The 72,089-nt window shown below is 40.9% G+C and overlaps 2 protein-coding genes across 2 annotated transcripts in view; both read left to right on the forward strand.

Moving 5' to 3' along the window:
- The first annotated feature begins 861 nt into the window (after positions 1–861).
- GALNT12 (polypeptide N-acetylgalactosaminyltransferase 12) lies at positions 862–50,853 on the forward strand. The gene is made up of 10 exons (XM_058833480.1): positions 862–1,384; positions 14,520–14,689; positions 15,402–15,591; positions 18,912–19,097; positions 21,364–21,481; positions 27,500–27,676; positions 30,296–30,427; positions 37,217–37,330; positions 43,470–43,625; positions 45,986–50,853. The coding sequence occupies exons 1-10, from the start codon at positions 1,005–1,007 to the stop codon at positions 46,121–46,123; spliced, it is 1,761 nt and encodes a 586-aa protein (XP_058689463.1). The 5' UTR covers positions 862–1,004; the 3' UTR covers positions 46,124–50,853.
- A 3,789-nt stretch (positions 50,854–54,642) lies between these two features.
- GABBR2 (gamma-aminobutyric acid type B receptor subunit 2) overlaps positions 54,643–72,089 on the forward strand; it is a 466,358-nt gene continuing 448,911 nt past the window's right edge. The window contains exon 1 of the mRNA XM_058831970.1: positions 54,643–54,957. Within this exon, the coding sequence (XP_058687953.1) occupies positions 54,643–54,957 (315 nt within the window). The remainder of the gene's footprint in view (positions 54,958–72,089) is intronic.

Genomic DNA, 72,089 nt, shown 5'->3' on the forward strand with positions numbered 1-72,089 from the left:
TGTGGCCACATTGGTTGACTTCTGTTTTCAATCAAGAACACTCCTTTTTTCACCAAGAATAGCTTGTCATTAGTGCCTGTAGCTTCTTAGCCTGTGTTCTGCTCTACATCTGAAGCGCATGCTATTCTAGAAGCAGCAGAATGGATGAAGCCTGGTTTCCTATCATTTTGTTTCCTTTGACCCCTAAGCTCTTTTTAGTCCGTCTGTGGGAAATAACCTCCCTTGCTGTCCTGCAGCTCTGAAAATTTCTGTCTGTAGACAGCAAGCCTTGGGGCTATCCCAGTCACTTCCAACGGCCAAAGCAGCTTGCTGCTGCCCTGGCAGCTCAGTGCCAGGAGAGCTTTCCCTTGCTGGGGAAATAGCATATCTGCCATGAAGCCACCAGTGCTTACGAAGGTTCCTCAAACTTCAGGGCGACCAGATCACCTTTCCCTCGAAGGGTGACAGCAAAGAAGGGAACATGTCTTCCTTCCTCCTCCCCAGATCCCAGCTGTGTGTGATCCGGCAGAACCGGGATGGCCTTCACTCCCTCCCTCCCCCGGGATGGGTCAGGACCAGCACTAGCTCCACCGGTTGTATCCCCAGTGAGAACGCGGAGCAAGCAGGCTGGAGCCATGTGTCTTCCCTGGGGAGCTGGAGCCCTCGGGGGCCAAGCAGCCTTCCGACCACCAGGAAACCGAGGGACATCGTTCCCGGGGAGGCGGCTGGCGGGCGGCAGGGGTGGGCAGCACTCCTGGGGGACACGCGGGCCCAGGGGTACCGCTCCCCGCCCCGCGGCAGCGCCCGTGCCCGGCTCTTCCGCGCCGCGCCCCGCCGGGCTGGCCGGCGGCGGGGCGGGGAGGAGGGAGGAGCCGGCGGCGGAGGAGCCGTGCGGGCTTCCTGGCGGGGCAGCGCTGGCGGCAGGCGGGTGTCGCGGCGTGGGCAGGTCCGTGAGAACTTCGCCGAGTCTGCCCTGGGCCGAGGCGCGCCCCTGTCCGTGAGACGGCAGCCGCCGCCCGCTCGGCATGGCCGGCCGCCTCGGCCGCGGGATGTGCTGGGGCAAGCGGAGCCGGGGCTGCCGGGGCGAAGGCGCGCTGCTCGCCCTGGGGCTGCTGGCCGCCCTCGGCTTCCTCGTGTGGCGGCACGGCCCGCCGCCCCGGCACGCCGCCCGCCGCGCCCCGCCGCAGCCGCCGTCCCATGACCCCGAGCTGCTGCGGCGGCCGGTGTACGCCAAGCCGGCCCTGGACCCGGGGGCGCTGGGCGAGCTGGGCCGGGCGGTGCGGCTGGAGCTGAGCCCGGCCGAGAAGCGCCGCCAGGAGGAGAGCATCCGCCGGCACCAGATCAACATCTACCTGAGCGACCGCATCTCGCTGCACCGCCGCCTGCCCGAGCGCTGGCACCCGCTGTGAGTACCGCCGAGGGCAGGTGGGGCCGGGGCACAGGAGCCGTGCCTGCCGCTGCTGCGGCTCGTAGAGCCGCTCCGCCAAACCGGAGTGTCTGCTGGCAGCGGCCAGCGCGGCGTGGTCGTGTCTCTCTCGAGTACTTCTCGCTCAGGAGCGTGGAGGCTTTCGGAAACTTTCCCATCGCAAACGCTCTTGGATCACAGCGCTCGTTCGCAGTGTCAAGTCGATTGGTGACTTTTCCAGGCTGCCGCACCTACACAAGGCAGCACAAAGTCGCGCGTTGGTGGTGCGTGTGCAGGTTGTTTTCCCACGTAACCCTGTCAGTATGTTTTCGGTCCTCAAGCTACGCTGCTCTGCCGTTTCTCCTGCTGCTGTCTCCTCCTGCTGCTGCTGTCCCCTGGGTAAGTCACCACGGGCAGCAGCATACTTTTTCAGTCACTCCCTTGACAAATGTTACGCTTCCCAGACTTCGGCTGTGCATTGTATTCAAATGTCTTAAGAGACACAGTTTAAAGGAGATTGTTTTATTGGCAGTTTTACCAGGAGTGAGCTAGAAATGGTGCTCGCAGAGGTGGGTAATGGTATTCTGAAGAGGGACTGTGCTTGTTCTGGGATGCATAGTTGCTGGGACAAGTTACATTTGCAAATTACATTTACAGTTATGACACCAGTGGCAGATAATGGCATAGGCAATTGTAAACAAAGGGTGAGATAGTGTTCGATGAGGTGGCTCTAGTTTACAGGCTAGTTCAGTGCAGCTGTGAAGCCAGCGTGGCACATGAGCTCTGACTATTCTGCCCTTATGCAAATAGTCAGTGTGGCACCGTCTTGGGCTCTCCTGTGAGTGAGCTGCCGGCTGTAAGAGGAAGGGCTAGTCGATTAAGGGGATATGCTAGCCATCACAGGCGATATGCTAGCCATCACAGGCCATCGATGGGATGGAGCCGCGGCTGCTACAGACTCCTCACAGCCCTCACTTCTCTTACACTTCAGCTTGGCTTCATCTGGTTTGTTTCGTTGCAACAGGTTTGTACGATGTGGTAGCAAAAAGCTGTGGAAAAAGCAGGGCTCTGGCTCTCCCGTGAGTTCACTTCACCCCTGTGTGTCCTGCCCAATGTTTCACCAACTCTAATTGTAAGTGCTGAATCTAAAATATGAATCTTATGGTGGCTTTAAAAAAGTTGCAGTGCAAATGCAAGGCCTTTTCATCATAAGTTTAAGCCTGACACTAGGCTTGTTTTACTTAGTTATTATTCCCCTTTTATAAGCAGTCTGTAGACCATAGGTCAAAAAGGACCATTTCAGTTTCATTTCCATGGGAAGAATTAAATCATTTCAATGAGTTATTTTGGACTTCTGCCATTTCTCTATGACAGGATGTTAGAATAAATGGAAGGTCACAGTTGTTGAATAGGGAACATTATAGATGGGTGTGGGTGACTATTCTAGAAATGAAAATAATTTAAATAGATTTTGCTACAACAGCAGACCCTTTTTGATTTGAATATATGGATGCTGAAATGACAAAATATATCCAAACCAAAAGAATCACAGAAGCATCAGTGACATAATCTCAGAGATAATTGCCTTCTGAATCTGGGGCTATATTGTACTGTTGGCAGGTGTTTCATGCCTTTGCGCACAGTTAAATCTAAATTATGGCAAAAATGTCACAGAGCATCTCTCCAACTCACTCAGGAAATGTAAAAAACTTTCCCAAAGGCAATTTTGCAATGAAGTATTAACTCCTTCCCTCAAGAAGGAGGACCATGTAAGAGATTGAAGTAAAAAAACAAAAACAAAAAAAAAAATTGAAAAATGTATCACCAAGCCCACAGCCCTAGAAAATATATTGTACTTTGTTCCAAGATTAGAGGTTCTACAGTTTGAAATATCAAGTCTAGGGATTTTATTTTATTTTATTTTATTTTATTTTATTTTATTTTATTTTATTTTATTTATTTTATTCTTGACTACTTGTGACCTTTAATGAACATTTTGGTGATGAGTGAGGCTACAGTGATGGGAAATAAGTAGTAATGCTAGATGGCAACTAGGCTTCAGCAGTCCACCAAAATGATACAGAAGCTAAATTTTAGATGTAATCAGTGAAACAACTTTGGTACCAGAAGATGACAAATACACCATTTTTTTAGTGGAGTCACAGAAGAGAACCAGAGAAGTGTGTGCTGGCAAGGCTTGGATCTTTTCCAGGCATGTTATCTACAAACTGTGGTAAGGGAAAGAATTAGTAACAGATGGGAGGGTGTGATCTATTGAGAAAGTCAACAAGGTTTTTGTCAAGGATGACGTGTCTCACAAATCCGAGTTCTTTGAAGGTTGTAATTATATGGGTAAAGAAGTGTGTTGTTGATGAGTTCCTTAACTGTGAAATAATGTGGAAACTCCTTGCCTTTATAAATAACTGAGTAGAAGCTGTGAAGCACTTGTTTTGGGGTTTTTTTGTTGGTTTTCATTTGTTTGTTTCAGTTTTTCTGTTTGGTTGGTTTTGTTTTTTGTTTTAAGGTGTGAAGAGTTACTGATAAAGTCCCACAGAAATCTGTGTTGGATGCTGTTCAATTTGCAGTGTGGCTTACATGAAGAAGTGACTAATTTACAGGTCTTCAGCCTGAAAGAAAGGTGGCCTGCTGGCAGTGTACCACCTGCAGGGCTGCCTCAATACATGGGTGATGCACGAGATGGATAAAACTAGTTCTGCCACTTCCCTGTTCCAAAAATCCTTTTACTGTAAAGCATAAGGAAGTTTGTCCACTAGAAAAATTTAAATCAAATATTCAGGAGGTATTGACAGATACTGTGCTTGGAGACTCTGTTCTGGACTATGGGCTTTTGGTCTGTTTAAGCATATTCTTGTGTATGTGGAGGCAACCCGAAAATTTTAGATACAAATAAAATGGGAGAATAAAAGGGAAACAGAGACAGCATTACCATCACCTGGATGCCCCACTGCTCCTTTTGATGTTAATGCCCTCCCACACTAATCGATGAACCCACTCTCTGTGTGTGAATTGGTGAAAACATTTGAATCCAATGAAAACTAGGGTTTTGCTAATAAGATAGAGGGTATCTGAACCAGTAAGCTGTTAAATGTGATATTCAAAATGATGGCACAAGGTGTTGCTGTATCAGATACTGATGCTAAAACTATTTTCCTACTTCTGCATGTTGTATATCCTCAACCTGCCATAGGAACAGAAGTGTGGCAGGTATTTGCTAATATCTATGTCTGATAATACTGTACAGGAAGAGAAGAATAGTTTGGCTGAGATTACTCTCTCAGATAATGTATTGGTTGATGATAGTTTACTATGAATCCAGGAAGTTCCAAATTTAGATCTTTCTCCTACTAATATTTCAGAAAGTCATTATTCCCTCTTGTTCCCACCACCATAACTTGGTTTTTGTGATGACTGATCCTGTTTCTAGTGACACACAGACCCAAAGAACTCAGCAACTACTATTGTTTCGTTTAGACAGTTTCTGCTTCCTTGAACTGTCTGAGCTTGATATCAGCAACTGATAATGTGTTTCATCACACAGAATTTTTTTTTTTTGTTTTATTGAAAGTATACATATAAACAAACATGTATAAACAGTCTATAAAAATGTCCATTTGGAAGAATCTTATGGATAAGAATGTGAGTTACTAAATGATGATACACTTTGTACAAGGTTAGAAGTGAAATAAGCCATGGGGTCAGAGAAGGATGGAGGTTGGAAGGAAACCTTGGGGTGTCTAGTCCAACCTCAAAACCTCCAAGGATGGAGATTCAACAACTTTTGAACACCTCTTTCAAGGCTACATCACTGCCACAGTGATTTCCTTTTATTTTTATTCCCCTGATAATAAGGTTGTCTGGATGGTCCAGCTTGTCTTCCCAACATCTACCCTTCATTTCTTGAGTTTGTACTCGCAAAGGGAGAAGCAATTTTAGGTGGTTTAAACCCAGCAAGCGTCCCCTGTCAGCCTTTGACTTACTGAGCACCCTGTTAGGGCTGATGCCCTGTAAGTATGATGTGATGAGCTTGGGGCCATGGGTTTGACTGCTGCTGCTGCTGCTCTGCCTTCCTCCCCCTGCAACAGCAGGTCTGCAACACATCTGTGTTGTGTCCCATGGGGCTTCTCACAGTGTGCTTGTTTTACAGGACTAGGCAGACAACTAATACATTCTCTTAGTCTTTTACAGCTTATTACAATGTGGAAGAAATACATTTCCAGTTTTTCTACCTGGGTTCTTAAGGGCTATTTCAAGCATTGTTTCAGATTTTAGACATTCTACCTTTTTTTCTTAATCTTTTTTTTCCCTTTCTGTCTTACAGTAGGGATGCCTTGCTCACTTATTTTTGGGATAGTTCCTGTAAAAGCACACAAGTTGCCTTTTGGCTGCCTCTTGGTACAAAAGGAGCAAGTCAGGCACTTTTGTGCTGACCCAGCGTTTCATGTTGTCTTTCATGGTAAAAGCCTGATTCAGGCCTTGGAGCTTGTTTTACTTGTGATCACAGGGATATGGATTTTTAATTCTTCCTTGTCTTTCCTAAGTAGCCACAAAAGCCCCCAAAATATTGAGTGTGGTCTGCATAGTATTTTTTAGTTATTAAAAAAAAAAAAAGTTTTTAGACATTTGTTCTTTAATTGTAGGTAATCTTCTCTGTTTTGGATAGATTCTTTAAATAAACTTCTTTGTAGGTGTGTGATTTTATGTGTATGTGTAGGTACCTGTGCATATATCTTTAAGTGTCTTTGTACAAATAGCTAGATATACACAAATGCTCAAATTCCTCTGTCAGCATCATTTATGCCTATAATACTATTTATTTTGAGGGAATATTATGCTTGACTTTAGCATAACAATCTTGTGCTAAGATTTTTCTGTCTTTAAAAACTGTTTTTCCTGTTTGTTCCCATATTTGAATTTGATTCCCTCAGCATCTCCCTTTCTTCTATGGTTTGTTTTGTTTTCTGGGTTGTAAGTACTGAATTATACCAGGATGTTTGTCTGATAGTATCTTGCTATCAAGTTCCCAGAATAAGCCTTGATATACTTTGGGTTTGGTTCCTTTTCTACTCCAAACATCACAGCTACTCCTGCCAGGAGTTTTAGCCTGATCCTGTTCTGGGAAAAGCAGCTGTTTCCCTCCTCAGCCCACAGTGACTGTCTGACTTCACCCAGGAGCTCCTCTTTCATCTCTTACCTAAAGGTGAGCTGCAGCAGCTTAACATTTCTGGCACATCCCTTCCCTCTAAACATGCACCTTGTGGTGCACCTTATGTCCAGAGCTGGCTTTGGCACACGTATTCCCATGCTTTGCATCTGATTAGGAGACACAGCACACTACTTCTCACAAGCAAAGGCTTTGCATTAAACACTTAAGAGTGTGTTTGGTGCAGTTGTTTTGTAACACTATGGTCACTTGTTTGGTGTTAGGTTTTTTTTAGTTTGATTTCTGAGCATTTCAGAAACATATAATTGGTTGCTAGTAACAATATCAATCATAATAGCTTTAGTGTTAGTTGGCAGGATTTCCTTCATATGTAAACAGGCTTTAGACCTTCAAAGCAATGCTTCTCTAGGATATTTCATTCTTTCCTCATACAGTAAGTGGCGTAAAAACAATTCTTCACCATGGTTGTTTTTTTGTTTGTCTTTTTTTTTAATAAAAAGTCTTGCATTTTATAGCGGTACAAAATGAGGCAATGCTTCTGCTATGGTTTTGATATTTAGGATATTTTGCTATTTTCGTTTCTTGTCATCTGTAAAAATGTATCACTTTTCTTTGTCATTATGCCTTTAACAACCCCCAGCAAATACTTTCCAGAAGAGCTCACATGTATATTTTTCACCATTTTTCTTTCCAGTTTTTGGTAGACTTCCTCAACATCCTTTGACATCTAGATTATTGCTTGGTTTCAGCTGATTTAATTTTTAAACTGAAAAATTTTCCAGATCTGTGATTGATAGTAAGCAAAAATTGATTTATTTATTTTTTTTAAATTTAAAAGCTGCTTTTATTGTAAACAATTGTCTATCAAGATCATGTGAATCCACACCTTATTTATAGTGATGAATACAATAGCTTCTTTCAGCTATTGCTTTGTAAAATACTTTTTCTTGTCCTGAATCAAATTACTCACACTAAAGTAAGTTTTTGAATGTAGGTACAGGAAATAGTATGTCTCTGTGGAAAGGTTAAGTGTATCTCACTATCTTGGAAGAAAATTGAAAACATTTGAGCAAAATGTAACCACTGTTTCAGCTCAGCAAAGTAAAATAAAAATCAAATGTGTTTCCCCATCATTAGATGCAGAATTTCCTTCTCATCTGCACATCCAGAATCTGGGTCAGTTAGGAACTTCAGTAGTCTTTCTCTAACAACTTGGAATTAGGAGGCTCTGTGGATTTCCTGAATTTGTAGATTTTAGAATACAGATTTAGTAAATGCTCCTCTTTCTAGACATTTTTTTTCTTATTGTATTTTTAATCTGTCTTAAACAGATTTGCTTTCTGTGCCCACCTCCTCCCCACCCCTCCAACTTCTTGACAAATATTTTCTTCTGTTTCAGACTTGCTGTCATCTTTCTTGCTTCTCACAATGTTTGTATACAAGGTAGCACAGCTGATTATTATCTGAAATCTTTAGACAGCTTTTGACAGTCTGTCTTGTCAAGACCTTCTTGTCTTTGGGAGAATCATTCCATAGAGCATTAAATAATCTAGAAAACTGTTTTACAATCAAGCCAGCCTTTGTTTCCAGAGACTTGGTCATATCACAGTGTTGTAGGCTGTACAGAGCTGCTTTCTCTAACATGGTTTGTTTCAGCAGATATAATTTAGGGAGCTTTTCACCGGCGTGCTGGGCTGGGACAGGAGAGACCGTGGGGAAGTGTAGGCCGGCATCCTGAACTCACCTGCTAAAGTGCTCCAGCCTTGCCCCAAATAATCTGGCCATTCTGGCAGTTATCAATACCTTGCTGCTATCTGCTTTGCTAATCACACCCAGACACACCTTCTGTAAACTGTCAATGCCTTTTTCTGCAATAGTTGAACACATATGGCCTGTGTAGGTGTGTAAAACCAGGTGGAGACTCTCTATGCCCAGAAAAACCTTTATTTATTTATATTAAAAAAAAAAATAAAAAAAAAAAATCCCTGAACTGACAGTTGGATCAAGGTAGTCTTATGTGAGAAAATAAATGTGACACAAAGAGTTGGGTAGTATTTGGAGGAGATAAGAATAATGTTTATCATATCCTTTAATTCCACTGGGTATTGCAATTTTGTACCCCAGGCTTTGGGTGGTGTTGCTTTTGGCTCATGTGCCGCATTCTATCCGTAGGTTACTCTCCCACAGAGAGGGGTGAGGAGTGGATGTTCAACTATATATTCAGCCTGGAGTAAGGGACGTGGCCTTGGTAACTGTGTGGGGTGGCTTAGAAACCAGTGCTGCCTCCTGTGTCATGCTGCAGGGCTTGGGATACTTGTGGGTGGATGTGCAGAACCCCAAGCTGCAGCTTGGGAAAAAGTAGAAAAGGGGGAAGAAGATGCCAGTACTGGTGTGTCATCTGCCATGGCTTTGGGAAGGTGAGAGAAAGAGGTGTTTTCTCTTGGATAAAGACACTTGGCAGATTTCAATGCCCACACTGCCACCCCTGCAGTTTATGGAGTGGGAATGAAGGTGGTAAAACTAGATTGAGATGCCCATGGGTGCTGCCATTCATTCCTATCAGCCCCATTTACTTAGAGCCTACAAAATGCCACATTTTAGCACACCTCTTACTGAAAGAGCAGTTTAAGTCCGCATCTTAGCTGCTCAAATTAGGAGGAGAAAAGGAGGTTGTGTGGTGAGTCAGCATGTCTCCAGCCCATGATAACAAGCCCAGCCAACCTGCTTCCTAGTCCACCATGTGAAAGCCAGCCTGAAGTAGAACCCTGGCGGTGTTTTCCAGGTGACACTGGGATGGGGCGTATGTGTCACATATTGTAGTCACATAAATCAAGTTAAATCAGCTTCAGCAGTGACATGTGCTGTTTTGCATTTCTTGAGAGAAGCTGCGCAACCCTGAACTTGCCTAGGGCATTCACATTGAAATTTCAAACCCGAAACTTACATAGTATACCTTTTGGAAGCATTAAATAATTTATGAGCAATTTGTATTCTTAACAAATCTTTGAAAACTCAGAGGACATTTCATATTTTTTTTTCTTAAAATGTAAGTAATTGTGCATATAGAAGATCAAATTTGGAGATTATTTTCCCTTTCTGTATCATTGTCACAGTTGTGGTTAAAGTCTTAAATAAGAGCATGTCAGCAGCCATTCCTAATTAACTCATGGCAGTGTGCCCAGTGTGCACACATTCATGCTCTCTCTCCCTGTGTATAGATACACATCTCTTAGAGAAACAGCTCTTTACAAAGAAATAAATTGAGTGATTACATTAATTGACATGAATGTTCTTGAAAACAACCCATTTAATTTTGTTTGGGCATTTCCTGAGTGATGTCTCCTTAGTTTCTAATAAATAACCTATTGTAAAACTTGCTAAAAGAAGACTGTGTAGTGTAGTAGATTCCAATGTTAATTTATTAAACTTGTCAGCTGCTTACTCTCAGTTAGACTGTGACTTAAAAATCCAGTGTAAAAAAAAGGCAAAACCAAAAACCCACAGGAATTTGAATGTATGATGATGCACTTTTACATGTTTGGCTTCAGTTTGCATTTTGTGGACTTAGATGTTTGAGTAGAAGCTGCAGTGAGACACAGAGGAAAGGTGGTACATAGTGAACGTGGTTTTGTGTTCAGGTACATACCAGCAGTAGTTTCTCTTTCTTCCCATCTAGAGATTTAAAGATTAATGGATGAACACATTTAGAATTTTATAATATAGATGTTATCTTAGTGTAAATTGATAAGAAATGCCAGAAGACAAAGCTTTTGTTTGTTTTATGCCACAGTGATCAAGTAGGAGGGTCTCTGGAATACCCACCCAGTGTGGCAGAAAGTGCCCAAGGGAAATGAAGGACGATGCAGAAGCAGGGTGCTGCTGGAGCACTGTAGTGTCCCCATCTGCTCTTTGGAAGATGGTTGGGGCAGTCCTGGCCATGTTTTCTCTGAGTGTCACTCTACTGTGCATAAGGCTTGTGCTTGTGCATTTTCTAGTGAATCTGCAGGGAGCAGGCGTGACCGGAGGGCAGAGACTGAGCAGGTGCCGCTCCTTTGCATTGCCATACCTGTTGTGGTTATTATTCATTATATACCAGTGTTTGTCATTGAAATTTGAGTCCTGTTTAAAACTATATGCATTTATTTTGTTGCCCCTAGAAAAGCCTCTTGGGTGCATTGGCAACAGGTTTTTCCTCAGCGGCTGACCCTGGTATCTGATAACTGTTACCAAAATCAGGTTGACTAGAGATGTGTGTACTTCTCAGAAGAAAATGCACCTTCTCAACATACATAACATGCCATTTTTAATGTAGGTAATTGTTTATTTTAAAATGCATTTAATTCTTACAAAACAGTAAATTTCCTGTGGCTGACTAAGATAAGGAGAATAGTGAAAGAATGTTGGACTTCAAATGCATCTGCATTTATTTGCCATGCTTGGAAATGCCACGCTTACAGGCAACTAATTTCCTCATGTCTGTGTTATGTTTTTACCAACCATTTGGTAGTTATGATGACTAGATTCAAAGTGATGTATCACAGCCAGTGGTAGGGACCATGGGTAAATTCCTATAGTCATTTAACTTTACTCATACAAGAAGTTCCATAGTCAGATCTCTATAGCCAAGAGGGAGGTGGGGACCCACTGAGGTCTCTTGGGCTGTGCTGGATCAATGGCTTAAGGAGGGTGAGGATCTGTCTTAATGGACCTGCATAGCCAATATGATCTGCTCAATGGTGACTGCTAGTTTTTACGATGAATAATGTGAGATACGATTATCCTATCTTAACGTGATCCTCTTTATTGGAAAGGACGGTGTTATGAGTTTTGGGTTTTTTTCTTCTATTCAGAAACTGAAAGCAGGTTGCAGTATAGTATGCATAAATATACATTCCCAGTATCTGCAAAAACATATTTTGGGACAGCTGTCACCAGCTGCTGTCATTTTAATGACATACCATAATTGATATGCATTTGTTTTTCTGAATAATCCAAAGTAGGAGTGAAATGATTCACTTGGAAAGTAGGAGCTGGGATACTTGGCTGACACATGGAGAAAAAAAGTACATCTTGAGGTTTGCAAATGTGAATACAGAAGATGGGCTGCTAAGACGCTTCTGTGGTAAACAGGAGTTGAGAAATAGAAGAGTTATGACCACTAGGCTTTAAATCAGGTTTCATACCCATAGTGGGTTTTTTTAAGTTTTTATATCTTGTGAAGTGGTAATGTTTAGTGTCCATATGCATTCCAGTTAATTGTTATTCAGCAACACTTCCAAGCATTTCCATTTCAGGGATTCATTAGTTTTTTTAAAGATTTTCTTGTGCTACAATTTTTCCATGGTGTAAATGCTTTGGGTTTGTAATCTCCCGAAAGGGATTAATTTTTAAGGCTTAGCAAAACTCTTTCATTACAGAAAGATCAGGAAAAGTGTGCTTCACTTTAGCAACATTATTTGAGACTGCTAACAGTTGAGATCTTCTAGCAATTTAGCAATAAATACATGTATTGGAAATAATATCTGAGATAAACATGCAAATATGCACAGAAGTTGAATAATGTGGTGGCTTTTTCTTTATATTTTTGAATAAGGGTATCAGGGTAGTGTTCAGGTCAGGGTGGCCGTGCTGGCCAGCAGCCTGCCCTGCTACTATGGTGGGTCACTTCTCTGCATTCCTGTGCTGCTTTCCACCACAGAGCTGGTAAATTAAACCCATCTTTTAGTGCTGGCCTCTTTCTTGACTTTGGAAACCTAAGAAACGTGTGCTCTGGTATGTCCTGTAGTAGGCTGACCTTTTCCTGCAGTTTGGGGTGTGCTCAAGGAAGGAGGCAGCAATGCACAGTGAATCAAAAACAGTGTGGGGATTGCCTTGCTCTGTGCCAAATTATGTTTCCCATCTCCAGCATGTAATTTCAGGTAAATCCGTTGAAGTCTTTAATCTATAATTAGACTTATAAGCTTCTTTAGACCTTTTGGGTTTCCTTCCTTTAAATGAAATACAGCATTATTATTCTATGAATCTTCCTGACATATTTTTCAAAGAATACTTTCCTGATGGTTTTATATTATTTATTTATATTTTCCTTCAGTTTTCTAAAATGAGTATGTAGAAATCCTATTTCCATCAAGAAATGAACTCAAAATTACCTGGTACGAGTGACTGGTATACATGGATATTTTTTTTCCTGGCAGTACTGAGGAGGAATGCTTTTCAGTGGGCTAAAGTAAATATGTATTTCTAAAACTGGATTCATACAGTGGGTTTTTCAGCATTAAAAATAAAGTTAATTAAAATGTCACTCATCACTCCTTTTCATTTTTTATGTGTCAACACATGAATGTCTGGCTAAATAATTCTGTCACCAGGTGTTAGTGTGAGACAGTTCCCTCTCTGAAAGGCCCTCAGGACAAGCTACAGCCTGGAGGGACAGGCTTTTTTGTACTTCACTAGCTCAGTGTGTGTGTCCATGTGTCTGTATTCATGGGTGGTGTTGTGAGGTGTTCCTTTCACATTTGAGAAGCAGCCTTTGGGTGCCTCCTTTGCCCGAGTGTCATTTGTCCTTGCTGCTTCCTCATTTTCATGTATTTATTACAGAACTACTCTACAGACTTTTGTTTTCCTCATAAGAATTTTAATTTTAGGCATAATCAGATTCAGATTTTTTTTTCTTTCTGTACAACAGATCTTAATAGGTACTGCCTAATCTTCAAAGAAACCTACAAGCCTTTTTCTATTGCAGACGCAACAGCCTTAAATAGTTTGTTAAAATATTCTAAATGTGCTATATGTAAACAGTTTGCTTTTAATGTCATTTTCTTAGTGTTTTGGGGAATTTTTGTGCCCCTAAATTGACCTAAGGGATTTATCTGTCACATTTTCTACTGATCAGTTTTAATTTCCCTTTTCAGCTCCCCATACCATATGCTCTGGAGGACTCGCTGCTGTTCTGTTTTGGTAGGAGGGATGTCCTACCTGTTTTGGTATCTGTTGTGATTTAGCAGTCTGAAGAAATTGAAGTCTGTCCTTCTGCCCCTGACAAGCCTCGGTGACTCCAGGCAGTAAAAACTGCCAATGTGGAATGCTCTAAGCAAAGAGGAGAAGCTGTAGAAAATGCCATCATTATTTTAAAATTCTTCTAAACCAGGGGATTCTTTTAAGAATTTATACATTTGGCTCAGCTATAAGTTTCTTGGCATCCTTATGTTAATTTAGGGAAGTTCATATATATATTTATAGGAAATACATTCTGGAGCTTAATCCAAAGGTTTGCAAACTTTCTGGCTCTCCATAGAGCCAAACCCATGCATTTCTATATCTATTTTAGGTTTTCATGGATTTCACTATTAGATTTTGCCAGTTGTGTGGTCTCTCCAAATTCTGCTTCAGTGTACATACATTTCAGTTTTGTTGCTGGTTGTTTGGTTTATTTTTTTTTCTCTTTATGTATTGCTGCTTCCAAACAGTTATATTTTTACTGTCTAGCACTTGTTCTATTTTCCAAAGCAACTGTTATCTCTAGTTCATGTTACTGTTTTTACTGCACTCAGGTTTTACATTTATTTTTTTTCCTTTAATCTGAGGCACATTTTGGCCATTGCTTGTTCTTTTATTGGAAATTGTGCAAAGACAGCTACTTCAGCTACACCAGCCCAAAATGCCTTCCATTATTTTTCTTTTTAGACCTTTTGGTAGTTTGCAGAATTTTATTCATAATGCTTCAGTGGGAATGGAACCTCTGTAAGAACAACTTCCTAATGTTTTCTCATACAATTTTCCACACACATGCAGTTCTTTTAAGATCCTGTGTTCTTGGTTGCAGTTAGTAACTAGTGTACAAGTGGATTTGAGAACTATTTCCTGAAAATTAATAAATGCTTTTGCACTCGTACTAAATAACTATATTAATAACTATATAATAACTGAGTAACTGAAGTTATTTCCCCTTTACAGATGCAGAGAGAAGAAATATGATTATTATAGCCTGCCAAAAACCTCTGTTGTGATAGCTTTTTATAACGAGGCTTGGTCAACGCTTCTGCGAACTGTTCACAGTGTTCTTGAGACGTCTCCGGATATACTTTTGGAAGAAATCATCCTTGTAGATGATTACAGTGACAAAGGTAGGAAGAATAAGTCTAAATCATGTTGAATCATCAATATGATGAAGAAATTATGTTGATGGGCTTTTTTGGTCAGACAATTCATAGGAGAAAAAGTTATGCTGTTCAGGTCACATAACAGAAAGCTGTACCACAAAGGCCTCTCACTGAAAAATAGTTTTTCTTGTAGTGTGCCAGTGAAAAATGTGACTTATGGACCAAATTTAGTTTGGAACGGGGAAGGACATTTGCTGTCTTGTAACATGAGTGTTTCTGTGTATAGATAGACTACAGTCTGATCAGAGCACTTCAGGTTCCCTGAATTGAGCAAGTTTCGATTGCACCAGTGCTCCCCTGGTGTCTCATATAATGACAGTGACCTAGTTCTTTGGTCTTGTTTGAACAACAGGACATAAAGGCGATGCTGGCATTTTCCACCACACATTAATTGTGTTAAAACTTTTATACAGAAAGTCTTAAGTAACTTTTGAGAAGCATTTATCAGTCTGGGAATATATTACAGAGGTAAATGTGAAGCACTCAATTTTGTGTCCATCCAAGTTCTGTGCTTTTTTCACATGCTTTCTAAACTTGTATAGCAGAATCTGAGTTCAAAATGCCACAATCATTAGAGCCCTACTATAAGTAATATGCTAGCGAGGAGAGAGCTTCCTATAGTATGACATAAATAATTTCAGACTATACTATTCCCTCTTTTTTTGGTTTGTTACAGAACATTTAAAGGAGACTTTGGAAAACTACGTGGCTGGCCTGCGCAAGGTGCGTCTTATCCGTGCAAATAAGCGAGAGGGGCTGGTTCGAGCCCGGCTGCTGGGGGCGTCTGTGGCAAAAGGAGACATCCTAACGTTCTTGGATTGCCACTGTGAATGCCACGAGGGCTGGCTGGAGCCACTGCTGGCAAGGTGAGCTTATGCTCTGGGCTGGTTTTCTCTCCCATTGGAGAAGAAGGGGCGAGACAGTTTGGCCCACTTCTGCAGTGGAAAAATGACTCATGGTTCACCAGAGGTTACTGCATTCTGGTCCCTGAGGCACTTCGAGTGCTTGGTGCTTGTCTCCTGGCTCTGCAAAGCAAATGGAAGTGTGAAACATCACAACATGGTGGGGTGGTTTTTTTGTTTGTTTTTGTTTTTTGTTTTTTGTTTTTTTTTCTTTTGGTCTGAGGGATCAAACTGCTCTTTTTCTTCAGCCAATGGAAAGTTTTGGGTTTCAGGAGGACAAGTCCATGCCCCCAGCTTTGAAACTAAATTTGGTAAAGGTGGCTACTTCTGTCAGCCTGGGTAGTGGATGAGCAGAAGGTCTGGAAAGATATGTGCCCTGCAAGGCAATGTTTAAGTAAGAAGATTGGAATACAAGTCAGTAAACTCCATGTTAGTCCTGAGCAAATCCACCTTTCCAGACTGGTTCTGATATAAAGGACCGTGGTGTAGGATACGGAGGAGTTAATGTTGTGTCAACACTGACTCTTGGAGACCATCTGTCCTGGGACACTGTACTTTATGCCTGTGTAGTCTCTTGTCTATTCTGCAGATCCGCCAGGCTGTTCAGAAAACTTCTGTTAATTAAAAGCAAGCAAACAAACAACAAAAAAACAGGGAACCTTCCCAGAACTCTAACAAAAACCGCCTAGAAACCAGAATACTAGCCTTCTGTTACAGCTGAGAATATTTACTGTATTCTCAAAGCCTCACCCACGTGTAGCCAGCAGCCATAGATGCACCTTTCCTGCTATGTGTTCAGCCACCTCACCACAGCGCCTGCATCATGTCACCAGCCTCTATTGCTTTTGCCCCTTTTGCTAACAAAAGCTCTTTTGTCTTTACCCCTTTGGATGCCATTAACAGGTACTGATAGACACAGGACCTGAATCAGACCTCCTAAGTATTGTATATAGAAAACCAGCTCTCTTTAAAACGTAATTAAAAGAAAAAAAAAAAGCTTTCCTCAAGGCCAGTGTTTTGATTTGGATCCTGTTAAGGTTCCCACCAGGTACTGTAGACTACAGAAAAGGACCAGAAAAAAAACAGCCCTTAACAAACTGGAGAGAGACTTCCGAAAGCACATAGTGTCTTGGTGTGTGTGAATCTTCCTGATTCCTAGTGGGACTGGTGTTCTCAAATTTCTCATGTCCCTTTGAAATTATATCTTGATTACTATTTCAGTTTTTTTTTGTTTTCTTAAAATTGTCGTACTTGCCTTGTTTCTAAAATTTCACACCGAGTGTATTCCAGGTAACTGCGGGCTAACTATGATAGTGTGAAGAAAGGAAAAGGGATAAACATCAAATCATGAGCATGGGTTCAACAACTGTCCCCTAAAGAAAATGCACAGCGGGGGAGACAGCGCTGAGATTTCTTCGCTTCTTTAGCGCACCACTAGATGGCAGTCTTGAGGAAGGATTGGGAATTTTCTAAACGCGATAATCACCACCTGTAAAAAGTTAGCCCTCCCTTGGAATTCCTGTCGTTCTTGCTGCAGGTGCAGACACACATCTCTAAGGGGTTTTTCTGCGGCATATCTGACTCAAACGTATGGCAGCAATACAGCAGTGTTAGCATTTTGCAGTGCAAACATAGTTGTATTTGTAAGCTGCCTGTGCATTGTACCGTCTAGTTAATTCACAACTTATAGAAAAGGTGATGGCTTTTCACTTACTTCATTCCTTTCATAATTGAAATCATATGCCAGTTGCCTACTTTTTACTTATTTTTTCTTCTTGTTATAGGAGGAGCAAAATATTTTTACATTTTATTGCTTTTTTCCTCTGTGTGTGTGTTTATAATTTTCATTGCTTTGTTCAGTGAGGATTTGTACAAAGTTTTATGCAAGTGAGACAGGAGATAACAATATTTGTATAAGCCCTTTTGTGTGCTCTACCAAACAAGATCTCTATGGGACATCATAAAGAAGAAAACAGCTGTTTCACATATTCCCTCCAGCAATAAGAGGCCGTTTCACACTTAAAGTAGTCTTTCTCAGCTCAGAAAATACTACTCTGGAATTGCTGCAGTTCTCTGCTGCATTTAACCATCACAAACTACTCTAATTTCACAGTATGAGCCCTTGGTCAGCCTGGAGGTTTTTAGCCTAACAATCCCATGAGGAATGAGCTCCCTTTGAATGACAGATGCACTGCATCTCTTACCCGTTTGTTGATAAATTGCGTTCAGTTTTCCTTCACCTCTGAAATACGTAAGTACAAGATGCAGGGCTGAAGTGCATACCTGCATCTTTAAGTCAAACAAGTTCCTTAATTTCACTGAACTATCAGGGGATGTCCAACCCTAGAACAGGAAAGATGCTAAGCAGTGGTTTAGGAGAAAAACCTCGGCTTGAGCTTTTGTGCCTGAAGTAGCTCCTAGTGCTAAGGGAGGCCATTCTAGAAGGTGACAAGAAAGCTAAGAATCTCACTGCCTTCTGTAAGGATGAATCCTATTGGAAAGGCATCCTGAAAACCCTGCATGATATTGAGAAATGGGAGGAAGGGGTTTATTTCCTTGTAGAAGTAGACCTGCAAGATGCATCCTTAGTATGATAAAGATCTTGACTATCTTTCGATCACCCTTGGTGTTAGGAATGTCATTCTGCAGTGCTATCTTGTTTCTCCTTTCATCCCCTGTGTTGCCAGGGTTTCTGGAAGCCTCGTTCAGTTATGTTTCATTGTTGGAGATCTAATTCCCATGTTGCAGGTTTGGGTTTTTTTCTAAACTCAGGGCTTCTTTTTGAGTACTATTACAGAACTCAGTACAACATTTGCAGATGATCACAGTTACAAGAACAGCCGTGACTTCAAGGGCCAAGTGTCTTGGTTTATTGGTTTATTATTAATCATTGCAAAACTATGCAATCAAACTGCCCTCTAAAACAGCTACCTGTACACATGAAAATGGACTTTTTTTGTTGATAAAATAGTGCTGGCTATGGCAGCCAAGCCAGATGCTGAATGTGTTATCTCAAGCCATCTGGCATACCTTGCTTCCACCATCCAGGAAGGTTGATGCTTGCCAATAGAGTCCATCCTTATACACCCTCCTGATGATCTCCAGTAGGAAAATGGGGGTAATTTTTGTATTTATTGTATCATCATTTCCTTGTCCTTGCAGCATGAATTGAAAAGGAGCAAAACTTCATGTTTTGTATTGTTCGCATTCTTTGTTTTTGTTAGTTCCAGTTTTTCCTTTTTAGAGAAGTTTCTAGTCACCCTTTTGTTTCAAAAACATTCCAGGATTGCTGAAGAAGAAACAGCTGTTGTCTGCCCTGTTATTGATGTTATTGACTGGAATACATTTGAGTACTTGGGAAATGCTGGTGAGCCACAGATTGGTGGATTTGACTGGCGGCTGGTCTTCACTTGGCATAGTACTCCTGAAAGAGAACAAAAACGGAGGAAGTCCAAGACCGACGTGATCAGGTTAATTTTTATGCATCCTATGAAACTGTGAATGTGTTTTTGATTTCACCTGAAAATGCCAGGTGCTGAAAGATATCTGGGAAATGAGCATATTACTAAGAATTACTGTGTATTTTGTAATTTGTTTAGTTCCCAATTTTTTCCAAAAGAGCTCCTGTTTACCATGCCCCTGGAAAAAATAGTGCTCTAAAAGCTGGAATTCCTGTTTCATCTTCCATGTGGAAAACCTATTGCAAAGTAGTCTTTTGACTCCTCTGAGCAAACACTTACAGATGCTTACCAGCACATGGAGAGAGTGTAAGTGACTAACTGATACTGGAGGATGTCCTCTGTGCAAAGCAAAGAGTTCCATCTTATAAAAAAAAAAAAAAATCATGGGCAACAATGAAAAGGGAAAAAAAATCACCAACCAGTAAGAAGGTAGAAGTAGTTTTGAAGATTTTTTTCTGTGCTGTAATGATAATTGTAATACACTGTGTTATTTTCAAAGGTGAACCATTTTGCCAGTTCTTTACTGGCATGAAACAATACAGCTCCATCCACCATGGTTTCTGTGAAGGGCTAACTTACAGACCTCAGGCTGACATCTTCATTATGGGTTTCAGTTCTGTTTTCTTTAAGGACAAGATGCCATCAATTGGTATTATTTGTAGTTGTATTTTACAACTCATTGTTGTATTTTAAGGAGAGGCAAGAGAACAGAACAAACAAGACATCTGGAAAATAGGAATGGTAGACAAGATCCTGATAGCTGAGGATCTGCCATATTCAACCTATTCATCTGCTATGGAAGTTGCTGTATTTCTGCAGTTTATTGTAGTAAATTAACCTGTTTGGCACTTTTAATACAGTAATTTTGTTAGTACTTTTATTTGTTATTGTGTAGACCACAAAAATATGGAATTATTACTTTTTCTCAGTCTTCTGTAAGTTGCTTATCATGATATTAATACCCAGTATTTCACAAATATTAATGAACTTATCCTCAACTGAATGAACCTTTTTTTGAATGGGAAAAGTGAGGTAATAATTGAGTCTTTCTTAGCATGTATTAATCCTCCTTAAAAAAAAAAAATCCAAATACAGTCAGTGTTTTTTTAAAACATTTAGTTCAAATACGATGCTTTTATTTTCTTTATGATAAGAAGAGTTGTCTTTGACATCCCAAGAGGAAAATGATGGGGATAAAGTTTCATGGTAGCCTGAGGACTGTGAGCTTGACAAGTGTCTGGAGAAAGCAGCAGTGCTGAGAGTGGTGTCACCAGCAGCTTGGTTTGGAAAGACGAGATCTGGAGGGAAGACAGAAGGACTTGACTGGTTATGGAGTTTGTTATTTTTCCTTCTGTCTTGTCTCATCTCATTCCATTCTTTGAAACCACATATGACAGTGTGAGACAGTGTTGCTTCAAAAAGATAACTGGTAAAATTAGTTTTGACAGATTCAGTGTAATTGATCATGCATCTCGCTTTTGTTATTATTTACCTCAAAAGTAATTTAGCAAAATTCACATAATGCCAGCTGAACTTAGTTCTAATGGCCAGTGTATGCTTGGCACTTTAAAGAGAGTCATCCTAAGACTGTAAACAATAAGGAGCAATACCGAACAAATACAAATTTATGGATATGTGCACACTCTACCCTACTGGAAATACATCCCTTAAATGTGCCATCACTCCAGGCCTTGTGATCTTCAGTGAGGACCCAGTCATGACTCCTGATTTTTCTTTTTTCCCCTCCCAAACTTAGTAAAAAATTTAAGAATATGCAGCTGGGTAGATTTTCTTAGAAAACAAATCTCTTTAGGAGCTATATTTACTGAATTAAAGTCTGAGAGTTTTTTCAGTTGATATTAGTGGGATCAAGAATGTTGTTTTTAATTACTAAAGCACTAATTATTGCTTAAGTAAAATAGATCAGAATACAGCACTTAGAATTTCAGAGCCGACTAATACAGTTCTGTCACAAAGAAGCTAATGTTCTGTTCTGTGAAGAGGCTCTTCATTTACTCACAAAGACACTGCAATTGGCAAAATTTACTTGAACACAATATTTTTATATTCTGGTGCTTGTTTCAGATACAGTTTTTTACTACAAAATTGAATTCAAATGGCCTCATAATAACTGATGAATTTCTGACTGCTACTTTGTATCCAGGAAAGACTGAGAAAAAAGAAAATAAAAATATATTGTAATTTTTTTTTTCTGCTGCATTGGTTTAATATTTCTTCTTCTTATTCAGTTCAGAGTTACTATTTTCTTTTATAGGTCTCCAACCATGGCAGGTGGATTATTTTCTGTGAGCAAGAAATATTTTGATTATCTTGGTTCCTATGACACAGGAATGGAAGTCTGGGGAGGAGAAAACCTTGAATTCTCATTTAGGGTAGGTGGCTTAATTGAAAGTTTCTTTTCCTCAGAATACAACAAGTTTCTATTTCTTTCTTCATGCCCTTTCATTTAATGAGGTAGCTGTAATGTAAGCAAGTGCTAAGAAGGGAATATTTTGGAAGGTACTTATATTTTTATATATATATCTTGTTCTTGCACTTCAGGATAGCTGTATTTCTCTTTCAAATAGCCACTTTAAAGCAATTTTTAAAAACATGTCTTTAAGCTCTGGTATAAAATGTTAAAAGGAATGTGATAACTAGTGGGTGAAGGTTACGTCCTGCTGCTTGAAGGAGGTCATTGGGAAGAAGATTTGTAGTGCTTTAATGTGACTCAGAGTTCTTGCTGTGGTTGATGGAGTGAACAGCTCCCAGTGGGAAAGGAGAAGGAGAATTAGCCCCTGTAGTAATTTTAAGGCTTTATTCTGTTTCACCTGAGAAAAAGTTTGTACATAAAGGTTATAAAAGGTGGAAGATCTACAGTAACTGTAGGGTTGTACCCCACAGGAGGCGTGACCAAGTGCTCAGATGTGAGTCAGCTGTAATGAAAAGGGTTTGCAGCAGGAAAGTCAGGAGGCACAGGACAGTCCAGGCTGATCAGCAGAACAGTATTCTCCCCTGCTTACAGTTACCAGTGCTGAGGCTGACCCCCACTGAGCACTGGCTTATGGTTTACCCCAAATCACACTTAGCTCATTGAAGCCATCCAGTGGTGATATAAGGGGTATGCTTTAGGGCTCATTTTGGCTTTCAGAGAGTTCACAATTTACTATCCTGGATTACCCTTGTCTGTTCTGCCCATCATCCGTTCTTTTTGATGGTCATGTTTGCATTTCTGTGAGTCATTGGCTTGTTGTACAGGAGGGTTTTTCGTTTTTTTACCAGGTGACAACAGATTTCAAGGCTCAATAGCATTTTAATGTTACAAAACCAGTTTCTTGAGAGAGGCATCAGCAGACTGTCTCTCTGGATGTCTGTGTGTTAACCAGAGAAGCATGGAGTCTGCCTGGCTGCTGTTCTGATCTCCTGCTGCCTGCAGTACAGAAATTGTAGAAAAAAGGGTATAAAAATAAGAAACAAAAATTATTAGGAAAGATAACGAGCACAAGCCTGGAGCTGATATGGTTTCTCTATAGAGGGAGATTTCTCAGCTGGAAATGCTGTTTGATCTGAGTTCATGACCACCTGATTTTTCACTTAGGGATCAGTTTCCGGCACATAAGCCCAAGCACAACCAACTCAGTAGTCTCGGTCTAGTTCATCAGGCCTCCACCTGAATTGCAAAGCAATTGACCCACCTCCATCAGCCCTGTGACCCTCTGAAGCTGGAGTCTCTGGTTCTGGTGTATCCAGAACTTCAGCTCCTTGAAGGAAACTTCTAATATGGCACACTTGTCATGCAGCTCTTGGCTTTCTGATCTTTGTGTCTTGCTTTTGGGGAGAGAGACCAAGGCTTGCAGACACCTGACCCCCTCCTTTTGACTCAGAGTGCCTCAGTACCAGCTGCTGCTTTAGACCCAACCTTCCAGTGCCATTGACCTCTATGAAGCTCTGGCAGCCAGTCTCATTTTTTATGTCACTGGCTCTGTGTGGTGCAGCAGTGTGTTTGACCATTGCCTTTACTCTTTCAGCATGCAGGACTGCTTCCTCTGTCCCATGAGGAGACCACATCAGGGGTGGCCTAGCACACAGGAGAAGCACAAAGGGAGCAACAGGAGTCCCCAGGAGAGAGTGCACAAGCACTCCACAAGGGGCTAAGCCAGCATGTAGGTGCTGGTGTATCAAGCCACTCCTGGGACAAATGATTTAACAGGACAGGCTGTGCAATGGCCAACAAATATGCCTGGCCATGCCAATTTTCCTAGTGCAGATTGCCAGTAGCATCTGGGCATTTGTGCACAACATGCTTTGCTCTGTTTGATTTGGAGCCCTTGTACTTGTGCTCTGTGTGGTGAGGATTTTTGTGGAGAAGAGCAGAGTGCTACAATGTTGTTTAATTGTATTCTTTTGGCTGTCTGCAGTGTTCCAAGAGGTCGGAAGGGATAAATCATTGTTAGTGTTGTTCTTGTGTTTCCTAGATCTGTCAGACCTGAAAATTAGGAGCAGAAATACTCAAAACCGCTGTAAATTAATTTATTATTGTTCTTGTCTCTGAAAACACCACTCTCTCCCAATGACATGAAAAGACTTGTCCTCAAGCCTCCTCTTTCTTGCACTTCGATTATTCTGAGCTGAAGAAATTCTCTGTGGTTTTGAGAAGTGCAACAAGGACAAAGCTTTTGCTAAAAGCATGGTGACTAAGAGAGATGGAGGATACGTGCTGAATGCAGAATCGAGTCAATGTACCTTGATTTTGGATTGCTTAATGCTATTTGGCTGGATAAAATTTCACTTCATGGGCATAATGGGCATTGAAATCCCTCTTTCTGAGGGATTCAAAACATGCTCTTTTATCTTCTCCTTCTTGTACTTAGAGTAAAGGGAATCTCATTGGAGCTTCTATCCCCTCTCTGCTCTTGGTCCTGCAAGTGGCACTGCAACCTAAGTTTGTTTCTGGACCAAGGCTTAATATGTCTGTGGTCTGTCCTTCCGCCTACCATGTGCAAAAAAGCCTTTCATCTCAGAAATGTTACTGCCCACGAGCCTGGATGATATGCCTCAGAACACTTGGGGTCTTCTCTTTTCCAGTATTTTTGTATTCTTTCTTTTTGCCTGGCTCTGGAACTCTGTCTTGCATTGAGAGCAGCCAGGGTGGGTCAATGTGTCTGGGGTGCCTCTCCACCCACCCAGCTTCCAGCAGATTGTGCTTGAGCACCACACCGGGGGCTTGGCCACAAGTCATCAAGAAAAAATTGTAGCAGAGACAAAGCAGCAGAAATGTATTCCCCTTTTTTTAGGATGTAGCATTCTTTTTATTTTTTTTTTTTATTATTTCTTCCTGATAGTCTTAAAATGTTAGAATGAGCTGGTAGAGCTTTCATTCTTTAGCATTCATTGACCCAGCACAAGGTCAGTTGTCCAGAGACCGTGGCAGGGACAGTGATCCCAAGTGAGATTCTGAACATTGTCTATAGGTTTTCATAATGCCACCATCTGTCTCTGGAAACAAATGAAAATATGCCAATAGTCTGCATGCATCAAGATGAAAGTGAAAGTAAAAAGAGGAATGTCACCTTGTTTTCCTGTTGAAGTGAAGGAAAAATATGTGCTTTTATAATGAGAGCTGTGAGTTATCCAGACCTAGTAACTGATCTGCATGTACGTGAGCTTGCAAAATATGCTTGAAACCTTATGTGCTTTTCTGTTACAGAAGGTTGAATTAGTTTTATGGAGAATCTTCTGCAGAGCCACTTATTTAGCATTTAGTAATCAACTTTGGTTTCTCTATTAAATTCCTCGCTTTATTTTATGGCTGTTTATTTGTACCTGATTTTATATAGAGGTCATAATTTTTTCCATTAAAATGAAAGTGAGTAAACCTTCTTAGGAATTGTTTAGCTGAAGTATATTCAATTTTCTTTTGCAATAGGAAGACAAGATAATTTTTGTACTGTTTTTATGACATACTTAGAATTTAATGAGCATTGCTTAGCAACCTACAGTTATTTTTTAGAGAGCTTTAATTATTAAAAATTCAGCTGTTATGGAATTCTCTTTTTGTCATCAATTTAACAGAGGTATGGTCAGTTTGTTTCATTTCTTTGAAATCAGACTTTATCATGGAAGACCTGAAAGCATGTGCTTCCTTCTTAACATTTCTTTATCATCTGCTCCTAATAACTTATTTAAAACTAGATCTAAACAATAAAGATTAATTAAAAAGTCTTTTATGGACTACAACATTGGAAATTGTTAAAATAATAAACTTACGGCTCTTAATATTTGCTGACAGATCTTGAATGGTAAATTGCAGCTTTAAAAATAATCTTGAATGTAGAAATAATAATTATGAAAAATATTGTTTTGAAATAAATCTCAAAAAAGGCAGTTGTAAAATGAAAGTAGGTAATTTGTTTCACAGCAGCTTTCAAATTGGCAGTAGAGTAACTTACCTAAGAAAATTTTCAAATTGTTCAAAATCAGCACAGAATTCTAGATTTCTTGTATAATTCCTTTAATCATCTTTGTCCAAATGACAAATATACTGCTTCCCTGAAAAACAGCAAAAAAGAAGAGAGAAACCTCACCTGAAAAACAGGAAATGAAGATTTTAAACCCAGGAAGTAACAATTATCCAGTACTCCCTACAGTTGAATAATGAATTACCTATATAAGTAAGGCAACTCTCTGTTTTAAAACATATGTATTAGAGTGCTTATATTTTGGTAATTAATCACAGTATTGTGCCATGCATAAAATTCCATGTTGTTATCCAAAACCAAATCAATGGAGATGATACTCATTGATTTCCAAATGAAGAAATTTGAGAGAAATTCTAAGTAACTTAAAAAAAACCCCTAAAAGTTAGCAGTCTAAAATCAACTCCTATCTTGTGTGAGATGAAAACCTTTAGCTTTTTAGATCCTTAAAACTCCAAGAGAGAGAGGTGGGAAAAGTCTCACCACTGATCTTTTGACACTGTTAGCAGCAGAGCTTTTGTTTGCTACCTCCTATCTTTCACTTCTGCTGTGTTCACTTGAATAACATGTCATTAAAAATGTATGTCTTATAAAAGAAGGTTGTCAGGGAGCAAACCTCTACCCCTTAAGCCTATCCCAGCTAATTTCCTTTGTCTTCCATTTACAAAGGAATGATGAGCTGCCACTTATGCATGGTTGAATACATGAGGAGAATTCTAAATCTTTTATGGAAAGTCTATGAGAGTCATTGGTGACAGCCTCAAGTTAGTTCAAGCAGAGCAACATATCCTGCCTTCCTCCCATATGACTAAATTTCAGAAGCCTTGTTTCAGGCACCCTTCAGAAACAGGGCATCTGCCGTGTTGTGGTCACACACAATCTTGAATAGGAAATACCTAGCTGTGCTTTCCTTTCACATAATCAAACTTGAGATCAGAATGGGTGATGGGAAAGTGGCTGTGTAGATGAACTGCCAAAGGTTCTTGGTTTCCAGAGGAGAAGAATGTAATTACAAGAACGTGTACAGAGTGCTGAGGCTAATGGATGCTTCCTGATGGTTGTTTCTGGGCTTTAAATCATGGGCTTTACATTTCCCAACCTGGGGAGCCAGAGAGGCAGGAGCCATGAGCATAGGTGCAGAGTGATGGTTTGTAGGGTTCTGCCAGTCCCACATCCAGGTCCAAGTACTTCCTTGGCATCAAGCAGGAATATTGGTTTAGATAAGGGAGGTTATTTCATTGTCATTGGGTGGACCACCATAAATCATAGAAGTACTTTGCTTTTTATTTTTGTGTGTTGGGTCTGGGGTACCTTTCTCAGTTTTCCAATGGAAAAGGTTAGTGGGATTTTATCACCAGGCACCTATGCCTCCCTTCTAGATTGGTGAATGTACAAATGGGAATACAACTGACTGTTCTTTGATGATATAACAAGCTTACCCATTTTGGCAAGTCAGCTTTACAATAGAATATATAGATTATATATAAATCTATAGATTTCTGGTAAGTATTAGTTATTAGCTACTGGTTTCTTTCAAAATTGTTATTTACATGGTTAATTTGGAAAATAAACATGCTTCTTATTTCTTTTTCTATTTTTTAACAATGCCTGCCTAACTTATATGGTAGATCACATCTTATCATGAGAAAATAAAACTAAGAAAGGAATATTGCTCTCCAGATAAAACTAGAAATGTGGTAATCTCCTTGTGAACTCAGAGGAAATTACTGAGACCAACAAGGATGTGATTTTATCCAGTTCAATCATCAAATAGACACAAAATTATTGTATGTGCTACTTGTAGTATGGTGTAATATTCTTGAGACGGTGTTATTCTTGCATCTTATTGTAATTCTTATGTCTTGTTTTTACTATATTCTTGAGCTTGCGAAAGACTCAAATTAATGATACACACAATGTCAATTCTTTGCTCAGATATGGCAGTGTGGAGGAAGTCTTGAGATCCATCCTTGCTCCCATGTAGGTCACGTTTTCCCCAAACAAGCTCCGTACTCACGGTCCAAAGCTCTGGCAAACAGCGTGCGTGCAGCTGAAGTGTGGATGGATGAATATAAACAACTTTATTACCACCGAAACCCACATGCTCGCCTGGTGAGTTCAACTCCATTGCTCCTGGAATTTCAGTAGAATTTGTTTCCAACCTACTAACTGTTGACTAAGTTAATATTTAACATGAAGTGCTTTTTATGTTCATTTCTTACTCCTTATAAAAGTTATTTCCCGGGCATAGAATAAATGTAAAATTTTTGATTCCTTGGAAAGAATTAAAAATTCCTTAAGAGTATGAGGTGGCCCAATCTATGTCAATATTAAATGAATAAATGAAAAAATACTGTGAAGTGGACTCATCAAAGCAAGGAGGAGTTGTTTAGCCTAAAATGTGCATTTCTGTGAAATGGCTGATAGATATAGGACTCTCAATAAGAATTACACAATTAATGAATGCAAATCAACCAGTTTCAGTGGACAGTAGACCTTCAGGTGGACAGCATGGTAATAATATTTAGCAAAATGACCTGTCTTGTGATAATTGTAAAACTTTGGACTGATGTAAAACAAAATAGATATTTCTGTTTGATTTGCTGCTGCACCATATTTAGTTAAAAAAAATAAAACAAACTGAAACCAAAATCAATGTTGAAAAGATTAAATTAATTAAAATCAGTCATGGGAACTCAGATGAAAATGTTCCTAATAAAATGTTTCAAGTATCAGTTCTGTTGGTTTTGGAGGTTCTTTTAAGTTAATGTTTTTATTTTCCTTGAAATTAAAATACAAGTTCATTGGTTGCAGAATTTTTCAGGAGATTATTACTGTGAAAATGGAATATGTCAAAACAGTAAAGCAGTTTGGAAATTCATAACTTGGATGTATTTATCGTAAGGGGCCTCAAGGCTGGAAAACAGTAACACTGAAATGTCTTTGCAGTGTCTAGAAATGAATCAAATGAACCTCTGTCACAAGGTCCAAAATTCAGGCCCCAAAGAAATCATTGTCTGCTGTTCCTTGTTTCTGGATGTGCCTGATCTCCCCAGCATGATCTTTTTGCATACAGACTTTTCTAAACGCTGCCTTTCTGGTTTTGTGCCTGGCATGGGCTGCTGAGCATCCACCTCTGGCTGCCTGAATCAGACCTGAGGGACCGGTGTGGGGCACAGGGAGCCCCCCACTCATTTGAGTGGCCGACCCCAATAGACACAGCAGGGGAAAACTGCTCTTGAAAACATTAGCCTTTTAAAAGATACACTGGAGGATGCTGGAGAAGATGGATTTGGTTAGCTTTCATCTTGTGTTTGTTTGAATGAAATTGGGTAATTAGATTATTATAGTCCACACATTTGTAATAATTGGTTTACTTTAACATCATAAAAGCCATTTAGGTTTTATTATCGTAGTCTGACTTGGAGAGAAATACGGGATTCGCCCATAGGCAACGCCAGGCTGATTTCAGCTTGTCATACACAAAAAGAGCAATAAACACTGACAATTTTTCTTGTAAAGTGCTGGGCATCCTATGTCAGTAACAACAGAGCTTTAACTTTAAAGGGTATTTGTGTGTTGTACTGGAAGTACATGTACTGGAAGTTTCATGCATTGGCTTATTGTAACACAGTGGACATAATGCTGAAACTCATGCTGGTTATTTTTCCCCGTATCAAAGTTGCTGCTGATGAACTTTGGTTTCCATGATACTCTGTGCACCACTTGTTGCAGCAGTTGAGTTCAGACCTTTTTACTTCATCAAACCCAAATATTCAGTTCCGTAGGAAATAACAGGAAAATGATTGATGCTATAGCTGCAAAAATTGGTTCCATGAAGCTTCACTTCAAGATTAATGTTCAGACCTCAGAGCTAATATGTCACGCTGTTTGTTTATTCAAAGAGGCATCTCTGCCTCTGCTTTACATCTGCTTTGTGTTTTCAGTGGTATTTCCATAGCTTTGAGAAATGCAAATACATTTGTGGTTTGATGAAAGAGTGCATCAAGTGACCTGTAAAAATCTGGGGGCTGCAAACTATCTCATGCCAGACTATCTGAAGTTCCTCGTCGATATAAAGATAGGATTTTGAAGACAGACATAAAAAGACATGAACTCTGCTCCAATCCATAGACAGGGAAAAGTCTGCAATGAAATATTTTCTCTGGAGGTTTAAGATTTCATACTCCCCACCCCCCAAAATGATGGCGTTCAAAGGATGCATTAGCAGATTTTACAAATTTCATCACTTAAGTGTAAAACTGTACAGGTAATTTGCAAATGGATAGTGGTATAATTTAAAATCCTCAAGATTTATTCACTGTTTTGGAGCTTTTCAATTATCTATCTAGAGGAAGTTTTATTTTCCAATACGTCTTCTCGGTCTCCAGCAATATATATTCAAGGGCTTCCTCCCTTGCAGATTCAGGGAGTTTTCTCAGACAAACTGTCTTCTAGAATATTTTAAAGTTTCACATGCACAGTTCCAATTCTTTTTTGTCAACATTTAACAAATGTAAGGATAATGAAATCAAATCCAGCACCCAAACATGGTGATTTTTCCTGGCTAGAAGTCCTACTCATCACTGTAGCATACGGTTCCTAATAATGTATACAGATAATTTAGAAGAGAGCATCTGTTCTGGATTTTTTTGAATATCTTTTTTTCTTCTTTCTTTTCTTCTTTTTCTATCTTTGTTTTTATTTTTTTTTCCTTTTTTTCCCACCCAGGAACCATATGGAGATGTGACAGAAAGGAGACTTCTACGAGAGAAGCTGAAATGTAAGGACTTCAAATGGTTTTTGGAGAACGTGTATCCAGAACTTCACGTACCTGAGGACAGACCAGGCTTCTTTGGAATGGTACGTGACTGCTGAGAAGGGGGCCTACTTGTAGTTCTCTGAGCTCTCCTACCAAGTCAATGTGAAGGTGTTTTTGTGCTTAAATCAGTTTGGGATTTTGGTAGAATTCAGTTAAAATTGTTAGGCTTTAAAATGTGGTTTCTATCAGAATCTTTATTTAAGGGAATGCTGTTTGTTAAGGAGTTCTGTGACACAGTAGGAGAACAGGTAATGTTGCTGTAAATTACTCCTTCTAAGTGATATCTAGGGATTGTTAAAGGCAGCAAAGGATGAGCTTTTTATTTCTTGAAACATTGCATAACAGAAAAAAAAGAACAGTAAATTGTTTTATTTTACTTGTTGAATTGAAAAGAAAAAGAGTGTGCTTTGAAAAATATGTTTGTACATTTTATCTGATGAAAACTATGATGCTCTGGTGATGGTAAATAGAGCTGGTCCTAAGTGCTTCCAGATCATAGGGGATTCTGTGTATTAAACTAACATGTTAATTTTTAATCTGGAGGTAATTTTAGACCAGCAAGGACACAGACAATGGGTTCAGTATCAGAATCCTCTTCTCTTTTAAGACTTGTCAGCTCTTTATGCTTTTTGCAGCTTACAAATAAATATAAACTATAGCTCCGTGTGTATCACATTACAGTAATCTTATCTGGAAGGGATGAAGGCAGAGATGAGGCAGCAAATACCTGTTTCCTCTGAAAGATCACCAGATACCTGCTGCATGTTAGGAACACAAAACTGCACCTTTCCACCAGGCAAAGATACATCGAATACCTTCCTGATTACCAAATGCCACATTGACTTAAAAGTACTTTTGCTGGTAACTCGATCGCTCTGCAGATCCAGCTAAGCTGCATTCCCATGCTGCTGCATCACATCCAGCCCTTGTCTTGCTGCCATCTGCCCTTCAGTTACTCAGCCTCTGCTGAATCTCCTTCAGGAAAAGGAAAAAAAATCTGATCTCTGTGGACATACAAAGCATTCAGGAACCAAGTCTCCCCACAGTCTGCCTTAATAGCTTCATAACTTGTTGAATGAAAAAGATCCTAATGTGGAAATGCTGTGGTTTCCCCTGGGGACCTGTGGGAGTTTCCACAGGGAGGGCAGCAGTTGTCAGAAAAGCCCTTGGGAGCTTCTGGGAGAATTGCCACCCTCCTCCATTTGTCTTGGAGCTTGCGGGAGAGTTGCTATCTCTGTGTGATCACTGGTGTGAAAGGTATTATCCAGTCCCTTGAACAAACCCCAGTACAACGTTGGTTCAGTTTTTGCTCTTTTGTGCTGGATTGCTATTGACAAGGTCTGAGACAGTTGAAGCAGTAAGGTATTATAAGACTTACCTTCTTGGAGCATTTCAGGAGTTTTATCCTTCCTTCCACCTCCATCCTGCTCCCTCCCAAAGAAAGGGTTAGACTGGTGCCAGTGATACAGCCTCAGCCTCCCAGGGAAGAAAAGGGATTTGTGCAGCTTCTTTTATAATTTAATTGTCATCTTCAGGCAAGGGGTTGACAGTACCTAGAAATAATAACTCTTGTTCAGAGCTGATTGAGGTATCTAGAGTGTAATTTAGGTGTGCTCTATATATTTCTCTTAAAACAATTCATAAATGCTGTCATCTAGTTGTGAGCATAATGAGAATGCACCATTTTTTGGGGGGAGGAAGAATTTAAAATGTGATGGAAATATGGTTGTACTCTGAGAAACTGAGAGTGCAGAAACGACACCTACTGATTCAGCTGATTTGTGGATGTTGAGTCCCATCTGCTAGCTTCAATGAATCACTGATGGTGTTCTTTACTCCCGCCTTAGCTGTGTAGTGCTTTTCTGGTTCATAAAAACACTGTGTTTAAAAGTGTCAGCTTTGATAACAGCTCAACTTAGTGTGAGGCTATTTAATTGTTCAAAGAGAATACAAGGGAATATGGAGATTTTTACCTCCATTAAAAATCTTTTTACTTTTGAACCAAAGTTGAAAATATTTCTAAGATTACCCATAAGTCATCTATGCATTATTCAAATGGATTCAAGAATTACTGGCCAGCATTCAGTGCTGTGCATAGACAAGCAGCTTCTTATGCTACATATTTTTTCTTGATACATAGATAAAAATATCCATGCTATGCTTGGTTGTCTAAAAAGTTACCTGCCTAAAACTTTACTTAAACATACTGAATTATAAACCTTTTTGCCTATGATTGCATTCCTGCAAACTGCCTGATACCTATAAATTAGATAAGTATCTTCTTGCTTCTCCTTGGTCTTCATGCAGCTTTGGAATATTTTGGGACATGAGCCTACTGACTTGAATAGTTTCTTTGGGTGGCAGGAGGAAATAAAGATGGTAGACACTCAGCGGGTTAAAATAATAAAATGTCAGCAGTTCTGGAAAGGCTGATAACACCTTTTAGGCTCTTGTGTAGCACACTGATGTATTTTTTTCTGACATAGCATCTGATTTGGCCATCCTTGAGCATGCATTTACTGGCGGAGTATGTATCAGTAAGTAGGTGTGAAATTGCAGCAAGACTTGAGCCCCAGCTCTGCACAGATTGCCCATGAGACAGCAGAGACTTGGTCAGTTTACCAATCCCAACTAGCCTGGAAAGGGATGGTGTGGGTGTCTGTAGGAAGAGCTTTGTGCCAGCTGGTGTTCAGTATTAGTGTGGTGACACCGCTGCATTGTGCAGCTGGATGAAGAATGGGCAGCTCTGTGATTTTTCATGTTACCTGAGACTGTGGAAAGGCACAGCTGCAAAGGGAATGGTCAGGGCTCTTCTCTCTTTTAAGGTGTGTGTTACATATGGCTGGCATCTATCCATGCATATCCAGTGATAAAGATAATGGTCAGTCAGTGAATTTGGCTTTACATTTGACATCAAGATTGCTTTTAAAAAACAGTGGTGACACAAAAATAAGGATTTCACTCTAATTTTCTGTATATTTGATCACCTGGCAGTGAGACTATACTATGTTCTGACATAAGTTTTTTTCTGTTCTCAGTTTGTAGCTGAGATTTCTTTCAGCTGAATGTAAAGCAGCCAAGCTGATAGATGTCTTGTGTTGTGACTTTCTATCTGGTCTCTCTCTCTGCCTTGTATCTGTAAAGGCATCTGTCACTGACTGAACCAGTTGGAAAATCATAAACTTGAATTTTTCTTTTGACAGCTTCCTTCCCCATTTTCCTCCAAGACCATCTCATCTTCATTTCCAGGCACTCAGTCATAATTTTCTTTTAATTTAGACTAGATATAATCTTAAAAAAATTTGGAAGGAAGATTTTAAACTTTGCCTTTAAAACTGAGAAGAATTTTGTTTTGCTGAAACACGAAAGAGACCATTATTTAAATTATCTAAAAAACAGGTGATATATATGGACAGGCTTGCACAGAAGAAGAGAGCTATGTGGTTTAAATTACTTAATCAAAGATATTATTGCATGACCAGCGCTCCAAGTTCTCAGTGGTATCAGAGTCCATTCTCTGGGGTATACCTCTAAAACTGCATTATAATCCAATTTGTAGAGCTGCCACTTGAGGTTGAATTGGTAGCCAAGATTAGGACTGACTAGACCTGGAGACCTTATGCCCATCACAGGAAAATATGCACCACTTGGTTGGCTGTACAGCCTCTGAAAGCTAAGGAGAGGCTTTTTAAAAGGAAGTGGGAGAAATTCAAGTGCTTGGTAGTGAACACACCATTGCTTGAACCACATGCTTATATGTCTTTGAGCTTCCCAGGGAGATCTGGACTTGCTGGGGTGACCCAACTGGTCTGACAGCATTGTGTCACCTTCCTTCAGAGGATTTTAATCATCAGTATTGTATGCCCTTTTCAGCATTGCCCTTAAGAAGTTAGCAGGTGATATGAAAATAGCATTGACTCAGGAATCATTCCCTGTGACTGCTTGGATTACCTTTGAGGTAGCAGCTGATGTTTGATTGGTACCAGTAAAGCTGTTTGGCTTGCTGCAAATTCATATCTTACTGCGTCCCACACAGGACACATTTGTCCATACCACTAATAGATCAGCACCACTGCCACTGGCAGAATAAAGAGGATTCTGATCTATTTTGTGGTTGTAGAGAAAGGTTGGCAGTGCTCCATTGGCCGTACTTATAAACTAATGTCATGAAGTTTTAATGTTAAAAATCTGTTGTTGATGGTTCATTTACAATGGACTTTATCTTAAAAAAATACAAGCCTAAACTAAGAATTATGCATAGAATGCCATCTGTATTATGTAGTTATATGCAAGTGTCCAGATATTAGGAAACAATAGATTTAAATATCTCCTAGTAGTAAGGGTTAAGGTCTATGGTGAATGTCTCTGTAGCTGGAGTTTATTACCTATCTCAGCCTCCAAACAGTGGTAATTAAATGGCATGTAGAGTGACACCAGCAGTGTTTCAGTAAGAGGCAAATGCTTTAAAAAAACACAGCCAATAGTCCTGCATGGGTACATTGTTTTAGATCGGAACAGCATGTTTCAGTGGCAAGGTGATCAATACTTTTTTTGCTTCTGTTTCTCTAATGCAGCATTCTGCAAAAGAACTAAGGTAAGTCACAGAGAAAATTTTGTTCTTATTGCATGACTTGTTTATGGTGGATGTGGGAATAAACATAGCTTCAGAAATGAGTGTATGATCACTGTTTTGATAGAGCTCTTGCACATAAAAGAAACTTAAACTGTATTTTCTCATTTAACAAGAGAAAAATATTTCACAAACTTTCTTATACTTTTTTTCTGCCTTGGAACAGAGGGCAGGTTTGTGGTTTTATGGTTTTTTGGGTTTTTTTTAATAAAAGGTGCTGCAGTCAGATTTTCAAAATTTTCTGTGTCATTTCAGATCAGGTAATTTAAAAGCTTAGAATATACTATTCCTACTAATTAGGTCTTGAATACCTATTGGGCTTCCTGATGAAGTGTGGGCATATCTACCAATATCTAACAAAACAAAAGAACCAGGTGAACCATAAGGACTATGTATTTGTAGGAAGATGTCTGCATGTATCACAAGCATTTATGCATGAAAAAGGAGAGAACGTACATGGTAACATCCTGGAGCACAGCCTCATTTTCCAGCCATCTGAAATGAAGCTTAAGTTTAGTAAGCTTTTACACATCTTTTGTTTTGTGTATTTGGGCATTGAGTAACATACATCAGAGAGTTACTGTAGTTCTGGTGGTGTAGGGCATTTTTGAATGGATTATTTAAAATTTCCCAAAAGGGAGCTCACTTTCGAGCATGTGCCAGGGGCTGGTGGCAAAGAGCACTAGTGAAGTCATTGGGTTGCCTGGAAGGGCACCATGGAAAAGGGTTTTGCTTCCCTTGGAGCCAGTAGACAGTCAGGGAGAGTCATATGTTATTAAACATACAAATGGGAAACCCTCTGGTCCTGAAGACAGCTGCTGACAACTGTAGAGATAAAATTACCATTTTAAGTGATTATGATTTTTAAGTTGGTATTTCCTGATGTAGAATGTAGAAACATGAGAAGCTTATTGTTTGGTTTATGTAGTTCCATGGTAGTGTTAAAAATAATCTGTGTAAGACGCTTCTCTTTCCTGTTTTTTTAAGTGTAACTCTTGCCTCCCATTAGGAAGGTAAGCAAAATGTTTTCTTTTGACTGTTCAAGGAGGGTTGCAGTAGACTCATGTGGGAGCGAGCACAAAGCAGTGGAAAGAAGATGTTGGGTTGCACTAAAAGTATAAGTTGGCAAAGCAAACATATATAGAACACAAGTGTTTAATTTTCCAACTTGTGTGGTTTGCTCCGTGGGTTTAGGCCCTGTTGGGTTTGTCTTGTTTGCTTAGTTTTAGCTGCCTGCAATCCCTGTGTGTCCGCTCATTTTCCACATTAAGAACTCGGGATACGATTATCATGGCTAGGGAAGAGCAGTGAAATTACACCTTGCTGAACTAACTCTTCTGAGATTTACTCTGCTTTATTCTTTTTGTCTGTGATATAATTACACTCAGTAACAGGGGCATTCAGCTTCTTGTTTACAGAACCTATTCTGTTCTGTGTAATTTCAAATTTGGTTATGTGGCTAATACCAGGAATCAGTGGTTGTTATGTGATTGTGTAACTTATTTTCAGTTACTTTTTCCTCCTGAATACTTAAATGCAAATCCTTGTTAACTAGCCTCTTGTTTTTAAAATTAGCTAACATAATATTTTAAAATCTAATCTAAAAGTTATGCACCTCTCCTGTCAGAGCTCAGCAAAGTGAGTAAAGAACATTTAATATCACACCTAGTGCCTCCAAAGATATATATTGCCCACTTTCAAGATTTCTGATACTAAAATCTGTCTTCTTGTTCTGCCTCAAGAGGGTACTGGAGTCCTTTTGAGAACAAATCCTCCTAATGTTTCCCATTTGACAAACTGAGAAAAGTATGTAATCATCTTTTCATAAAAAAATTGAACAAGTAGATCCTGAGGGAAAAAGACATGGCAGACTCTTTTGTTCTGCATGAGTTGCTGGCTTGTTGGGTTTTAACACAGTTTTTCATAGTTTCTACCCACTTCCTTTGCAAATACATTGGAACACAGTGTCATTCCTTGGGGAAGCCATTGTGTCTGGCTGCTTCAGTCCTCAAAGCCAAGACGGTGCAGTTTTATTTCAAATTAGTCAGAGATGTTACCATTGCGTCCCTTTGATCTATTCCAGTTGATTTGCACCAGCTTTGGGATGGATCTCAGAGCCCGGCAAGATGGGTGTAGAGTGACTACAGGATATCTTCTTTACTTCAGACTGATGTTTTAAATATTCTTTTGTTTTGATTAGCTGAAGAATAGAGGAATGGAAAACTTCTGCTTTGATTATAACCCTACGAATGAACATCAAGTAACTGGACAGAGGGTCATACTCTACCCATGCCATGGCATGGGACAAAATCAGGTAAGAATAATGTTTTATTTTCATTTTGACTGGCACTTATGTTTATAATAGAGGGAAGTATGGTAAAGTTATTGGAATAGGGCTGAGAATGTTTTGCCACAGTCAGGTCATCTTAGTTCGAGTTTTGATTCTTGCACTAAATGCTTTTTGTTTCGATGTATCTTTAGCTCAGATTTTCTTCATTCTGAGGATGTGTCTACCCAGCCCAGGGAATTTGTGCATACCTTTATTATGCCTTTCCACAGAGCTCGTTAGCAGGGGTTAATAGCAATCAGTGCAGCTATAGTGCTCATAGGCCAGTGTTCACTCATCTCCAAAACCCCTCTGAACTTTTGTCTGTCCATGCCTCTAAAGCCCTTAATAACATTGGAAACCTCACCTAGTTCCACCTGTCTGTCACCATGTCTCTTCCATGCGGTGCTTATCTAACTACCCAAGAGGTTTTGGACCATATTTTCTCCTGTCCTTCTACAGAAATGTCCTCCTGGGCTTGGGCTCCACAGTCCAGGAGAGCAGGGGTTCTCTTTAACACTTTCATTCTTGCTATTTTGTTTTTAACTTCTGAAGCTGAAAATGTTGTTTTCTTTCTCTGTGTTGACTGAAAATGTGTGCAGCAGTGGTTAGTATTATGCCCATAAGCCTCTCTGCATAATGCCATGGTAAAAGTGTTGTGGGGCACCATGTGCCAAGCTAGAATGGCTGTTTTGCATAGTTTTGAGTGACCACTTCCAGAAATTAAGTTTGGTGTTTGATATGGGGCATGTATTTGCCTGTTTATCTAGATTTTTGGCTTCTAACCCAGATTAGAGTAAACACAGTACTTGTGATATGGTCTCATCAGTACTGAGTACCAAAGGTCTTGTGAGACCTCTTGTACATAACCCTGTGACAGCTTGGCTGGCTTGACTGTTTAGGTCCTTTTTAAACAAAAATTAATCCAAACATTCAGTTAGGATTGTTTGGAAGAAGGGAAAAAGGGAAAACAAAGTTTCGAAAGAAACCAGAGATGTGCCAGTTAATCAGTGTATCTTCTATTGTTCTGAAATCTGCTTTAAAATAAACAATATAAAAGCTCAAGGATTGTAAAACAAGTCTGTATTGAGGAGAAAGCTTCTAATAAGAATTGCACTTCACATGAGAAAGGGGAAAGAAAAAGCAATGTACCTCAGATCTTAAAAGGAAATAGATTTGTTGCTAATAGCAAGTTTATTGCCTAAAGTATTATAACTATTATTTAGTATTATTTATTATCTCATGTCTGGTTTATGTCTTAAGTTTTGTAATATTCCTGCCCTTAAGGCCAAGATGCAGGGCAAGGCAGGGGGCAAATCTTGTACCATAAAAGCCAAATGACAGATGAATGTATGCTGAGTATGCTAAGCCCCACCTCACACCTTTTACCCCCTCAGTTCAGATTCATGCCCAAGTTAAGAATACTTCTATAGATCTATGTAGAAGAGAACTCAATAATCAGATAACCCAGTCAAGTCACTTTCTTGTAAGGTACACCGATTGCTTTTGTAGATTAAGAAGCATTTAATGTATAGGATTACATACTAACATGCCAAAGGTATTTATAGATTTATTTTTCCTTCTATTGCAGATTACAGAGAGGAGAGAAAGGGGTTGCATTTTTTTGCATTTCCCTGAGCAAAAAGAGTTAGCTTAAATTTTAGCCCTTTCCCCAAGAAAGAATAAAGACATAGGATAAAAGGTGAAAGCAGAAGTACAATTGAGAGATGAATTGTCATGAGATGACATTTTTACAGTTATCTTTTGTTTAGCTAGCACTAAGAGATTAACTGAATTTACTGCAAGATATCACATCACTGGGTATTAATGCTCTTCCATCTCTGCTGATGGTGCCGTGCATCCATGTACCTGTGGCAGCAGGCGCCAGGCTGGAAGCAGCGACACTCTGGAACTGTGCAAACCGCTCCCTCTGCTGGCATCCAAGCAGGAGGAGGAAGGAGAAATGGAGAAACCACTTGACTGCAATATAAACCAATAAAGGAAAATATGAGATGACTCAAGAGAACTGCAGAGCCTGAGGAGGGAAGGCCAAACACGGGAAATGGGTAAAACAAGATTAGTGAAATGGGCAAAACACATGGGAGGGCTGGCAGGAGCCGGGGAGAAAGGGCCAAGGTGACAAAGGGCAGTAGTAGTTTGGGACAGAGGTTGAGCAACAGGCTATGAGCAGGGCATGTGTCACAGAGGAAAGAATAGGACAGGGAATGAACCAAGCAGAGTCACCAGAGAGCATTTTAGTGCAAAGGGGTAGGGTTACTGAATGTGGGAGCCGAGATACCAGTTGGCAAAGGGGGGTCTGAGTAGGCATGAAAAGTAGTTGCAAGAGAATAAATGGACAGCAGGAAGAGTTGTGGGTGGGGGAACAGAGGAAGGCTGAAATAAAACAAGATGTAGAAACACAAGTGAGATGGGTTGCTGGACTTGCAGCTCCCTTTTCTGGCTCACAAATAGCTGTGAAACCTACCAGCAGAACACTTCTCTCCATTTCTTTCCCATCCCACCACATTCTTGACAGTCATTCTGAACAGGTAGCAGGCTGTTTGTTCCTTGTGGTGTGAATTCCTTAGCAGGTGACACTGTCAGGACCAAAACAGTAAAATCTTCCACATTTACATCCATCACCGTCTGCTGATGAAATTATCGTGGCAAGGTTTGGTCATCCTCCAGTATCAACAACCACAGAGTTTCAGAGATGTTTACTGACAACAGGCAGCCCTTAACTTCTCTTTGGCCCCTTGAAAGGGCATCTGCCATCCTAATCCCAAACTCTTCCTGCCTTTTCTCCTCGAGTTTGTTCTCATCACTCCACTCATTACCTATATAGAGCTTTAGCAACAAACCCTCATTCCAAGTTTTGCTCTAGTTTCCTGTCCCTCACCACAGGCAGGTGTATGTCTATGTAGGGACAGCTACAAAACTCTTCCCTGGAAACAGGTCTCCACTTAGTGACCTCTGAATATCTGGGTGCACTGTGCTGAGAGGAGAGAACTCTGTGCTCTTGGTTATTTATAATGTCCAGCATCTGATCCTGTTTAACATCTCAATGAATAAAACCACTCTCAGAAAACTAAAGTTCCTGGTAATTTGTTGCTGTTCTTCCTTGAGTCCATGGTCTAATTGGGAGTGTTTCCTTTACTCCTTTTGTGTAAGCATAAGAAAACTAACTGGAGGTTTTTAAAGTCATCATGTTCTCTATCACAAGAAGTTGAGGATAACGCTGCAGGGTTAAGAGCTGAGTGTATATGGAAGAGAGGCAGGAAATGCACAAAACTCTGGCTTCTCGTTGCTTGTCCCTCAGGCTGCTTATGTTTTGTGGGAGTGTCTGTTCCACAGATGAGAATGAAAGACTTTGAAATTAAGCACCAGTAAAGTGTTCTTCTGGGTATGGCTGGGAAGCAGTACAGAGGGCACCAATATGTGATGGCAAGAAATCAACCTGCTGTGATAAGAGGATGGGAAAACACTGACTGGCAGTGTTCTGCCCAGAATCCCCTTTTGGAGCTGATAACATTGACATAAATAGCAAGAGGGAAACAGAAGTTAGTAAAGCCTTTGGGTTTTCAGCAGAAAATAATATCAGACCTGGTAACCTCTCTGCTGGTTCTACCCATCACATGCAAACATTTTCCTGCATGCAAAACAACAGTAGCCAGGCACAGAGAAGGATGAGAGTGTTTCAGGGTCCAGTGAGGTAGCCAAAATCTGCTGCTAGTGCCAGTACCAGAGGGACACTGATGCAGCTGAGGCATAATCCTGTAGATTGTCCAGAAGCCAAGGACACTGGGAAAAAGGCTTCATTAAGTTCCCAATATCACTTAAGGGAATCTACTGATTTGCAGAAGGAAAGAAATGCAGTAAGGCTACTAGTTATTGGGCCATAGCGTAGCTTGAAAATGCTTCCTTTCTGCTGACAGAATGCAAGAAAAGAGCACTCAAAAATCTTTTGAGGAGGAAGATATTTATTTCCTATATTACCAGAGCTTGGAAAGGCCCAAAACCTGAAGTATTTCTTCAGTTTGAAGCAGTGTAGGGTAATGAACTGTATTATGTTCATTGGGCAACAAGGCAAGAGTGCCTGGTTGCTGGTACTATAATCCCATTCCTTAAAGTTATCCAGAAATGAACCATTTTACTTGCTCTTCTTCAGAAACTGGTGCAAGTCCTTGAGAGACCATTCAGGAAAGATATCAGTAGTAAGAAGTGCTCTGATCTGCTCCATTTATTCTTGATGCATCTGGTACAGTCAGCAGCTTGCAGGCTTTCACTTATAATACAAATTGCTAAAGAGTTATTATATCTAATAAATCCCCTAACGAGCAAGGCTCTAAATATGGCTTTGTGGAAGTGGCAGCTGTAAAATGTGTCCATCCACACATAACTGAGCAGAACTGAGGCTTTTTCTTGATTCACAAGCCATTGGATTAAAATGCATGTCCCTGTAGCTCACTGTGGTGCCCAAAGCAGTGAGTTTTCCATGTCTTAATCAGGTACTGAACCTGGGAATAAAGCCTAAAGGCCAGGGAATAGCTGCTGCCTATTAGGGTAAATAATAATAACAATAATAGGACCAATATTCACATAATTTTGTTGTTGATGAGGTTTTTTTTTGCATAAAGCAAATGTAAAGGTAGTACAACCTACATTGCAGCAATAGATCTTTGCAATAGGTTTTAAGGGAAAATCATGGTCTCTGTGGTCTTACATCAGCAGGGAGACTTCAAACCTGATGTTGCTTTCTCAAAACACTCATTTCCCTTTGTGGCTTACCACAAATGAATAGTGGCAAACAGGTGAGTTCTGGGGGCAGGGCTTGGTTACTTGAATCATTGCTGGAAAAGAAAAGCCATTGAGGCTCCACAGGGTGATGCAGTGGGCAACATTGGTCAGTGTATGGATGTGACAGCCACCATGACAGAGAAATTCCTGATTTTGACAATAGGAGGATAAAATAGGTTTAGTGAAACAACTATTATCAGTGTAGTCTAGATCAGAACTCTTACACTTGGAAATGGATGACTGCAGATTTTGTAATTGCACAGTACTGTTTATACTGAAACTCCATTTCCAACTCCTCATTCAAGGTTATTAGCCTTGGTGGTTGTTAAGGATGTTTCTGTGGTAAGTTCAAGTATATACATTTCTGAATTGGTACGGGCCCCTTTGAAAAGCTTTACAGTCTCCAGGGGAGAAATAAAATAAAAGAGGGTTCCTTCTCTCCGTCATTGTTTTATTGGTCTCTGCTAATGCAGCTGTATTATGGGTAATAAGCAATTTTCTGATGTTTAAAAAACTCTACTTTATTGAGTATAATCTAAATCAGATCTAAACACACATCCGTGCACTATAGTCATCTAAATTATTTATAAGCTTACTAAATACAAACAACTCTCAAACTCTGCCACTCTTTAATGAAGCCTAAAAGTTGGCAAATGTCCGTGATAAGTATAAAAATTTAAGGAAGTCCTCAACCGTAACTGTTACAGAAGCTAGGAGTTTCAGAGCATGTTCATAACACTTCTGTAGAATATTGTGCAACAATTAAAGATAGTAAATTGTCTTTAAGGAAGTTTTTTTCATGATTAAAAGCAGCTGAAACTGATTTGCTTCAAATAGTATCTTAAAACTTTATAGAATAAAATGTTCATCACCATGCATTCTTAGTATTGGAAATGAACCTGGATCAAGCTGTATTTGAACTATACAGTGAGCAACTCCTTAGTTAAAAGTAATATTACTTAATGTCATCCCAGAAACTGTTTCCTATCCTATTTTTAAGGGAGGCGTAGAATGTGAAAGTCAAATATTACAGTTGAATTTTGGAAATTCTTTAATGATGGAATGCCTGTTTTCCAGGGCTTTTATTCAGCATTTAATGCATTTTAAGTGCTACCAGAGTAAAGCAGTGCTGTGATGAGACTGATTTTCTGTAAAATAATAAGCAGCACAACTTAAGGACCCTTGAATATTTCTGGCAGAATCTCCCTTCACAGCAGCAACTTTTGTTCGTGAACATAATTATAGTCTCTTAGTATATGCTTCTTTATAAATACTCTCTGTGTACATATGAAATGACTGCTGTCCTCTGTTTCTTCTCTTGGGTTTGTAGTTTTTCGAGTACACATCCCATAACGAAATACGTTACAACACACGACAACCGGAAGTCTGCGCAGCAGTCGATTCGGGGACTGACTACTTGACGATGTACTTGTGTCAAGAAAATGCCCACAGTGTTCCTGAAAACCAGAAGTTTATTTTCAGAGAGGTAAGTGCGCCTGCTTGGGTTTGGGTTTAGTTTTTTTGGGAGTGGGTGGAAGGAGAACTGTCGAATTTTTATATTTTTATCTTACTGCATAGACATGGTGCAGGCCACAACACTGGCACAGGTCTCTGGGAGGCATAGGCTACCAGGGCTTTCAATATCTGAACAGAGAAACAGGGTAGCTGGCAAAGAGTATTCCAGTCATAAAGAACAGGAAGATGAGAGGAAGCAAAGCACCCTTGTTGACATCAAGGAGGTTGGGAACATTCTCTCTTGCATGTCACCCCTACTGTCTTCTCCTGAGCCTGAGGTGCTTCACTATGACCCTTACCCAGCCAGTCATATGGCTGGCCTACTTCTGCTCTCTTTTCATTGACTTATTTCCCTGTCTTTATATTACCATATATCCCAAATACTTCACACACCACCATTACTTTGTGCTCTTTCCATCTTTTAAGCAGCTGCCACTACAGGATATTAGAAAAACTTGTGTTTGGTAGTTTTGAATCTGTAAAGAAGCTCCTGGATGCCTAAGAGAAAATAAGCTGGATGAAAAATTATGGCTTTGGTCAGGTTCTGGAGTGTTGTTATTTGGCTAAGGGAAAAGGTCACATAGTATATCAAAATGGTGTATTTACATAATGTGTCTGCATAATGCATCTAATCTCTACAGGCTGCATGGCTGACAAATGTCACACTTCAATACTACCACCAGTGACAGGTAGCAGGGCAAACTCACAAAAAATAAGATGAAAATTACTGTCCATTCCCTAAATCTAGTCCAGACTGAAGCTCACAGTGATACTACTAAATAAAAATGCTTCAAAGGTTGACTTTTAAAATGATGTTTCATTTTTAATGTTGACTTTTAACAAAATTGCTCAAGGTCATATACATTAATTCCTAAGATGACATATATTGAAGGATCTTTAGTCACTTCAAGAAGTAATCGAGAAAACAGAAATTTTCAAACGGTGAAAATGAAAAAAATGGAAAACAGTTATGGAATGCATCTGTTTCCACTGTATTCCTAACCATTAATTTTAGCATCTGAGACTTTAGGAATTACTTTAAATATTCTTTCTCGTGATCATTTTGTGCCTGTGTGTGATTTGAACAAACTGCTCTGCTCCAATTCCTTTTCTGCTGCTGCATTAAATCAAAGCCACCCATGGTCTGCGCCTTTCAAGGCGAGTGATGGGTGAGGTGTCAGCACTACATTTCTTTTGCTTTGTGCCTAGCAGTGTCAGACAGCTGTCCTTATGGATGGAGCGTAATCAAAGATTTGAGCGGCCTTCCCAGCAGCTTGGCAAGAACAGAGTTGTTGCAGACACCAAGTCAAAAATGAGTGAGATGGATAGTGATTAATCCACTCTAAAATTTGAATTATCATGACAGAAGCAGGAAAGTAATTCAGCAGCTGAGTCTGTCAGCAAGTCTGTGAGCAAGCACACGCTGCTGGGCATCAGGAGCTGCGGCTCAGGATGCAATTAAGTGCAACACTCCTGATGACGGAAGGAGCAGGTTTCCACAGGAGTCAGGGTTACACTCAGAAACAAGGCATTGGCATTTTGCTTTCAAAGCTGCCAGGGGCCTTGGGACTGCTTGCATGTGGGAGTGTCACCCAGGCCAAGGGGATGGCCTCAGATCAGGGCAGTCCTCCATGGCTGGCTACCCTTGCCCTTTTGCAGCTCGCTATCCTAACTGACAGTGCTCCTGGATTGGAGCCAGAGACTTGAACTGGAGATTACCATAAAAAAAGGTCTCAAAATGTGTTCTTTAGGGAATTTGACTGTGGAGGCCTGTCAGAACTTACACCTCTGAGGCAGCTGTACTGCCCTTCAGCAAAGCAAATGAACTCCACACACATCTTGCAGGCAAGGGATATGCTTAGATAGTTTTACTTTTCCACCAAAAATATACCCTATGAAGAGATAGGAGAATTTCTTGCTAAAAATATGTCCAACATTTATGTTTAATGAACAATATTTATCTTTTACGTACAAAATGTGCAATAAATTGATAAATATGGGTAATGCTTGTGCTTGGCTTAGTTATTTTCTGCCATATTCTGGTCCAGTAACAAAAGGCAATGAAAGCAAACGTTAACACATCCTTTGCATGCTGAGATGTCACTTCATGAGTCACTCTAAAGCAATGTTGATGTCAGTTTACCTAAATTTAAAAGCAGGATCTTCTGATAAAGTTTCAGACATCCTCAAGTTAGGCTTTGCCGAACAACCCCATTGGAAGAATATGAGGGACATTTATTTGTTTCAAATGTTTTCTGTTGCTTTAAAACACAGTGAGACGTCTGCAATTTTTGGGACTTGAAAAGCAAACTTGATTTCTGTCTTTTGTAGGACGGTACCTTGTTTCACCCACAAACCCAGAAGTGCATACAAGCCGAGGCAAACGCTCACAATGGGAACCCAGCACCAGTGTTACGACCTTGTACCAACTCGGACTACCAAAAATGGTTCTTCAAAGAAAGAAGTTGATACAGATGTTGTCTAGGATAATGCTGAATACAAAGAAAAATGTTCTCTTTCTAGTCAGCAGTTAGTCAGCCTTTTGAGAATCTCATAAGTGATATATTTTTGTATGGAAAGAACTGTAATTAGTTGACAAGCCTTGGATCTCGTTTCCTGGAGCTTTAGAAGGCACTAAGTATTGAGAGCTTCATAAAGTGCCACAGAATCTGCTCCTTTTCTCTTTATTTGGCAGCTACATAACTACTTCTGAAGTGTCTTAGGTTCTTTTCACAAGTGACAATATTTTTTTTTAATCTACTGTGTGGAAGTAAGGCAGTCAAAATAATTGCACTAATGTTAATCTGCCAATAACTTAAAATGTTTATTTTTCTACTAAAACATTCTGTAGTTGGGTTTTTTAACAGATAGTAGTTAATAATTATTCTCATCTTTTAAATACCAAGAAGGTAAATGTAGGCCATATTCTGCCCTAAGAGACTCACACAAAGCCCTCACTGAAGACAGTGTGGGTTTACACATAAAGGCAGAGTATGTCTGCATGTTTTTGCACAAATAACAATCTAGATGCATACAGATTGCACATGCTTGACAATACTATACCTTATATGTTCTGACAATTTTAGATGTTCATGGCACTTGACAAGTTTCTCATCATGCTTAAGATTGGATTGGGAGTAAAATGGGGACTTTCTCATCTTTCTTAAAGGCAGAAAGCAACAATATTTAAAGGTGATGCTTTGGGAAAAGCTATTTAGATTTATATGGGCCCAGCTATGTGGCTGTGTCCTAGGATGCACAACCAACTTTAACATTATGTGGATTTTCAGTGTGCATAATACTTTCAAGATAAGACCTACCAATAATTCTTTTGTAAAAATTTCAAAATTATAGTTAGAGAAAATGAATCCTAAAATTGAAGTGTTTAAATAATTCATGTAAAAATGATTATATTTTAAAAACAGTTTTGCAAGTGATTTCTGTGAAATGCAGCTAGGATTAATACAAAAGGGATTGTCTTTGGGGTATAACTTGCATTTTGTCTGGGAACACCTTTTAGATGAGCTGACCCTGCATATGGTCCTGTTGAAAACAAAATAATCTGCACCAGCACAGGATAGTTTGTGCCCTGGAGTGTGGGATCCGCCTTGCCCAATCAGACAAGGAGTGTGCATATCGAAATGATCTGGCCATTGACTATCAGCACTACCATGTTGATTAGAAGGGTTTCAGCTCGTAAGAAGAGTTTCTTCCTCTGTCAGATGAAGGAATGCTTATGTGTAGAAGGATGAAAATTTCAACTTTTTTCCCCTCAGAAGTCTTGGCATCTGTTTTGATTAGTTTGGTATGTGTTTTGTAATTTGCTCTTGTTCATGCTTTCTATAAAAATGTACAGCCTTTTCTTTGAATCCCCATAAGCTCATGCCATTTTGGCATACTTATTTATATGATTGGGGTGTGGAGGGAGGGTTTCTGCCTGTAGGAGATACATGTATGGGGTCTTCCGAGGTCTTCCTTACCCATGTAGATAGAATGTTTTTGTGAGCACCTTTGAAGTTTTGTCTCTGTGGGCTGGACTGATGAAACTGATGTTAGAATTAATAAAATATTTTGTGATTAAGTAGAGTGGGAAATGTCTTATCAACTATTTTTCTCTTCTTGTGGTCAGTGGTTTTCATGTAACCATTTTGCTGATGATCTTAGACCCAGATCCCTACAGCTCTTGGGAAAGGACAGCTTTATTTTACGGTGCCTTAAGTTCTGTTTCCTGAACTGAGTAATGCTTCTGTTCACCTGGATAGCAGCAGTAGTTTACACTTTGTGGAGCCACAAATCAAAAGTGGGTGGCTGCATGAGAGATCAGCAAGGATTTTCTCTTAATTTCTGCTTTGCCTCCTTGACTGCTGATTGAACAATATTAGTAGCTGATAAAAGCCCTCCTACTAGATTCATAGCTAAAGCTCTCACCTCCATTCTCAGGGAAGTTTTCTTAGTCTTGGGATTTCAAGATTTTATCATCAGATGGTGGTATTCAAGTGAAACTTAGTAACTGGAGATTATTTTCTATACATCTTTTCACTTTGCCCATGTTTAGAGGGAAATATTGATGTTTTTGGCTTCCTGCAGATAAGATGTTTTCACATATCCCAGCAAACCTGCTAGCCTGGGTTGCATGTTTGCTGGACAAACACACTTGAGTTCAAAAGCAAACACCAAGCAATAGCAATGCCACCAGCTTGGTCCCTCTGTGTTGGCCTTTTAGTCCCTCTATTTACCATTTTTATGCCTTGATAGCCTTTTCTTCTTCTCAACTCACTGGAATTGTATTAATGCCTGTCTTCAAATTTGGAGGGTGAAGGACTCTTATCAAGCATCTGAGTCATGATGCACATCTTCAGACTTCCTTTAACATCTCCAGACTTCCTTTTGCAAGAGCTTGGGGCTACCTACTGAGGAACGGAATGTGGACTTTGGACTTCTCCTGAGCAGAGATGGGGTTGGATGTCTCATAAAAATGGAAAAATTGGAGGATTTCAGTCACAAATCAATGCTTATTTCTTAGTCTTTCTATTACTGAATTTATTTATTTATTTTTTAGAAAGCCATCCAGACAATAGATAGGTGCCTAATTATCATATTTATTTGAAATTATCAAGTAATTTTTTTTTTTTTTTTTTTCATTTATTCACTCACCAATTTCCTCTCATTTAAAAATTGTGGGTCTTCAGCGTGGTCTAAAACTTACTGGATTTTCACTTCAACAGAAAACAGTTCACAAACCTTCCTTCTAAGAAATAAACCACTAAAACCTCTCTATATGCGGGACTGACTGAACCATTATGTTGGGGTATTGTTAGAGCTTGCACAAACACCTCGGAACAAGAGTCATCATCGTACATGCATCAGTCAACGTGAATTGGAAAGAGTATTTCTTGCTGGCTCTGCTGAAAACAGAGACTCAAAACTGTGCTCAGTTTTTGTTATATTTATAGGAAGTGGTAAGATGCACGGCAAGGGGAAATTCATGTTGGCTGATAACACCAGGACTGATGAGATTGTGCTCCTATTTCCTGTTTATGAAAACATGGGCACTCACACAGTGATAGTGCTTGGTTGGTAATTTAAAATCTGATGCTCTTTTAGCTTCACTTGCCTCTCTTAAGGCCTTTAGATTTGGAGATTTAACTTGAAGTTAGTTGATCTTTGTCCTGATACCCTGATACAAAGACATAACAAGTGTCTGAAGAGACTGTAGGGTTAGGATCATGCAGTTGTGTGTATACTCTTGCAACTAAGCAGGTTTTTTGGCAGTGTTTGAGAATGCCGTATACTCTTGTAACAAATATGGAACTTTGTGCTAGCTGAGGTAGGTGGGAAAGCCCTTGGGAGGGGGGAAAAGATTGATAGGAGAGCTCTCCCTGTTCTGTTGAGGTGCAACAACAATAGCTGAATTTGAATTAAAGCACTGCAGTAATTCTTACATTTCTCATTTACAGAGGAAAAATATGCACGTACATGCAGTACTAAAAATACTATGCCTAGATTAACAGTTTTCAGTTTATATTTTTTTAATCCACTATTCACTGATATTTTTATGAATAGACAAAGCCTAATTAGACCAGTCCCAGTCAGCGCTGACAGGAATTGCATGGCTCCAGGATTTGCAAAGGTGACTGGAGGCAAAAACAGGGCAGGACCTTCTCAGCAATTTCTCCAAAAGTAGGAAGAAGATGAATATACAGGAAAATACATAGAGGAAGTGAGTTGCTGGCTTAAGTAAGCTGCATGGCATATTTTGTGTAACATCAAACCATCTCCCAGAGTGGGAGAGGACTTGCAGCAGATGCAATTTATTTGTTGGTGATAAGGGAAAAATCAGTTTTCTGAGTTTCTTGACTTTATCCATGGTCTGAAGATACTTAACTTGCAACTGAAGAAAAAGTGGTCAAGGGAATCATACCAGTACAGATGCTTAAATGTGAAATTAATTAATTAGATACTCTGTGATGAGCAAATATAAATAGATAAAGAACAAAATTGTTAATTGCGCATACACTGTGAGAAGACTTAGTAATAACTGAGAAATTGGAAGCGATCATTAGCGGGAAGATACTTGACAGTGTTTTTACAGAAATATATGGTTGAAGGATTCACATGATTGAAGCACTGAAATGACTGGGTAACATGCCAGGAAGAAAGTGACATTTGATTTTTGAGTTAAGAGAACAGGTTTTACAATTCTTGTGAACTGATATTTTAGCCAACAAGGAATAAACAGAGGGTGTCTGATGTGGACCACCACATGAAATTTTAAAGCCTTTTTGCCTAACATAAAGGATGTGTACTGCTTCAGAGGATTTCATGCTAGGGAATGCACTTTACCAATTTGACAGTAGCAAAACATTCTGGGGATTTCTAAAAGTAAAATAAAGGCAGCCAGGCTAGTGTCTGTGTCTGACACAACCTTTAATAAGCAGTTTGGTGCAATTCTCCTTTAGGCCTCCTTTTATTTAAAATGAGCTGTTACCTGGGCATCTGTTATGCGTAAACACAGTGTAGTACCTAAGAAAGAAGAAATTTCTCAGTGCTGAGAATTGGAAAGAAGCAGGCTTTACAAAATATAACTGTAGCATAGAATCATGTTGAAAACATATGTGGAGAACGTGAAACTTTCTATCAGATTGCAAATTAAATACTTAGGTGCCAGAAATAAAGGTCTTTGTGAAATCAAAAGTTGGCCTCAGTGTGTCTATTGCACTACAATTTTTAATTACATGATTTTCTTGCAATAGATGCCCTGCTTTGGAGAGGGATGGGTGGTGGATGCTTGGAGTTTTTTGTTTGATTTTGTTTGTTTGATTTTGTTCATTTTTAATGTTTTTTTGTTGTTGTTTTTTATTACAAAAGGTGGGGAAACTGTCATTTTCATGCCTCACTGATACACAGGAAGAATTCTGAAAGCCTTACTTTAACTAATCCAAATTGTTCAATATATGGGCTCTATTTTTGCATCCCCATAACAAATCCCTAGACTGAAAAATAAAAGTTATTTTCTTAGTATGAGTTGTTGTCTTTTATTTTTTTTTTTTTAGTAGAACTTGAATGTTACAGTTTCTTAGTGTTTCCTGAATACTTATTAATCTGTGCTCACAGTTTTATCATGAAGGAAGAGCACGCTGTTTTACTGATGGGGAATGCAGCAACAGACTAAGATCAGAAGAACCACATTGCTAAATACCGTAATTTGAAGTGCAGCTTTGCTTGGTTTAAATCATAGCCAGCCATACTCAGACCTCTGCAGCTCCTAGATGCATTTCTTTGCCCTACCTCTCCAGCACTGGCCTTCCCTGTGCACTGCAGGGACACCAGTGTCAGCTGGTCTCTGCCTCCCACATGAGGGTAAACCTTGAACTTCACACTGAGTGGAACTGTCCACTAACTCTTTCCAACCTATGCTGGGAAAAGCAAGGAGATGCATTTCAATCTTCAGCTAACAAGGGGACATTTGCTGCTGCAGAAGTAGTGAAGAAGGATGTCAAGCAGTTGCTAATATTGTCCAAGATACCAATTCTGTTGTAACACAACCTGGCCTCAAGCTTTCTTTCAGAAAGAGTGAATTCTCAAAAATGTGGAAATTGCTTTAAAAAGATCCCAAATCTTGGAGGTTTCCAAATCTTGGAAAGCTGAGGATGGTCCAGAGACAATGTGAGTATGTGTGTTAATAAACTGCCAATACACCAAATGGATCCAAGTAGCTGTAGTTCTGGTAGCCAAGGACCGGGGAAAGTCACGGAATGATACAGTATACAAGCGTGAAGAAAGATTTCCTATGAAACAAATTTTGACCAACGAACTTGCATATCAAGTTCAGAATGGCAAAACATCATTTAGCATATGATATTCTGGTTAAAAATAGCATTACACAAAATCAATATGGCACCTATTCCTGTTGGCATCCTAGGAATGTTCTTGGTGTTATGATAATCAATTTTCTGGAAGAAAATGAGTTGCTGGAAGGTTTGCTGGTGACAAACTGCTGGACAAGTCACTTGTACAAATAAAGCTCATAGTTTGATTTATTCCAGTGCAAGACCAAGTGCACAGGAATAAGGAGGTAGGTGGTGCTTTTAGGCAGTATAGATTGAAAACATGGTGTAGGTTGTTTCATAAAGACATCCCCACAAGGGCAACACACTGTTGGGTTTGCCTGTAGGGATTGGGCTTTCCAACCTGCCCAGTCTATGGAACTGGCTGCTGCTGAAGGAGGTGCTGAGGTTGCAGCTTATGGCCCAGTGCAGGCAGGTCATAGGGTCAGGAGGGCCAGTTCAACATCACGTGGAAAAAGGAGAGGTGCAGTGGAAGTGTCTCCAGGAATGATTCTTGAGGTGAGGGCAAACTGGTCTTATTATTTTACAAAAAAAAAAAAGTGATTAATCTTAGACCCTGTGTGTGGGAGAAGATCACTGATACATCCCCTTAAGCTAATAAAGGTGTGATGAGAACTAGTGGTTGGAAGTTGGAATAAGCCAAATTGATACTGAATATGAAATGCACCTTTTAGCAAACTAATTAATGATTGAAATGATTTTTCAAGAGATGTGATGGACTCTTCATTACTGATGCCTTAAAGTCAACACTGCTGGATGTCATTCTGAGTGAAAGGCTGTAACGCAACAAGTGTTATGAAATTTCTGGTTGAGGGCTTTTAGCCCAAGGCCAGATCTTACCATCTTAGAATGTATAAATCCACGAAAATTCTTTCCAATTTATTGCAGATGCACTGCCATTGCTGTGTAGTATAAATTAGATGTATTAGGTTGATCTTCAAAGGTTTGCTCGGAGTGACCTCAGGAAATTTATGAATATGTATAGAAAGTGGGGTGCCTAAAGCAGGGTTAAGGAAAGTTTTCCATTTTGCCTGTACCTCCTCCTGTGTGGGATCTACCCGAGATGAAAAAGATCAGTGAACTGCTGCTCTGAGGCTTTGCAGACCACGGATGTGGGTGGGCAGTGTGAACGTGTCCCCATGTGGGTGGAGATACAGGCTGGGAGCAACGCAGAAAGCCATGGGCTGCCTATGGGAAATGCCCCACAGCCACTGAGATGTAGAGACAGCTACTTGGGAGAACAGGCGTGGAAAGGACTCGCTTCCCGCAGGCTATTCACAGGGTTGCGACAGCCCTCGGGGAAGCTCAGAGTCCTGCCGCAGCCTTAATTTTTCCTTTTTTTCTTTTTCTTTTTTTTCTTTTTTTTTTTTATTTTATTTTATTTTTTGGTAACTCGAGGGGTGTCAAGCTCCCAAAAAACCGCCAATTCTGCGGTAAAAAGAAACCGGTTTGAAAAAAAAAAAACCACAACAGGAACCAAACAAAACCCAAAAAACCCAAACCCCCCACGACTTGTGCTCTAGCGAAACGCCCCGCTCCTGCGTGCCGCAGAGCTGCCGTGGCCCGGGCTGGCTGCGCGTGTGCGTGTGCGGGGTGCCGAGCCCGAGTGGGAGCGTGTTTGCGTGCCGCGTGTGCGCGGGGGAGGGCGGGGAGAGTGCGCGGAGCCCGCCCGCGCCGGGCAGCGCTGCCAGCGGGGTCCGCGCGTGGGCCAGGCGGGTCGCGCCTGGGGACGGCGCTCGGGCCGCGGCTGCCGCCGGCCTCCCCTGCCCGCCCATGGGCAGCGGCCGCAGCTCGCAGCCCCCCGCGCCCGCCTTGGCGGCTCCACCTGGGGAAGGTGCCCGACCCACAGGCAGCGAACGCTGATGCCGTGAAGGGGGAGCTCGGTCCGGCCCCCGCCGCCGCACACTCTGCTGTGCCCCCGGCGGCGCATCCTGCCCGGCGGCTTTGCCCGAGCTGGAGGAAGGGCGCAGGCGGCACCTCGCTCCCGCGGCGGGGGCTGCCCCGGATCCCGCGGAATGCGGCATTAGCACCCCCGCCCCGGCTCGGCACAGCTCCCCTCCTCCGCCTCCCCGGCTCTAGGGGGGGCTTTTTCCTCTTCGGCGTTTTCTGCCGGAGCATCCCTCCTTTTTTTTTTTTCCTTTTCACCCTTTTGGAGGAGGAGGAAGAGGGGGAAGGAAGGAGGTGTTCAATGAGGGCTGCTCGGCTCCCCCCCCCGCGCCTGAGAGGTGCTGTCCCTCCCTGAGCGGAGAGGGGGGGAGAGCTGCCGGGGAGGCAGAGGCAGGTCCCGCTCCCTTGCTGTGCCGCCGGGGAGAGCGGAGGAGGGTGGTGGGGAGCGTGTCTGTGTGTGCGTGGTGGTGGTTATTTATTTATTTATTGCTCCTGGTGGTTGCAGCTGGCAGACCTGGGAAGGAGTAGGCGCCATTGCCAGAAGGATTATTGCCAGGGGAGGGGAGGGGGGGGGGGGAAAGAGAGAGGAGACCCCGAAGCTCCCGAGGAAGCGGAGAGAGGCAGATCTTTTCCTCCCGCCTTGGCTTCTGCCGCCGGGGGATGCGCCCAGACTGAGAGGGGCTCGGCTCTCTTCCGCCGCTCAGCCCGTTCCCCCACCCTCAGTTCTCCTCCTCCTCCTCCCCATCCAGCAGCATGCATCCCTCCCCGCGGAGACCGGCCGCTGCCACCTCCAACCCTGCCATGCTACTGCTGCTCCTGTGCCTGGGCTGGGCGCCGCCGGGCTGGGGCTGGCCGCGGGGCAGCTCCCGGGGGGCGGCCGGGCTGCCCCCCAACGCCACCACGCCGATCTCCATCATGGGCTTGATGCCGCTCAGCCAGTCCGAGGAGGACCAGAAGAGCAGGATCGGCCGGGGAGTGCTGCCCGCCGTGCAGCTGGCCATGGATCAGATCCGCAACGAGTCCCTGCTCAACCCCTATTTCCTGGACCTGCGGCTCTACGACACGGAGGTAGGGACCGCCGCGGCCCCCGCGCCGCCGGGCGCAGGGGGAGGCGCCGCCGCCCAGTCCCGGGGCGCTGCGGGTACAGGGGCGCAAGGGCAGCGCGGACGCCCGGGCCGGGGCTGCGGCTGCCGGCGGGGCCGTGCGCGCCGCCTCCGAACCGCCTTGCCCGCCCGGCCCCGCAGGCTGCCGGCAGATGTGCGGGGACCGGCGGCGGAGGGGGAGGACGCTCGGCCGGCGGGCCGTATCCTGCCCTCCCGGTAATACCGGGAGCGGCTGCCCCGGCAGCTGCGGCTCGCCCCGCCGCCCCAGGAGCGCCCCTGTCCGGGAGCCGCCTGCAGCGCGGGGGTGGGCCCGGACGGGTGCCCGGGCGGCGGGGGTGCTTGGCGGTGGCGGTGGCTGGGATCCCTGCCCTTGGCACGCACGTACACCGGTGGGAGGAAAGCTGCCTCGCCCAGCGAAGCCGCGGCCGCATCGCTCTGCCAGCCGCCACCCGCTCAGCAACAGATGCACGCCGGGCGCTCCGCTCGCTCCCCCGCTCCGCCAACGGGCTCACGCTGCCAGCCCGGCTTATCCCATGCGGCGGCGGGACGCCAAGGGCAGCGAGCGCGGCCGTAGCTTGAGGAGGAGGCGGGGAGGCTCTCGCAGGGGTTCGCTGAGTTTCCCCCCGTCCCTGCCCTCCGGCGGGAGCGGCTGAGCGCTCCCCCGGGGGTGCGTGGCGGGCGGGCGGGCGGTGGCGGCGGGGCGCGGAGGCGCTCGCTTCTCGGGAAGAACTAAATTTGCAGTGCCGGTCCCCGCGGAGCGCCGCCAGCGCGGCGGGATGCCTGCCCCCGTTCGGAGCGCTGCCAGCGGCCGGCCGTCAGGGCCGGGAGACGGGGGAGCCCCGCTGAGCGAGGACACACATTCCCTTCACCTGGGAGAGAGAGGCAGGGAGCGAGGCGAGGGGTTTGTCGAGTTGGTTGCCACTACCACCCGCCCACAACTGCCTTTGGTTTTTGTCACAACTTCAGTACCTGTGTGTTTGCGGAGGATACGCGCGGGTCCGGTACCGGGGCTCCCCTGAAGATGGCAGTCGCTTCTTGTGTAATGCTGGCGGCCGGGGCTCGCTTCCAAGACAACCCCCGGTAAAGCAAGTGGCTGCTGAAAATCTTTCCCGGCTGTAATTTAAGGAAGCCCCTGTCTGCTCCTCTTCGGTTCTCAGGGTCCGGGGGGAGCAAGCTGAGAGCAGCAGTGACAGGCTGTACTGCTTCGTGACGGTGTTTCCGTCCCTGAAATGACTACCAAAAGCCTCTCCTTCCAGGGTGGCTGCTTTTTATTGATATACATTTGTCGTAGTGGTTTTTCTTTTTTGGATTTCTCTGAGCAGAAATGCATGGAGGGCAACACTGCTGAAGATGTCACTTAGGAAGGAGCAGATTGCCATCCTGTTGTGTTGTGTGAACAAGACTAGATACTGACAGGGAATACAGGGAAGATCAACCTAGAGTAGCTGCTTGTTTCCTTAAAAAAATGAATCTCAGGGAACTCTGCAATTGTAATGAAAAGAATTATGGGGGATTTTCTGAATGGCATTACTTGTCTCATAAAGTGAGATGCATGTTAGGAAAAAAAATCACAGTTCTCCTAATCCTGTTTTCGTGACGTTATTCTATATTAGTTCTTCCCTTGGATAGAATTATTGCAAAAATAACCATATGCATAGGAATTAGAGATGCCTAGGCAGGATGTCCCTTCTTCATACAGTAACATCTTAATCAATAAGGTGCTGCACTTTATTGCAGTCAAAATATTGTGACATTCTTAATAGAGATTTTGGGTTCTGAACTAGGTAGTGATCATTAAAATAATCAGGAAAAAAAATTACCCTGTTTGTTCTGGAATGAGTATCAGTTTCTTAAAAACTGCATTTTTACTGTTTTGTACTCCAGGGACATAAGAAATCAGGGTCATGTTGCCAGCTTGCTGTGTTGCTTTGAATGCTTTTGAGCAATTAATAAATGGATGGTTATGGAATGCTAAGTCAGGCAAACATATATGTTTGGAGTACAGTTGGATCATTATTGCGTGCTTAACAGTGACAAGTAAATAAGTTAGTGTCCATGAAGAGTACTAGATTGACTGTACCCAAACGGAATGGACTACTGCCTGGAATAGCCATTAAATACCTAATGGCAGCACAAACTTTTTCCCTCGGTTCAGACATTACCTTTTTCCTTTGGTGCACTTACAGTAAGGAGGATGGTAGCTGGCTCATTGTGCCCACTTGATTCTCAGCCTATTTTCTGAGGCTGCCAATAAATAGATATGCCCGAAGGGCCTGGATCCTTATCATTGCATAATCAGAGACCAGGGAGTAGTTCTCCCTCTCAGGGCTTCACAGGTGGTGCTTGTGACACTGTTGGCTCTTGAAAGAGAGAATGTAGAGCCTTGAACACATGGGATTTCTTTAATAGCTTGAGAAATAATTTTAGTGTATTTATAATGCTTAGGAAATGTATGGCAGTGATTTACTAACTCAAGTATTCTCCCTTGTGTCTCTCCAAAATCCCTCGTTGTTGCAGTCTGATCCTTGTATTGCAATTTCCCGTAATGCTTTAACTAAGTGCTTGTGAAAAACAATAATGAAAATAAGCAGACTAGATTGAAAAGAAAAAAAAATCCCAAAATATTATGCATTCAGGTTAATTCTGTCAGGATTTAACTGAATATTCTAGCTGGCTTGATAGTTCTGGTTTGTTATAAGGAAGCATTATAATCCCTTTCTGACCAACCATCTGAAGAACTGCAGTGTGCCTTCTAAGGTCAGCTGCTGTTTGTGAGCACTTGAACTCATTAACCTTTGAGGATATGAGCAGCAGCTCTAGTGTTTCTCAAAGCATTTAAATTGAATTAAGCACTTAAGTACAATGTTTAGTTTATGTCTCAGTTGAGATTGTGTGAATTACATGTTTGTTATGAAATATGACCACAGGTTACATCACGTACAAAAATGCAAAGGCTTCTGTTTTGAGTATTTTTTTATCTTTAAATGTGCTTGGAGTGTGATCCCGATCCAGTCTATTTTGCTACTTCATGGGCATGTCTTTACCTATTTGGGCATTCCTATGCAGACTCAGCCAATAAACCAAAGCTCAAATGTAGGCATTTGCAGAACTCTGGTCTAAGTGACTTTACTTTGTGCTGTTCATTTCAATGAGAGTGGGAGTTTCTCTCTAGATGAGACTCTTGGGCAAAATTTCATAATTGTGTTATTTTAGAAATGAAAGAATTTATAAAGTGATCATCTCTAAAGAGTCTCATCCAAACCCTATTGAAATTAATGGCAGTAATGCACTGATTCCAGCGGCCCTTGGACCAAGTCCTAGAAGTTAGGGGTGCTTGATAGTTTATGGCTTCAAATCAACAACCATGATACAATTGTTCTTTTTTTTTTTTTTTCATCCCTGTGATTGTAGCTTTAGTTGGTTAAAAAAGCAAGGAAATATTTGCAAAATAATGAAAGAAAAACCTCTACAAACACTAGATATAGCTCAAAAAGCACATAAATCAGGAAAGATGATTTCAGTATAAGCACCCTGACACACATCTCTTGGAGGAAAAAAGCCTAAAATAAAGGAATTAATCATTCTAGTGAAGCCTATTATCAATTTCAACAGTATTTGATTTGCATCTGGCAAAAACTGACCATATAATAACTGGAGGAAGAAGCATTGTGGAAGAATGCAAGGGTAGTTAATAGAAGTTGGATATCTGTCCTTCTACATTGGGCCATCTACCCTCAAATAGGCACTGAATTTTCTGTTTTCTTGTAGGAGCAGTTCTGCAAGTGGTACACAGACAGTATGAGTTTGTTTGGAATCTAGACATGCATAGTCAAAAAAGAACTTGTTTCTGAAGATCAAAGTGAGTGTTCACAAGCTAAAAAAATAGTCTTTCTGAAGTAAGTGGGTATATTAACACAGAGGAAAGAATATTTGTACTAGGGGGATGAGATTGTTTAATTTTCTCTAACTACAACAAATACCTTGTGGTAATCATGATATAATCTCATCCTTGTGAAATAATACATTCTAATACCTTTAAGTAGTGGGTTGCATAGAGAAGTGAGCTCTGGAAAATGCACAGGACTCCACAAAATCTGAAGGAAAATGTGAGCTTATTGATATTTGATACATATTTGCCTTTTTCTATTCTGTAACTAAGTAGAAAGTGCCTTTCCTAATTTATCTGACAAGAAATTACAGTCTAGGTGTACTATGACTTTGTTTCCTTCTTCTTTTTTGCTAAAAAAGTACATGTGTTTTCAGTAAAACTCTCAAAGCTTAAGAAAGGCTGTGCACCCAACTGAGTAATGCTTACCAGCTATTCTAAGTTTTAAAGGACCCTGAGCCCCCAAATAAAGATTCCTGTTCCAGAAAATCCAGTCATGAGTGGTGTTAACAAAATCCACTCATGTCTTGTTCCCACAGGGGGAAGTAAGAGAACTATTCATTTTTGCTAAGTATGGAGAACACATTCTGGATACAGGAGAGCAGGTTTATGTCAGTAGTACAGAATAAGGTGTCTGTCCACTGGAGCTCCACATGGTAGTCCTCAGAGAAGGATAAACATCTGCTGGCTGCTGTCTGAAAAACTCCACCATTACTGTAACAGGGCTGAGCAAGGGCACCCCCACCCCCTAAAGAAGTGCATGTGATGTGCTGGTTAGGCCCTCTGTCTTAGGAGGCATTGATCCAAATCCCTCCAGCAGTGCCTGGATTTGCAAGAGGAAGCATGATGTACCAAAGTCAAGTGGGGTCTCTGGGGGTGAGCCCTGTCATGCTTGTGAGTGCTCTGAGCACTAAATTGTCTGGAGCCTTACTTCACTCTCTGGAGGGCTCACAGTGGCACAGGTTAGGCAGTGTTGTGGTCATCTGAGGGTAACAGCTGAATACACAGGAGATGTCAGGGCCTGAAAGAGGGTCCAGTTTACAGCAGACAGAGCTGGCAGACATTTGTTCTTGTATCGTCAGGTGAGTGTGTGTTTGGCATATGTTGAGGTAGTTGGGTAATTTCTTACCTTTAAATATTACCGAGTACTTGTGCTGTCTGATATTTGCAGAGAGCGAGGCATTAAAATGCACTACACTGCCTGTATGGTGACAGTCACTGTCTGCTCTGCTGGCGACACTCTTCTTGGAAGGGACATCCTTCTTTAAATAGTCAGTGTCCCCTTTGACTTCCGCGTAACATCACTCCGTTTACGACATAACCTTCTTTTTCTTTGGAGTTTTGTAAACTTGGAGGGAATAATCTAAAAGTTAAGTGTTTATGTTAATTCTGTGCTGGCTTCTCCGCTGATGTTAAGATGTGGGTGGGGAGAGGAGAGAAATCATGTATTCACTGCACCCACTCCTCTGGGTGCGGATCCCAGACCTGCAGAATGTATATCCTCTAAATATCTCTGCAAAAAGATTAAAGCCAGTTTCTGGCATATGTCTTGCAATTTCTTGTATAACTTATCCTATGCATACTGCAAAACACACTGTTATGGAATCTTTTGATTCAAATGCCAAACACGCTCCATCAGCACGGAAAAACCTATTTTTTGGAATAAATCTAGGAAGTAGTATCTATTTGCATTTGAAGAAAGAGTAGAAAGCCCTGTCCTCTTATATGGTTATCAGCCAGAGTTAATTACTCAAGTTCATGGAAAAGATGGGGTGTAATATCCTGGTGATAGCTATGAAAAAAATATTTGCAACAGGAAAACAGAGAGGAAGGAGCTAGATGAGAGAGATTTAATGGTGGCATTCACAAAGAAAGTTGTTGATACACCATTTATATTGTTTTAATTAAATACATATAACTGTTTGGAATGACATCATAAATAGCATTGCATGTCAAGGCTACAAAACACAATCTTGCATTAATAATCTGAGTATGATGATAAATATAATTGCATATCAAATTTTGTTCTCTGCTTTCAATTTCATTGCTTTATGGATGTTCCCATGGCATGAGGCAGAAGAATAATGCCTTTGAGTAAACTATAGAATCTGGGAATCAAGTAGGTCTTTCATGAAAACTCAAGTGGTGATGATTGCTATGACAGGAGAGGAGATTCTTTTCCTTAGGAAGGGTTGAACCATTGGATGCAGAGGCCTGGCTCAAGGAATCAAGTGGTGGAAGTTAACAGAGGAAAATCCCCCATGATTCCTTGTGACTGGGATAGTTTTTGGGGCAGCTGGGCTTAGCAGAGATGTGTACTGAGATCAGTGAGCACAGCTATGACTCAATCTTGTGGAGATGTCTGTTAATACGCAGCAGTTCCATATATCCCAGGAAGCTTATTTCAAACTGGGATTCCAAACTGAGATGGTGCAGTGCACTTACATCACATTTTTTCAAATTTATTTTTGTACTAGGAATCTTGGAACTAAACCAGTGACAGAGCCTCAAACTTTTCAGCAGCCAGATGCACTGTTCTCTGATTTGTGGGTCTAGCTGAGCTAGAAATGAGATTTGCAGTACCTTTGCGGTTCTTGGGCTCCAGCATTAATGGCCCAGTAGCCTGACTCCTGAAGCAAGCTCATTCAGCTGCACCTTTACTATGACTTAAAGAAAGTGGTGCCTCTAAGAACAGGTGGACTACATTTTCAGTCACCCTGTGTCTCCCCTTGCCATGCTGCTGACACTTAGGGGATGCCTTCTTTGCTAAGCAGAGATTTCTCTACTTGCAAAGGCTTTTGCTGTGGGTAAGATCTGGATCTGGATTTGGGGACTGCTTGATACTGCCTGCTGAGTGGAAATAGGACATACTGACTGTAAAACACTTTTTTTTAATTTATTTTTTTCCCCTTGTGATGGAATAGCCATGTAATGTCATTGCTAAGTCAGTGATTGATGCTCAATTTCTGTGCCATTAATTTTTCATTATCATCAGCGTTTACTTCTGACAGTTTTATCCATAGTATTTTTCAAGTAAGTTTGCTCAAATGTGAAGAGGAAAGCTAACAAATTAAAGACAAATCTTCACCTTCTGCCTGAAAACTGTACTCACAAAGAATGAAGACTATGGGGGCTAATTCAGCAGGGCTGTCCAAATTGTTGTTACTGAGGCTTCTGAGAGATGAAGACCCAGATAATGGACTAATTGCTTTAAAGTGAACATCATGACTTTGAGTGATAGGATTAGAAAACTTAGGTTCCCCACGATGGCCATGCTACTTTCCTTAAATAATTAATGAGTTCTAAGATCAAAGGACCATTAGAATTATCCACATTTTACAATACAGACCATGTATTTCAGCTGGGTATTTCTGCCCACTCTGCTGCAAGCTAGAATATGTACTTCAGAAAACCTTTCGATCTTGTCTTAAGGATCCCCCCAGTTCCTTATCCCTGGACAACTTTGCTCTGTGGTTTGTTTGAAATCCTTTTAAAAGTCCATTGTTATTTCCAGCTTAAACTCTGCTGACCCTGCAGCCACTGAAGCTGTGAGAGCGGCAGCTCCTATTTTTTTCTTACATACACTGCCCTCCCTGCAATACCTTACCAGCTACAGGCTCGAGACATCACCAGCAAAAGAGGGGGGATCAAGACTTCCTGACTTTTATGGCTGTCTAGGGGATCCTCCCTTTGTATGAAGGACTCAGATGGATTGGATCATGATGGAATCAGAAGACTTCTTCACTTTGTCAGATTGTCACACAGACTTTATGTGAAATCCTTGTATGCTTGCTTCTTTGCAAGCTGGGTCTGCCAGGCTCATGTGCTCTGTCACTGAGTAGATGCTTCTGCAGAACGTTTTTTGAATTCTTGGCTGAACTGATTTTCTTCTCTACCCCCACCTTTTTTTGTAAGACCCTTTTTGCCACAATGCCCATCAGAGGAACTTACCGTGTGTAAGTTATTTCCATTATCTCTTTTATTTTATTTATCAAATAAACACCACCACATATCTCTAAAAGAATCTATTTGTTGAATCTTTTATGTCCTTAAAGTAATTATGTGTTCTAATTTACCATTTACCTAGGGTAGTCCTCAGCTTCTGCTGCAGCTTCGTTGAACTACAGAATTATGTGAAGATTCATACACACAATAGGTGTCTAAGTAACCATTTTACATCGAAAACCTCCAGGGAGAAGTAGTAAGAGGCCCCTTTTGGGATGCTAATTAACTTCCTTTCCACTGTTTACTGCTCCTGTTTTCACAGGGAATTAAGTGTTTTTCTAGCAAAGAATAAATCTCTTTCTTTACTATCTTTACTCTATATGAAGGGACAATTTTTGACAGACTAACACTTAGTGTGGTATAAAATGCAACATGTAACATTTTTCAAGCATTGCCATTCAGATGTGTACTTGTGTTTATCTTACCAGCACCGTGTAGGTATATTTTAGTATGCACATATAGTATAAAAATATCAAGCTCTGTGTTTTTGTGGGGTCTTCCATATGATTTTAAAGTACTCTAAAATTGGGTTTTGCTTTCTATTTTCCCCAGTGAACTTGGCAAGCCTGAAGTATTAATTATTTACAGGAGGTTGATCAAGAGAGAAAGCCAACTTCCTCTAATTTTCCCCATCCACTTTCTTTCTTTCTAAAAATCGTAAGCAGGACAAAATTCCATGTTGTTGGTGAGAATCTAATCTGGAGGGATGTGCTAATGGCAGCAAGACTTTGTGCGATGTAGCAAAATAAATTAAGTTCCAATAGCTGCCTATATATAAAGTGATACAGAAAGTTTTGCATCTTTAAACTTGGCCAAGCTCCCCTCAGCTCCTCATTTTTTGCTGAAAGCATGCTAATAGTATCCGCTACGACGTAACTTTTTTACTTTATTTTTTTTAAGACTTTCTAGTTAGGTCCTTGAACTAAAGATTTGCTTTCCAAAAGCACAGAGTGATTTGCATTTTCTGTCAACAACAGTGGGAATTGCTGAATGCTCAGCACTTTAGAAAGCCAGCCCACCTATGAAAATGCAATGCTTCTATGAGGAGGAGACCTAGAATTGCCACTTTTAATTAAGAACAAAGGCACTCATCTTTACTTGCTTTACAGTTTCAAATTGCCTGGTGGAATAAAATGATGATTTCACTCAGCCTTTGGGATAGAAATCCTTTCAGGATCAATGGCACTATTAAATATCTTTTTAAATTACATTATTACATCTCAAGGATCTTGCAGTTGAGAAATTTGCAAGGTATGGGTATTTTTAAAAAAACAATCAAAAATTAGTCATTTTTATAATTAACACTTCTCTGAAAATGGTGTGTTTGACCTTGGCAAAAATAACAGCTTGCATGAAGTAAACAAAAGGAGTGACATGGTGGGAGTACTGTGTCCCTAGGGCCTTATTACTGAAGGCAGGTCTCTATGCCTGGCATGATTATGTCACTGGTGGGTTTCAGGAGGTGTTATCTCAATGTCAGCAGAAGCCCTTGCTGAAGTTACAGCAGCAGACATATTTTTTTACCAGATCTAACAAAGGTTATTTCATTAAAAGAGGATAGTTTTCCAAAGGGTAGAAAGTGGGTTTTCCTTAACTGTTCAAAAGTTTGGTATTATTAGAAATTATTTTTTCATCCACTATAGAGCAAGTTACAGATTAAGCCACCTCTGAACATTAAACTAGATAGAATGAATTGCAAATTTCATGTGGTTTTTTTTTTTTCTCAGCCTTTTATGTATTCTTGTGTGTTTCTTCTCAGTCTTTTGCAGTTTGTCATCTTCATTCTCAAAATGCTGCCACTGAATTTCATCTATTACTTCAGGAGTAATCTCACCGTATACACTAGTAATTTTATCTCTTTTCTTCAAGCCTTCTGTTCAGAATGGAGGAAATTAATTTGATCTCTGTGTGTTGCACTGCTGGGAAAGAGGGAGACGAGGTAGAGAGATTTTCAGCCTACACACAAGGAGTGAGACACTAGGGTTTGAGGCAAAACTAAATTCTCATTTTCTCTCTCAAAGTGAATCTCTCTCCAGCTGCAAGCAAATCTAGTGAGACTTGGCAGGACAGGCGGATGTAGGTAGCCTGTGCATTTGGATGGTGCTATAGGAGGTAAATAATTTTATCTGGATAGCAGCCACTTAAAAAGCTGGGACATGTTATAGCAGATAGTAGTGTCTTGATAGTGAAGCTGCTCCTGGCAGTAGGTAGAGGCTTGGTCTCATTGTCAGAACAGGAGTTCTTGTTGCCATCCACAATAAATTTGTTGGTTTCCAGTACATTACCAAGGCTTCTTAGGAAAGAAGAGTGCTCTGTACTTTAATTATACTGAGCGATTAAGCAACAAGAGCAGAGACACGTGGGAACAGAAAGGGTGAATGATAACCTGCTTTGAAAAAAACTAACATGTGAGGCTGGGATTAGAACATCCTATAAATGTTAATGGGTGTTACTCAAGGGGGAGGAAGCTGTGTGTGGGAGGCGTGAGGTGACATATAGCTTAAATATATAGCCAGCCTTTAACACAGTTAATACAGTCTATAATCAAGCTTTTACATGAACTAATAACTGTTTAAGTGATTTACAGTTCAGAAATACTGATCAGGGGATTGAGAACTGAATTTTAAATGCTATAAAATTAGAGGATAATGTGGCAAGGAGGACAACACTGAAAAGATCTCTCCTTTTGCCTTTAGAAAGTATTGGCTATGGACAACACATTTATGCCAGGTGTTCGGGGTTTTTTCTATTTTTAAGTTCTTGGGAATTGTGCTTCTACAAGGGAGCACAATTCCTCCTACAGTTTCCCCTCTCTGAATATTACTCAGTTTGTGTGGAACTCACAAAGGAGATGCCAACAGTGAGTCATCTGGTCACCAGCTCTGTCCTAAGTTTTCAGCTAAATCTTACAAAAGCTACTTTAATGTACTGAACAACAGTGACTGATGTTTGGTAAAACTCCCCAAAGCAGTGTGGAAGGCAGTGTTTAAAGTCAAACGACCTTCTTTTTCTGACTCTGAAATCAAGTTTCAAAGTTAGTGCTATTTCAAAGGCTTCACATTTGAGAAATGTACGTAAGATGCAGTGAGTTGATTTATCATCTTAAAATTTCACCACTGTTATATTTTAGTAGTAAATTTTGAGGGTGTTGCGCAAACTCACTTGAAAGACTCTATCTTCAAATGTGAAATGATGCCTTAAGTTTTAGCTTTCATGTTTTTCATATTCTGTGCTGCCTAGGTGTGTAGTTTTGAGCTTCATATTAAGTGTTAGTGAGCTCTCTTCACGGAGTAGGTAGACAAAGCAATTCCTTTTCTAGCTTGATACCAAGGATAATCGTTACAAGTTTCAGGCCCCAAAGCACAAACAATGGTGGACTGAAGAGGGAAAACAGGAAGGGTGGGATTTCCTAAATTGAAGCTGTAATTGGACAGTTAACCCAAATATGCAGAGGGACCAAAACTTATAGCAATGTGAGACCTAATGACCAGTTGTCCATTTTGTGACCATCTTTAGGTCCATCTTGGGTGTAGCCCTGGCCAGGCTCTTGTACTGCCCAAGGTGTATCCTTTAAGGCCTTTCAATAAATGCCTACTTTATTCTTTACTCTGTCTAGCCTCTGTTCTAGGTCAGCCCTCTCAAGGCATCAGTAACAGAGGCTTAGTTATATGCTTGTGTAGGTATTAAGCTTCAGGAGATGCTATTCTGAAAACTAAGATTATACCTGTATGATCAACCATGAGCATGGCAAATATAGCTATTTTATTCATAAAAACAAAAACATCAACTTGTTTTGATGCAAGTTTTACAGGATTAGTTAGCAATAAAAATACTATGTAAGAAACAATTGTCTGGTTAGATAATTAAATATTTCTGTCAAGAAACAGATTTTCAGGACACCAGTGGCAGGAGGCTGCTCTAGTTCATAATCTTGTTTGCTCCTTTGCCAGGCATGCAGCAGTGCTGAGGGCACACAGAAGTAGCACCAGAAGAGAAAAAGACCAGTCTAGGTTGAAGCTGGTCATGAATTTATAGAATAAGGTGATGCTCCCTTAAATGTGTGTCCATCCATATGGTGCTGAAAATTATTTCATCACCTATGATTCGCCATTGCCCTCTCATGAATTTAAAAGCACTGGCTAAGCAACAAGGGGTTCAGTGAAGGGTGGTGACAGATTTGTGTCTTTTTGAATGCTGAAGAAGGGTATTGGATAGTCAAACCACATTTTTTTTTGTTACCTACCTGTGAGCCAAAGCTATGACTCAATGGAGCCTCATGTTCTCACTTAGCTGGTGAGAACTGGGCATAGGAAGAAGACCTTAGCTGCTGAGGTTTGGCAGCAGGAATGCCTACTCTCCTCTCCTCTCTTCTTCATTAGTGTAGTCAATGCTGAAATGATGCTGGTAAGGAAGGCTGGTCCAAGGACTATTCACCAACAAAATCCCATTTAAAGCCTCTAAGAAAGGTATTAAATGGGATTTAAGCAACATCTTGGCCTATACTTGCCCTCTGCTCAGGGAAGAATTTCATCTTAAGTTAAAAAAAAAATGTTTTTAAAATTATGTTTTCAGTAATCACATTATAGAATCATAAGGCATTGGAATGGAAAATACCTATTAAGTCATTGTGTTAAATTGTTGCTATGCAGACTGTACTATGAGAGTGTGCTTCCTACTTAGTGTTGTGCCGAGACAATGTGTTAAATTTCTCAGTTTAGGAAATATCCATAGTAAAATTTGATCTTCCTGCATTTGATTTGGCCATAGCCTTGTACAGTAAGAAAACCAGTATCTCCCAGATGAAGGGCTCCACACAGCCTTGCTGCTTTCTGACTATGGGTAATGGTGATGAAAAAACACAAAGGTTATGCAAAAGTTGTTTTGTTCACCCTAAGCAAGGGTATTTCTATTTCACCTTGTGTTTGTGTGTAAGAATGCATTGAGCTCGTTTCTTGTCCATCCACTTGCACAGGTGCATTGGCAGAAGGGTCACTGTGGACAGTTAGTGATTAATTGAGTGTGTCTCCTGCTTGGAGCCATTTGCTGGGCCCAAGGTAGACTTCTGTGCTTATTTATACATTATTATTTCGTTCATTTTAATTTATCTATTTACTTCCATGCCCTCATGTCATGTGACATATATATTGTAATTATAAATTAGAATCTTTATAGCTAGAATTTATGTGGAGATTTTCTGTAAAAAACTTCTTAGTTGCACGTCAGTTTCAGAATAATTTGTTGACCTGGAACACCGTGTTTTTAAAATTAAAATTAGACAAGCTACCCTTACTTTCTGCAGCAAACTAATGCTTTCTTTTTTTAAAAAATGTCAGCCATTCACAAAATAAATTGCCAAGCTCTGAACATATAATTTCAAATTTGATTTATACCAAATTAACCTTCTGCTTATGAGCCCTTCCATTTGTTTTCCTTTCAGATTATTGAGTCATGAAAACCTTTGAGGTTTTGGGTTTCCATCCCAGCTTGGCACAGGGAATTCTTCTGAAACCTTGAATTTCCACAAAACGGTGAAGCAATTTGCTTTTCAGCTGCATATATAATGAGTCTTGCTGAAAGTCAGAGCTTTTTTTCTACTCGGAGAAGCAAGCATCTCCCAGATTTCCTTCCTCTCCGTACCCCTAGGCTTGGCCCTTGGGTTTCCTCCCCTCGCCTATGACAGCATGCCAGTAGGTGTGGGGGGCTTCCTGCAGATGGGGAGAGCTGGCTGGTTGAATGGAGGAGAGGGGTGGCCCAGGTGGCTGCCTCCACAAGAACAGAGGCATTGCTGCTGTGAAATGGGCAGGGAAGATGCTGCTTCTCTGAGGGGTGAGTCCTGGGGAGCAGAGGTGCAGGATCTTCTATGGTGCGGTGATCCCATGTATAATCCCTTCTCACCCTGGTGAGTTTTGATTAGCAGCAGGGAAGATTTTCTCCAGCATTACTATTTTCTCTGCATTTCTGCGTGTACAGCATCCGTTCCATTTCGTAGCCTGGCATATTACTTGGAAAACTGCAAATAGTGTGTTGAAATTACTTAGCTAGCTACAACAATATGTGAAATGCCTGTCAAAAGCTATGTGCCTGTAGATGGGAGGAGAAGGCCTGAATGCTGAGTTTTCTCACAACTACCACTGATTTTAAGGAAAGCATGGGGTTTCTGACAAAACGGATGTACAGCTTTGAGCTGATGCAGCTTTTGCACTAGAAATATATAAAATCGATATGCAAGACTTCATATTCTCTGTTTGATGTGTATGAGGCCAACAGAAAATGTGTTTGTGCAAGATAAACTGAGGCAATCTTCTGACCCAGTGGCATACAGGTTGCTGTATGCAACTCAAATATGAGTTCAGTATGCAACTACTTTGATCAACCCCTAGACTATCTATTTTCAAAGGAATCATACGAGTTCGTGTATTGATTTGTCACCTATGGTTGAATATTTCTCCTACAGAATGTTTAAAATGACACATGTTTAAAATTAGACTTGGCAGAGCAATTTGCCTAGAGATTATTCTTGTGAAGTATTGATTCACAGCACTGCTGTGAGCTGGATTACTGTCCAAATTGGAAAAGCCAGTCGTAGAGAGGTCTTTATCCTTTAATAACAATTAGCTGCTTTCTTAGAGGGACACAGCTGACTGAAGCAAAGGAAAGCCGCAAAATGTCGGGCAACCGGGGAATCTAAGGCCTTCTCTTCAGGCATGTGGACTGCTGGGGAAGAGAAAGAAAAAGAAGAAAAGCACAAAAAAAGATGGTTTTCTGGAGCTGGAAACTAGACACTCTGATGCTGTTTATGTTACTAATAATTAGGTGCTCTGAGGAACTGAATCGGACTCGCCTCTCTCTTCTTGGGCTTTTACCCAACAGCTGCCTGATTGATCAGAAAAACCTAACGGCAGATGTGTTGCCTGCGGTCCATTTAGCCTTGAAACATTTATACAAGCATAGATGGATGCTGAAGAACTATGAACTCCAGGTATCATTCCATGACACACAGGTAAATGGATGTAGGTGTAGAACTGTGCAGTGTTTGAGCCTCCTCTGTGAGCCCTTCAGAATGGTTGTGACAGAACCCCTTCCTGGCAAACTCTGCTCTGCTGAAGTAGAGCAAATGTGGCTGTCCAGCAGTGTTTGGGCTCTTGGGTGGATGCCTGACTGCAATGTGGATCTTGCCTTACAGTCGTGCCCCCCTGGTGCTAGAAGCAGGAATAATAAAGAGTGTGCGAATTAGGGGGGCTTGGGAAACATCTACAGCTCTTGAGGAGCATTTGAGGTACCCAGAAAGTCATTCCCAAATCCATGGCTTGCCGAGTGACTCTGTTCTTCTGCACTGTCTTCTGCATCTTGTTCTTCCAGCTTTCCATGGTGACAGCTTTACAGATCACTGCCTTTCTCTTCCTGCTTCTGCATGGGCAGGAGAGCAGCCTGTGCTGTGCTGTCGAAGCAGGGTGGTTGTGTAGAGCTTTGCTTGCCAGTTTAAAAAAAAATTAGAGGCTGATATGAGAGATGAGGGTTCTGAGAAGCTGTATATATTGAGATGATATCTGTTTTTACAATAATTTCAAATCTGAGAGAAGCTTCTTCTAGAATTGAGATATCTCTTCATCTTCTGTACAGAAATTAAGGCAGTCTGTTTCTAAAACCTGTCTTTTAGTCTGGCCAGAAGAATTGTGGCAAAATTAAAAGGAGGAGCTCACATATCAGAGTGATCTGAGATTGTAAACGTATTCTTAAGGAGATTGTCACTGAGATGAATTTCTGTCTCCCGCATCAGAGGTATGTGGTGGGCAGATACCCACCATCATACACACTTCCAGGCTGCTTAATATTTTGAAGTTGCGAAGTAGTGTGTCTCAACATGTTTGTTTATCTATAAATTTTTAACATGGAATGTACTGTTATGATGAAGTTATTAAAATTTGACATTATTACACCAATAACAGTTGTGCTGCATTATATAATGGGAAGAAGGTACTATATGTCTTCTTTGGAAACTCTAGAAAATTAGCCAAGGGAGAAATTAGAATGTAATTTTAATAGTGTGTTTGGTTCATAAGCACTTATGTATCATTTTTGAAGTGCTTAACATATAACAAACATGAACCCATATGCTATAAAATTACTTGAGGATTGCCTCCATGTTTAATAATGGAACACAAATGCATCAACTACATGTTCTCATTAAGAAACTACCTGTCTTGTTAATTACTTTTAATACAATTTGCTTTGTTTATTTGTCTATATCTTCCTATTGGACATGTAATTATAGATATGCAGCCCTGAAAAACATGTGTTTCTTAGTTTCTCATGTAAAAAGAGTAACATTTCAGTTACATTTCAGCTTAAATAGATGGAAAATGTGGATATGAGGTTAAGTGTACAGCAATTAAAACCTACTTTTATTTGCTCAAATTCAGTGTTTCGATTGGGCTATGGGCAGTTTTGTGGAGGTGGATGTTTATTTGCTAATTGTGTTTACATAGCTTCTGGGTCTGGGAGCAACTCCAAAATATTTTTCCCCACATAAATATTCAGTGGACTTGAATTGCAGAACTTCAGCTCTGTTGCACTGACCTCCCAGTTTGAATTAAAATACTGAAGTAATCTATGATTATGTTTTTTTAAATAACTCTTGTCAAAAGACATGTCATGGTGACTTGTAACATATTAACAGAACGTGAATCCTTAAAATTCCTGATTTTTCTTCCTGGTTCTGAGAGTAGAGTACACACTCCTGAGTTTTGAGTACTGATTACAGACGTGCTGCAGAGGTCCTTGCATTTAATTGTTTCTCAGTATGAATGCAAGAGAGCTGATTCTGTTTTTTTTTTTTAATGCTGTGAGCCTAGACTTGCCACATGTGACCTTATACAACCTTTGGATTAGCCACCTCTCAAGTAGAAAATAGGGATACTTGACTTTAGATGCAAGATCTACCATGAGGGGGGCAGATAATTGACTTTTGGGCATCATTCACTAGGAAGAGAGAAAAGTTACATCTAAAAATATTTATGTTGCTTTTGCTGAAATGAAATAAATGGAAAGAAATCATGATTCCCAATACATGATGATGCACAGGGCTTGAAAACAGTGTTTGTAGCTTCATTCACGAGCAGAGCAGAAGAAGGAGCGTTGTGCTCTACCCTGAGCCCCTGAAGTTTTGAACATTCTCTGTTGCCTAGGAGGGAGCACTGCCCTGCCCA

The sequence above is a fragment of the Poecile atricapillus genome, chromosome 2 (assembly GCF_030490865.1).
Source record: "Poecile atricapillus isolate bPoeAtr1 chromosome 2, bPoeAtr1.hap1, whole genome shotgun sequence".
Classification (NCBI taxonomy): Eukaryota; Metazoa; Chordata; class Aves; order Passeriformes; family Paridae; genus Poecile; species Poecile atricapillus.

Bases quoted from the DNA above. Each gene is read 5' to 3' on its own strand.
- GALNT12 (XM_058833480.1), top strand. From the start codon at position 1,005: ATGGCCGGCCGCCTCGGCCGCGGGATGTGCTGGGGCAAGCGGAGCCGG. The intron at 19,098-21,363 runs GTTAATTTTTAT...TTTCTTTTATAG, and splicing joins TCCAAGACCGACGTGATCAG to GTCTCCAACCATGGCAGGTG. The intron at 21,482-27,499 runs GTAGGTGGCTTA...TTCTTTGCTCAG, and splicing joins ACCTTGAATTCTCATTTAGG to ATATGGCAGTGTGGAGGAAG.